This window comes from Emys orbicularis, chromosome 5 (assembly GCF_028017835.1).
Source record: "Emys orbicularis isolate rEmyOrb1 chromosome 5, rEmyOrb1.hap1, whole genome shotgun sequence".
NCBI classification, from domain to species: Eukaryota; Metazoa; Chordata; order Testudines; family Emydidae; genus Emys; species Emys orbicularis.
This window is the reverse complement of record NC_088687.1, coordinates 103,160,201-103,232,289: the sequence shown is the minus strand read 5'-3', so window position 1 is coordinate 103,232,289 and position 72,089 is coordinate 103,160,201.

Genomic DNA, 72,089 nt, shown 5'->3' with positions numbered 1-72,089 from the left:
TTTTCTACTCCATACCTCTATTTTGCTTAGTATAAGGTTTCATTCTTATTTCTTAAGTTGCATAATTAACTCACCTATGTACAGCAATGGTCTTAGACATATTATGGAATAACAAGTTCAGCTACTAAACTATAGCTATAGAAATGGCCTAGGCCAGCAACACTGCATCACTTTGCTGATTAAAAATGGTTTCTAATATGGCATATGAAAAATGCTTCTTGGGGGCAGCTTTTCCATTAATTATGCATCGTAAACTATTGTGTCAGTCCAACAAATGGAGATCTGTTCATTTTAAATATTGACAAAGCTAGAAAGGCTATAAATAAAAGTAAAACTTCATGAATTAACACAAAGGAGCCAGGTAAATAATAACAGGTGTTGCAAACCTTTGTGTACCACAATTTAGGAGAGTGGCCATAACCTAGGTGTCCCTACTCAGGGCTTAAATTCTCAGAGTATTTCCTGGAGCCCCTCACATCCTTCCCCAACATGCTATGAAAACTCCATGGGGGTTGAAAATATTTACTGGAGCTCTGCTCCAGACAGCTCTGGCTGAATTTAAGTCCTGTCCCTACTGTAGGGGAATTCAGATCCAACTTGGAGCAATCTAACCAAACAAGTTCCAGGCTCACCTCTAAAAAAAGGTTGCTCTAAAACCTACTATGTCCTGCATAAGAAAGCACAACACCTGGAACCAATGCCCAGGAAGTATTATGGCTACTAAAGCTGGCTGACATTTTTGGAAGCTTTGACCCCCCCAAAAAAAATTCTACAAAGCTTTCCATAAAAACAAGGTTGAGGTTTTTTAATCAGGTGTACTTGAAGGGTGGGCCTATGGAAGCTGAAAGTCTGATGGTCTATTGACTTCCTTCTTGTGTAATAATTCTGAACTGTGTATAGTGGGTTTAAAATGCTGTGTGGTAAAAAACACAACACTAACTTTTGACACCTACTTTACACAGGTCTACATGACTACACAAGGTGGAGGAGATCAGGCCCCAATATATGTAATGAATAATGGATGATTCCAGAAATGATAGGCCAGCAAGGCTGCGTGTTGACAGAAGGATACATGAAAGGTTTTAGGTAGATCCTCAGCATGTAATACCATTCCTTAATTTATACACCAATGACAGTCTTAGGGTATGTCTACACTGCAATTAAACACCTACGGCTGGCCTGTGTCAGCTGACTCATGCTCGTGGGGCTCAGACTACGGAACTGTTTAATTGTGGTGTAGACATTCAGGCTCGGGCTGGAGCCCAGGCTGTGGGACCACACAAGGGGGCAGTGTCCCAGAGGCCAGGCTCCAGTCTGAGCCCGAACCACTACACAGCAATTTTTTGTCTTGCAGCCTGAGTCAGCTAACACAGGACAGCTGCAGGTGTTTAATTGCAGTGTAGACATACCCATAGAATCCAGCCTTTTCCATTTAATGTTATGGGACAGTGGGAGATTTCCCAGTAAAATTCTTACTAGATCCTGTCTCCATTAGGGACATTTACCATTCTTCTTTCCTTTTGTGGGCTCCATGGAGCATGGGGTGATACTGTACCACCACCGCCACTGCTGCCACTCAAAAGGTACAAAGCCCCAAATATATTTAAGAATTCAGACATTTGAGTTGATTTAAATCTCCCACGTTTCCTTCTGGGCCCCACAGAATCTTTCAATGGATAGAACCAGACATTCTGAGAAAGGACTCCTATTAGGTTCAGGCATAGATGTCCTGATTTTTTAGGACAGTCCTGATATTTGGGGCTTTGTCTTATATAGGGGCCTATTACCCCCCCTCCTTTTCCTGGTTTTTCACACTTTCTATCTGGTCATCCTGTTCAGGTGCTACAAGCCCCTTAACATTACACGTGTTAGCAATTCTATATTATAGAAATATAGCACAAATATATAATTCTCTCTGCTTCTCTTTCTACCTTTTTGTGGATACTTAATCTGATGTGATTAACAAATTTAAGAATGAAAAGCAGGTAATTATATTATATTAATGTCACTACTTGGAACTGTTAGCCAATCAAGCCTCTTCAACATCTGAACCCTTTTATAACCATTATCTTCAGGACAGTTAGAGGTTGTTCATTTTCCAGTTCTTTCAGATTTAATATCAGAACCTTTCTGCTATTAAGTTGATCAAATCAGTGCCATCTTCTTCTGAGTGAAGTGCGTTTAGTGTAGAGATGACTACTAGCCCTGCATCATTCCAAGAAATGAGTCAGAGTTGGTATGGATGAATATGGACTTGATTCTCCTCTCACTTACATGAAGTTTGTGCCACTGTACTGTAATTCTATTGACTTCAGCTGAGTCATTTCTGATTTGCTCTGGTGTGAGTGAAGAATGGAATGTATTCTAGAGTCTATAACTGGGCTTGACATATAATGGACCAAAGAACAAGCTTGGTTTCCTGTTGTTTCATCCCATTGGCAGGCATTGGAGCCTTACAAGGAGATGCTAATGGAGCACTATAGCAAGTTCAGCTTAACTCATCCAGATGAAAGGGATGCAGGAGTAGCCTTCCTCTGGAGAGTGAATCTAATGTCTGGGGCTGAACAGTCCTAAGAAAAGAAACCTAGAAACAGCCAGGCCCAGGGGAAAATGTTTGGGTTGCACTTTGGGTTGCCTTAACCTATTAAACAAAACCAATTCCTAAGAAGCAGGTGCGGTAGTATATGTGCTTGGGTTTTTTTTTTTTTAAGCCTACACAGGGTGTCTTGACTGTTTTGGAATGCAGTGTGAATGCCACCTGCTCACACAGTAGTTATTTGCTATATCAAGAACAATGGGCCAGATCTTCAACTAGTGTAAATCAGCTTAGCTCCACTGACTTCTAGGGAGCTAGGCCAATTTACATGAGCTAAGGGTCTGGCCCCAAGGAAGGGCAGGGTTTTCCATATCACTTTATGGACTAGGGTGAACCCTGGTTTTGGAACTTAAAGCTGTATATATGCAACATTGCAATTTTTTGTCTGCCTTGCTTTTTTGTCATACTGCCAGAATGCAAAAGGCCTGTCTCTTAACTAGTCTGTAAGCCACTTACATGATGGAAATGCATCTTAAAGCTAATTAAGATTTTTCTAAATACAGTTTTACTTTCCAGTTGAAAAGATAAAAGTTTGTATAATACATATGCACCTCTTTTGGTATTTGTCAATATGTGACATCTTTAAAAAGATCCAAAAGTTTTGCAAACAATGTTTTCCTGTCATTTAAATCCATGAGCTTTTTCACAGAGCAATTTGCATGGGATCTATGCTACACAAAGGAAATACATTTATAAAAATACACAAACTACTACCAAAATTGTAAAATGCTAGGTAGAGGAGGCACAAAGTCAGTAACAATATTATGAAGCAAGAGTACATATACATGGGGGAGGGAGGGCTGTTGTAGATGGAAAGGAGGGGGGGGAATCTCCTCTCTTCCACTGTGGAGAATAGAGGAAATGAGACATCTTTCCTCCTTACTCTTCTCCCTCTCACTTTGGGATGAGTTGAATGGTTTCCACTCTTACTTTCATTCTGTATGGGGCAAGGGAGAGAAGTGCTACCTTTGAACTGAAAGAGAAACAAAGATCCAGCAAGCCCCTATGGAGAATCCATTTCTCTTTATTTAGTCCCTATGGGAAAGGGGGATGGAGAAGAGGACAAAAACATCAGTTCCCATCCTCACACACCTTAACAGGCTCCAGACTGTCTACTTCTCTTTAAAAAATTTTTTTGAGAAATCACTAGCCTGCTTGCTGCTCCCCTCTTCAGGAGGTGACAGGTGGCTTCTGCTATACCAAACATTTTGAGAAAAATCTAGATAGAGAGCTTTTGGGCTAAGTGCTGGCTAGATGGTGGTTTGGAACGGTGAGCAAGGAAACTGTGGTCTTCAGGGGAAAATAACTGTTCTTTGTAAGTTAACAGGATTAATTCAGAGAAATACCTGACTCCATCACCAATTTCTCCTCCTAATTGGAACACTAAGTCCTAAAGTTGAGGGGTTAGACTAGGTGACCCTTGCAGTCCCTTCTGATTCTATGAAATTTTGGCTAACCACTCAAGTAAAAAAGGAATATACACAAAGCAATATCATAACTCTACTAGAATAGTGCTGAAATCAGTTCAGAGTAAAATAGCTTCCGACATTTAAACACTAAAAAACAGAAATTGCACACTCTGCAAGTCATGGATGGGTGCACAGACAGGCAGATGGAAGACTCTAATGAGTGTTTTATTGGCCGCCTGTCATTTGTAGAATGGGGACTGAAAAACATCAGAAAGGTTAGAGCTGATGATATGCTTCAGTACTGTACACATCTTTAGCTGCTTCTGAACAGATCTTTGTTCCTGGGTTGATGTATTCGCTTTCTGGCATTTTGCACTCAAGAACTGCCCAAAAGGGTTTTGTCAAATAAAACATTGCATCTGTTATATTTGCTATGGGGAGAAGATATCCCCCTTTCAAATCATGGGCTCTCTCACCCATCGGAATGAAGAATGATCTAGCGGTTAGGGTGCAAGCCTAGGACTGCCAAGACCTGATTCAGGTCCCTGCTCCTCCAGACTTCCTGTGACATTAGGCAAGTCACCTTGCCTTTGTGACTCAGGTCCCCATCTGTAAAATGGAGAAAACTATTTCCCACAGGAGAAAATTTCCTCCTATGCAGAGATCCTTGCACAAGGCCCTATGTACCAAATAAGCACCAGCACAGGGTCAATCTACAGAGACTTTATACAAAACAGCTGCTGTTGAAATGACACACACAGGTGTCCTTGGACTAAGCAATTCAAAGCTGCATTTAATGTACTTGTCCTTTTGACTGGATATATACAGCCAATTGTGGAAAGATGGAGAATCCAGTTTCTGTGGAAACTCAGTACACAAAATGACGTATGTTAAAGTGGTTTCTTTGTTTCCCCTTTGTTCCTTTCTAGCCTCTTAGTAAAATTTGATGGGGATTGATTATCATATGGATTTTTTTTACAGCCTAAAATGAGTGTGGCTGCTGTTATAGGAGCATTATAGCACAGGGAAGCAATTCTTGTAATGGAGGAACTTAAATTAATTCAATAATTATTTCATCTGGGTTGCTGCCAAGACTGCTAGCTCTGTCATCAGCCCAGCCCTTGTGATGCTGTAGGTGACATTTACAGAGCGATTGGGGGGGTTAAAGACCCCATGCTGCCTTCTGTGGTGTTTACCTTTTTATGAAGGCAAAAGGCTCCTCAAGGGGGAAAAAAAATACATTTCACTGCAAAGACCACCGTGTGAATATGCCCATTAGGATGATTTGTAAACTGTCCTTTTAGGGAGCCCTTTGTACCTCCCTCTTTGTTCAGTGATGTCCCTGAACGTGATGCAGCAAGGAAAGTGGTGCAGCTGATAAATTCCTAGCTAGGGATGCTTCAACACTAAAGGGGGCAGACGAAATGAGGAGTTTCTCTTAAGCTCAGTCTTCTTTGCATTCACCACTTGCTGTTGCCACCTCAAAAGCTGGTAAAGACAGAAGGGGTCCTCAAATAGTTAAGTGTGTCTTAGAATGTAAGTCAAAAGTCTTAGAATGTAAAGACAATATTTGCTATTATTCAGATATTGCAATCCTGATACAGGATGTATTTGTTTATTTTTTAATGTTAACTGGGCTCCATTTTCTTTGATGTAGCTGGTTTAGAACAAAGCGAAGAGAAACAAAGGAATTTTGGAGAAAAGTTTCCTGATTTACAGACTGCAGGATAAAATCTGGCCCCTCTGAAGTCAAAGGATGTTTTGCTATAGATTTAAATACTTTTAACTGACCTCTGCATTTTTTTTTATCTAAAGGTACAAATATTATTACTCCAGTATTGGAAACAAATTGTGTTAAATTTCTAGTAAATTAAAGGAAATATTAAGTTCAGGGGTGGTGGAGGACAACTTTTATATTTCCAAGCACAACAAAATGCCACAACTCCACAGGGCAGAATCTTGTCCTTAATCTTTCCACATTAATCATGGGGGGGGGGGGGGAGAAGAGGGGCAATGACATGAAAGCTATTTTTGTTAGCACCAACTGGTAAAAATGATTTGTTAGTTGATGAGAGTGGGGATGGTCTTGATGACGATTTATTGGATAACTATACTCCCTGATTGTGAATAATTGTATCCAAGCAGCAGATACTGCTCTGGTTTGAAAAGGTTTTTACATGTCAGGATATACACGAGTATTTGTGAGAATCATAGAATCAAAGAATATCAGGGTTGAAAGGGACCTCAGGAGGTCATCTAGTCCAACCCCCTGCTCAAAGTGAGGGAACTGTTGAGAGAAGATTAGCCTTTTCCCTTTTTTCCTCCTCTTCCTCCCATAACGATCAGTGGATTTAGTTATGAGGAGGTTTTCTTTGGACAGATATTTAATAAGTGAAGCTTCCACTTAGCCTCCATTATGGGCTAGTTATTAAGGAATTGTCCATTATAATATTTCTTGCCCCTTCCTCTGAAGCATATCATATTGGCCACTGTCAGAGACAGGACTCCTGGCTAGTTGAACCACTAGTCTGATTCAGTAGAGCAATTCCTCTGTTCCTAAAATATGTTACACTCTTAACTCTGATACACATTAACATTGTTAGAGATTGGTTTGCCTGTCACCTCCCTCTGAGGCCCCAGTGCAGCAAAACTCTTAATTGTGCACTCAGCTTCAAGCATGAGAGTAGTCCCATTGACTAAGCTCTTTGGCCTAAATTTGTAAAGGTATTTAGGTGTTGCTATGTTCACTGTTGCAATGGCTAAATGATATAGGAGCCTATATCTCATTTTCAACAGGGATTTAGGTACTTGGGGGGGGGTCTAAATTCCACTACTCTTAAGTGCCTACATCCCTTTTGAAAATGGGATTTGGGCTCCTACATCAGGTAGGTGTGCTGTGCTTAGCATTGCAATACCTAAATAGATTTACAATCTGGGCCTTTGCTGATGTGTTTGCTGGATCAAAACAAAAATCCCTCCATTGGTTGTCCAAGTTTTTTGCCTCATCCTTAAGGCCTTTGATAACTCTGGCCTTCCTCATTTATCCACTTTGACTCTTAGCACTCCACATCCTCTGCACCACCAGCAATGCCCATCTTGAATGCCCAGTTGTCTGCATCTTCCACAATAACTGCTTCCCCCCCCCCGCCATCCTGCACCTTATACTCTCAAAGGTTGATAGAATTTGTCACATTTTACAACTTAGAGAGGGAAATACTAACTAGTCAGATATATCCTTCTACTATGGACCTATTTCATAAAACTAAAAAATCCTATATTTTTATCTATATATTCTCAACTTAATGAGCTGTACTTGTAAAAGTACATCAGGATGCATATTAGTAGGCTACTGGTGGACTTCTGTCTAAACTATAATATCTTCTCAAAAGCCTATCACCAGAGTATATAAGCAGTTCTCAGAGTCTCTTCTCATACCTATCTTTAACTTCCTCTCACAATGCACCCAAGGCTTGTACCAATAGCCTGCTAATGAAACCCCTATATAGCTTACTGTTATATTATTATTGACACTGCTGCTTTTTACACAAGGTGATTGTTCACAGTTGACTACCTTCAGAGAAGTATCTTTCTAAAGCAGTCTCAGATCTAAATATTTGGTATTCATAGATTCTAGGGCTGGAAGGGACCACTTTGATTGTCTAACTCTGACCTCCTGCATAACACAAATGTCATACAACTTCACTGAAATAATTCCTGTTTGAACTAGAACATTTTACTTTTAGCTCTGACTTCTTCTTCCTTCCCCAGACCTGAAGAGTTCTGTGTAGCTCAAAAGCTTGTACCTTCCACTAAACACAAGCTGGTCCAATAAAAGATATTACCTCACTTAACTTGTCTCATACCCTGGGACTCATATAGCTACAACACTGCCAACATCTCTTTTAGAAAAACATCCAATCTGGAGTTAAATTGCCAGTGATGCAGAGTCCACCACAACTCCTGAGAAACTGTTCCAGTGGTTAGTTACCCTCACTGTTAAAACTGTGTGCCATTTTTCCAGTCTGAATTTGTCTAGTTTCAATGCCCAGCCATCAGATCTTGTTATACCTGTCTGCTAGATTGAAAAGCCCTCTATTATCACGTTTCTATTGCCCATGTAGGTATTTATACACTGATCAAGTCACCCCTTAGCCTGGTCTTTGAAGAGTTAGATAGTCTGAGTTCCTCAAGTCTAGTACTAAGCTCCTTAAGTGTATCACTAAATTCAAGAGAGAGAGGGACAGACAGACAAAAACTCCCTTTCCAGTCTGAGGCTAAAGAGCTAACGTAAGAACATAGGAATTGCCAGACTGGCTGGACCAGACAAGTGGTCTCTTTAGTCCACTGTTGAGTAATGGCCAGTTCCAGCTGTTTAAGAAGGTGAAAGAAACCAGCAGTAGGTTATGAAATACCTGCCCATGGGGGAAGTTTCTTCCTGACCCCACATCAGCTACAGTCTGGCTTATCCCTTGAAGAAGGAATGTTGGTAGCTCTTTTAAAAAAAAAAAAAAAAACCCACACACCTTGTTTTGTCTTTATTTTTAACCTTACTAACGTAATTGTAGCTTCTCATTATTTAGATAATAAATTATTGCACCGTGCACTTCTATAGAGAGGTTTTCGACTTTAGCTCAGTGCTTTTTACAAAAGAGGTCAAGTATCATTTTCCCCATTTTATAGAGAAACAGAGCCATAGAGAGGGAAGGCTAATGGCAAAGCCAGTTTTCTTGAATTCTAGTGCCAGCATTCAAAAAGATGCAGTTGATCACATTTTAATTTTCTGAGTGAAACTGTTACAATAGAAATTAAGCGTACAAAAGTGTTGTTCTAGATCATTAGAAATGCAACTTCTTTTTTCAGTTTAAAATTGTAGTTTCATCACCTTTTGAGGGAAAATCATTAAATTACAGTAAGTAAAGCATTTTGATAATCATTTGACCTATAACTAAGGCTATGTTTTAGTCATGGTACTTTTAGTAAAAGTCACAGACATGTCCCAGTCAGTAAACAAATTCACAGCCCGTGACCTGTCCATGACTTACTAAAAAAAGTGAATAAAACTTGGGGGGGCTGCCTGGGGGCACCACGGATGCTGGGGGAGGGTGGCCTGGTTGCTTGGGGGATGCATGGTGTGGTGCACAGCCCAGGTCCCCCACTGGTCCGGGGGGGGGGGGGCCCAGCGTGTGATGCTGGGGGGCACGGGTGGTGGGGCCGGTAAGCTCCCTACTTGGCTCTGCACCTCCCACCCCAGCAGCAGAGTTTGGGTGTGGGAGGGGGCAGGGGCACCGGACAGGCTGAGGCGGGCTCTGGGTGGTGCTTACCTGGGACGCTCCCTGGAAGCAGCAACATCTCCCTCGCTCAGCTGCTAGGTGGAGGTGTGGCCAGGCAGTTCTGCACACTGCCTCTGCCTGCAGGCACCACCCCAGCAGCTCCCATTGGTCGTGGTTCCCGACCAATCGGAACTGTGAAGCCAGTGCTCTGGGTGGAGGCACCATACAAAGCTGCCTGGCCACACCCCTGCCTAGCAGCTGAGCGAGGGGGATGTCACTGCTTCTGGGGAGCCCCCAGGTAAGCACCACTCAGAGCCCGCCTCAGCCTGTCCGGTGGCCCTGCCTCCTCCCACACCCAAACTCTGCTGCTGGCTGCTGCAGGAATCCATGACTTCTGTGACAAACTCTCAGCCTTACTTATAACATAGTATTTAATATTAGCTAACTATGAGCATCAGGATCAGAAGATTACACCCAGAGATTAAATGCAAAATAGAGGTAGATGCACACTGTACAAAATCAACTTTTACCCCCATGTACTTATCATACACAAAAAATGGAGAGGGACTGTCTACATTCAGTGATTCATGGCTTGGTCTGTCTAATGATGATACAATGGGATTTGGTGGGCCATAGAATCAGAAACATAAGGGTGGGAGGAACCTAAAGTGGTCATCAAGTCCAGCACCCTGAGCCGAAGCAAATCCAAATAAACTTAGGCCATTCCGGACAGGTGTTTGTGGAATCCCCATCAATGGAGGTTTTTTAAAACAAATTGGACAGCTTTCCTGGGAAGCTTATTCCAAAAATTTACTACCCTTACAGTAAGTAGTAACGCTTTTCCCAACATATTACCTTCTCTCTCTTGTTACAGACTAAGCCCATTACTGCTTTTCCTGCCTTCTGCAGACATGGAGAATAACTGATCACCATCCTCTTTATAACAGCCCTTAAGGTATTTGAAGACTATTATCAGGTCCCCCTTCCGTCTTTTCTCAAGACTCAATTTGCCCAGTTTTTTTAACCTTTCCTCATAGGTCAGGTTTTCTAAACCTTTAAGCATGCTGGTAGTCCACTGACTTAAATGGAACTATTCACATGACTAAAGTTGAGCATGTGCATAAGCATTTGCAGGAACAAGACCACACTGTATATATTGCTAGTATAGGCCAATGATCATCCTGTGTGTTCTGAAGTGGCTTGAGAGGACTGCCTTTTAAGGAAGGGAAAGGGTATCCATTGCTAATAATGTTTTAAATGTCCACCTCCTAGTGCATTCTGATGGGGAAAAAAGTTGGTCAAAAGTGTTATAAATCAGGCCAAGAAGTCATGTCCAGAGTGGTATAAACTTAGGCCCAGATTTTTAAAGCAATTTAGGAATTGCTATGCTCGGAGTTGCAACACCTAACTGATTTAGAAGTCCAATTCTCATTTTTGAAAGGGATTCAGGCACTTAGGAGTGATAGAATTTAGACTAAGTGCCTAAATCCCTACTGAAAATGAGATTTAGGCTCCTAAATCAGCTAAGTGACACCCAATGCAGCAATGCTTAAATAACTTTTAAAAATCTGGGCCCAAGTCAGACAATTCACTGCAGCCTTCCTTTCACCTGGGTGGCAAAATTTTAAGAAGGGGCTCAAAAGAACACCTTTGAAAAATGGGTATTATTCATGTGAGTAAATCTTACTCATATGAATAAGTCAGTGGGCACTCTGAGGCCTGGTCTACACTAGTGGGGGAATTATCTAAGTTATGCAACTTCAGCTACATGAATAACGTACTTAGATCTACTCACAGCAGTGTCTTCACTGCGGTGAGTCGACTGCTGCCGCTCCCCTGTCGACTCTGCCTCTTGTGGTGGTGGAGTACAGGAGTCGGAGAGCGTTCAGGGGTCGATTTATCGTGTCTAGACTGGATGTGATAAATTGACCCCTGCTGGATTGATCGCTGCCCGCCGATCCGGTGGGCAGTTTAGATATACCCTCATATGAAGAAGGGTTTTCAGGACGACTCAGAGCAATGAGTTAGGACTGAAAGACAAATTACTGCCTTTTATTGCATCCAGATTCTGCTAACCATACTTAAAGCTCTGTAAAGTATTGGCACCAAGCACACATCTTTGAGAATGGAAATGTCATGTTCACACTGGGAGAAAAAGGAATCCTCAGGTGTTCATTATGGAACTCAGACATACTAAAAGTGCTCCCATAGAAGCCAAACCCTAGGCCTTCCCTACGTGAGCAGCCTTTAAAGGTTAATTAACAGCAAGCAATAAAAATTTATAACCTACTGCTTATAATTTTTTAATGGTGTGATTTCCAACCTTTTATCATAGGGCTGATGTTTGCAATACAGGCCCCAGCTGTTCACAGCTTAGAGAGCCCTTGGAGAAAAATATATATTTAATATTCTAAAGCTTTTGCCCCATGCTGGAGATATAGCACTTGTACTGTTTCCATCCCCTGAGACACAGCCTCTGAACAACTTCAAAATAAGCATTTCTAAAAAAATTTCCATGATGAACATCAGTTTACCAATGAACTGGCGCATTTAAGTAGAATACTTCAAAGTACATCCACTATTAACTTTGTTTTTGCAATGCTAGATGCAGGTTCAGTAGGATTTTTATTAGGACATAATACCTCTGCTTTATGTTATGAAAATGAGGAAACCTAAGAAATGATGAGCTCACTCCAGATTTGTGGACTTTGCATGTGTATTGCTTTCAAGGGATACATATTATCTCTGCAGTTTGTCAGTTAAAATTTCCAGTCAAAAACTTTCTAGTCTCAGAAGCTCCACAAAGCCATCATAATGGCTTATCACACTAACATGCAAGTTCTCTCATTTGTATTCCTCATTCACCATTTGGCAAATAGCCAAACTTGGTTATTTCTATGCACTTCAAGAAAATTTACAACCTTAGCAAAAGGTTTTCTGATTCTAGACCAAGAGTCATATGAGCAACAAGTCCCAAATCCATTCCAGGTCCCAACATCCACTCCTGTAGCTGGGCTGGGTACTAAGGATGTGTGCACTGGGAAGCGGATAAGGAATCCTCTCCCCAGTTGAGGGGTGCCAATGGATGCAGTAGGATCCATGGCTTTAGAGAGCCTCCTCATTAGGAGGCAGGAGATTGGAGTATTATTCCCAGCCTGTGACATAAACAAGGCTCTCTCTATAGATCATTTGGCAAGCCTAAGTCTAACTGTTCCTAATTTTCAAAATCCTGGGGTTATTTACAATCCAACATGATTGCACATGCAAATCAGATAGATATTTGCATGTGAAAATGCCATGACTGCCTGTGCATCTGTGGTAATTGTGTGTCTTTTCTGCATGGCTGCCCTTCTGTGACTTAAAGATAGACATTATCCTCATCTATGCCTCATCTGTAAAATGGGGGGAGGGATAGCTCAGTGGTTTGAGTATTACCCTGCTAACCAAGGGTTGAGAGTTCAATCCTTGAGGGGGCCACTTAGGGATCTGGGGCAAAATCAACACTTGGTCCTGCTAGTGAAGGCAGGGGACTGGACTCAATGACCTTTCAGGGTACTTTCCAGTTCTGAGATAGGTATATCTCCATATATTACATTACTTGTAAGGGTTCTATGATGCAGCGCCTCAAAAAGGTATTTAGATGCTTAATATTGATGTAAATAGTTAGACTTATACCATGCACCTCCTATATGGGAGAACAGGGTCTTGGTGGGTGACTTATTCCATCTTAGATCTGGCCAGAGCCTCATCCATTTTATTTCACTGATTGATACTTGCAGAGTGTTTGAGATTATACTCATATGGAAGGTGCGACATGAGTATAATGTTTTTTACAAAGTTGTCATGATAACTCTGCTCATTTGGAAGGCTGAGCATGCCTAGGGCCTATTGACCCACAGCACGTCCAATGTACAGAACTTCAAATCTACTGGGAAAATGGCCTGTATAATCATCCTGGGCTCAGGATTCACCCTCAGACTGCACCAGCATCTGCTTCTGCCTACAGACTGTCAGATTGGCTGCCAGACCTACACTGCACACTGGTCTTCAAGAACAGAAGGAGTTTGTCTTGTTTATGAATAAGATTGTAAATATTATCCTTTCAAGGAAAAGGTCATTTACTCAACTCTGTCAGTGGATTACACAGTGTTTTGGAATCATTTGCATCTTAACTAAAGAGCAAGCAGTATATCACTGTATTTGATAAAGTCACTAATATGCTGGGGAAACTGAAAACGATCACTTGGACTGGTGATGTGATACAATCCACAATAATTGACAGTTCACTGTTTACAAGCACAGTCCTACCTGTCTGAGTTCCCATTCTCTATTATAATAAATCTCTCATGCCATCTGTTTACCTGCATGTCTCTAATCTCAGGGTTTTTTTATACTACTCAAAGCAGTACACACAACCCTGGCAGTACGATTTTGGCTCATTGGGCACACATGGCCTATGCCACAATCTATTACATGATACTTTTGGACTCAGTTTTAGATACAGAACGATAACACTATAGAGCTGGAATACTGTTTGCTACATTAATTCCTTGTAATATTCATTCTTCAGCATGCAGTGTGTGATATGACCATGTGGTCAGAGATCTCTTAGGTCATTTTTCTTTCAGTTCTAATTTACAACATTTGCTTGTGAATTAAATGTCCTTCCAATATCCCAAGATTGATGTCAAGCACTGGAAAATCAAAGTGTCAGAACTATTCCTGGAGAGGTGATGAGAGGGAGAAAAGTTGGGTCCAGAAACCTTACACAGAACAGCAGATTTTAATATACTATCCAGAACCACTAAATTCCTGAATACACTATAAAAGTTGGTGTCTGTCCCTCACAGCTTCAAACATAAGTATACACAACATGCAACACAAGAGAGTTCTAGTTCCCAGTGCATTAGGATATGATCAGCAAACATTACTGTCACATGTCAACTCCTTGAACATGGGGTCCATATTAAACTATACAAAATTAAGTTTTCAACTCTGAAAAAAGCTGATTTTGATTCTTCAGGAATTTTATTCTAGACCTATTCTGGATATAGGACAGTTTGCAGGCAATATTCCAGGTTCTTTCAATCCTCAAGCATCCATTTTTGAAGACCACACACACGAGATATCCACAATTCACAGATTCATAGATTCTAGGACTGGAAGGGACCTCGACAGGTCATCGAGTCCAGTCCCCTGCCCGCATGGCAGGACCAAATACTGTCTAGACCATCCCTGATAGACATTTATCTAACCTACTCTTAAATATCTCCAGAGATGGAGATTCCACAACCTCCCTAGGCAATTTATTCCAGTGTTTAACCACCCTGACAGTTAGGAACTTTTTCCTAATGTCCAACCTAAACCTCCCTTGCTGCAGTTTAAGCCCATTGCTTCTTGTTCTAGCCTTAGAGGCTAAGGTGAACAAGTTTTCTCCCTCCTCCTTATGACACCCTTTTAGATACCTGAAAACTGCTATCATGTCCCCTCTCAGTATTCTCTTTTCCAAACTAAACAAGCCCAATTCTTTCAGCCTTCCTTCACAGGTCATGTTCTCAAGACCTTTAATCGTTCTTGTTGCTCTTCTCTGGACCCTCTCCAATTTCTCCACATCTTTCTTGAAATGCGGTGCCCAGAATTGGACACAATACTCCAGCTGAGGCCTAACCAGAGCAGAGTAGAGCGGAAGAATGACTTCTCGTGTCTTGCTCACAACACACCTGTTAATACATCCCAGAATCATGTTTGCTTTTTTTGCAACCGCATCACACTGTTGACTCCTATTTAGCTTGTGGTCCACTATAACCCCTAGATCCCTTTCTGCCGTACTCCTTCCTAGACAGTCTCTTCCCATTCTGTATGTGTGAAACTGATATTTTCTTCCTAAGTGGAGCACTTTGCATTTGTCTTTGTTAAACTTCATCCTGTTTAACTCAGACCATTTCTCCAGATCATTTTGAATTATGACCCTGTCCTCCAAAGCAGTTGCAATCCCTCCCAGTTTGGTATCATCCGCAAACTTAATAAGCGTACTTTCTATGCCAATATCTGAGTCGTTAATGAAGATATTGAACAGAGCCGGTCCCAAAACAGATCCCTGCGGAACCCCACTTTTTATGCCTTTCGAGCAGGATTGGGAACCATTAATAACAACTCTCTGAGTACGGTTATCCAGCCAGTTATACGGTTATCCACCCACCTTATAGTAGCCCCATCTAAATTGTATTTGCCTAGTTTATCAATAAGAATATCATGCGAGACCGTATCAAATGCCTTACTAAAGTCTAGGTATACCACATCCACAGCTTCTCCCTTATCCACAAGACTCGTTATCCTATCAAAGAAAGCTATCGGATTGGTTTGACACGATTTGTTCTTTACAAATCCATGCTGGCTATTCCCTATCACCTTACCACCTTCCAAGTGTTTGCAGATGATTTCCTTAATTACTTGCTCCATTATCTTCCCTGGCACAGAAGTTAAACTAACTGGTCTGTAGTTTCCTGGGTTGTTTTTATTTCCCTTTTTATAGATGGGCACTATATTTGCCCTTTTCCAGTCTTCTGGAATCTCTCCCGTCTCCCATGATTTTCCAAAGATAATAGCTAGAGGCTCAGATACCTCCTCTATTAGCTCCTAGAGTATTCTAGGATGCATTTCATCAGGCCCTGGTGACTTGCAGGCATCTAACTTTTCTAAGTGATTTTTAACTTGTTCTTTTTTTATTTTATCTGCTAAACCTACCCCCTTCCCATTAGCATTCACTATGTTAGGCATTCCTTCAGACTTCTTGGTGAAGACCGAAACAAAGAAGTCATTAAGCATCTCTGCCATTTCCAAGTTTCCTGTTACTGTTTCTCCCTCTTCACTGAGCAGTGGGCGTACCCTGTCTTTGGTCTTCCTCTTGCTTCTAATGTATTGATAAAAAGTCTTCTTGTTTCCCTTTATTCCTGTAGCTAGTTTGAGCTCATTTTGTGCCTTTGCCTTTCTAATCTTGCCCCTGCATTCCTGTGTTGTTTGCCTATATTCATCCTTTGTAATCTGTCCTAGTTTCCATTTTTATATGACTCCTTTTTATTTTTTAGATCATGCAAGATCTCATGGTTAAGCCAAGGTGGTCTTTTGCCACATTTTCTATCTTTCCTAACCAGCGGAATAGCTTGCTTTTGGGCCCTTAATAGTATCCCTTTGAAAAACTGCCAACTCTCCTCAATTGTTTTTCCCCTCAGTCTTGATTCCCATGGGATCTTACCTATCAGCTCTCTGAGCTTACCAAAATCCGCCTTCCTGAAATCCATTGTCTCTATTTTGCTGTTCTCCCTTCTACCCTTCCTTAGAATTGCAAACTCTATGATTTCATGATCACTTTCACCCAACCTGCCTTCTACTTTCAAATTCTCAACGAGTTCCTCCCTATTTGTTAAAATCAAGTCTAGAACAGCTTCCCCCCTAGTAGCTTTTTCAACCTTCTGAAATAAAAAGTTGTCTGCAATGCAGTCCAAGAACTTGTTGGATAATCTGTGCCCCGCTGTGTTATTTTTCCAACATATATTTGGATAGTTGAAGTCCCCCATCACCACCAAATCTTGGGCTTTGGATGATTTTGTTAGTTGTTTAAAAAAAGCCTCATCCACCTCTTCCACCTGGTTAGGTGGCCTGTAGTAGACTCCCAGCATGACATCACCCTTGTTTTTTACCCCTTTTAGCCTAACCCAGAGACTCTCAACACTTCCGTCTCCTATGTCCATCTCCACCACCTCAGTCCAAATGTGTACATTTTTAATATATAAGGCAACACCTCCTCTCTTTTTCCCCTGTCTATCCTTCCTGAGCAAGCTGTACCCATCCACACCAACATTCCAATCATGTGTATTATCCCACCAAGTTTCAGTGATGCCAATAATGTCATAGTTGTATTTATTTATTAGCACTTCCAGTTCTTCCTGCTTATTACCCATACTTCTCGCATTTGTATATAGGCATCTAAGATACTGGTTTGATCTTGCCTCCCAGTTTTTTCCTGACCCTCCTTTCTCTCTGCCAATATAGCCCACACTCCCTCTCGTTTCCGACCCATGTCCCAGGTCTCCATGTTCCCCACTTACCTGTGGGCTTTGCTCACCTGTCCCCGTCGAACCTAGTTTAAAGCACTCCTCACTAGGTTAGCCAGTCTGTGTCCAAATAGGGTCTTTTCCCTTCTCGAAAGATGAACGCCATCTCTGCCTAGCAGTCCTTCCTCGAATAGCATCCCGTGGTCGAGGAAGCCAAAGCCCTCCTGGCGACACCATCTTCGCAGCCAGGCATTCACCTCCATGATGCATCTGTCTCTGCCCGGGCCCCTACCTTTGACAGGAAGAATCGAAGAGAATACCACCTGCACTCCAAACTCCTTCACCCGTACTCCCAGAGCCCTGTAGTCACTCTTGATCCGCTCAGTGTCACACTGCGCAGTATCATTTGTGCCCACATGGATGAGTAGCATGGGGTAGTAGTCAGAGGGCTGTATAATCCTCGACAATGCCTCCGTAACATTTCGGATACGGGCTCCCGGCAGGCAGCATACCTCCCGAGATGAAATGTCAGGGCGACAGATGGGCGCCTCCGTCCCCCTCAGCAGAGTCTCCGACCACCACTACCCTACGTTTCCTATTTGCAGTGGTGGCAGCAGACCTCCCAGCCTTAGGGGTACGAGGCTTCTCTTCCTTTACTGTAGGAGGTGATTCCTTCTCTCCTGTATCAAGAAGAGCATAACGGTTACCTATTACCATGGCGGGAGGGTTCGGAGCAGGGGTGGAGCACTGCCTGCTGCCAGAAGTAACCAGCTGCCAGTGTCCACCCTGAGCCATCTCCTCCTCCACCAGTGGTGTATCAGCAGTCCTGTGTACTGGGACAGCTACCTCAGCTGTCTCCACATGGACACTGTCCAGGAATTGCTCGTGGATTCGGATGCTCCTTAACCTAGCCACCTCCTCCTGTAGCTCTCCCACCTGCTGCCTGAGAGATTCCACCAGCAGGCACCTTTCACATTGGATGGTCCCCCCAGCCTGGATATCAGTAAGTGGAAATTGCAAGTTACAGTCTCTGCAAAACCACACCAGGATCTGGGTAGAAGCATCCATGCTCAGGCACTCTGCCTGGATGCAGGCGCAGGTGGAGGAGACAGAAGCAGTGCTGGCACAGGTGTTGCGGGTCTTCCTAACCATCTTAAGCCTCCCTCTGTCAAACTCCCTCTCAAACTCCCGTCTGCAGCCCCCTGTCCACTGAAAGGGTTGTTTAAGCAAGAAGTTTTGAAAGTAGTTGGTTTATAGGTTTTAAGGGGAATAAAGGGAAAACAGATAGAATCGGCAGGGGACCCTCGCCCCCTTCCCAACTCCCTTGCGAAACTCCCTGTTAGCAGCCCCTGGTTGCAAAAGCTCCCTGGTCGCTTGTGCGCTGCTTTATAAAGCCCTGGCCTGTATGAATGCCCCGCCCATTGATTAAGGCTCAGCCCTTAATTCCTCAAAGCCCACAGGGGATAGTGTGATTTTTCACATAAATGACTGTTTCATCAGCTTGGCTTGAGACACACAGTAGGCCCAACTGTTACCCTGAATAAAAGTTCTAAATATTGCTTATCCAAAAATGGTAGTGGGTGCCAAATAATAGCCTAGGCCCTAGTTCAATCCTGAGTGGATGATGCCAGTTCTGGGGGGAGGGCAGGGGGGGAAATAAGAGTCCCAGGTGTGTACAAACATAAGAACCATAAAATTCTGATGTCACATGATTTATGGGGGTGCTGTATCTAATGAACCTCATTTAAACAATTTTAAAATTGTACCATTAGCCCCATCACTGACCCCTCCATGAAGTACAGCAACTTTCAAGACAATCCAACTGAGCATGTGGATTTTAGAGCACTTTGGGGAAAAAATCAGCTGTTAAACAGTAAGCTAGTCTCTCACCAACAAGTTGATCCAATAAAAGATATTACCTCACCTACCTTTTCTTTAATATCCAGGGACCAACATGGCTAAAACACTGCAAACTTACCCATAGTGTTGCTACTACCCCACCATAGTATGTTGGTACAAAAAAAGGTTATCCTTTTATTTTTTTGCTTAAAAGTCCCCTAAAACAATGTCTAGCTCATGTGTTGCTTTGAAATCAATATGGATAATGACTAAACTGCTTATCCCGGTGAACAGGAAAATGTTATTTATCTATCCTTGGTGACCCACTGTAAAATACAAGTTACATGAAATTAAATTTCCCAAGAAGTGCTTATCTTTTCAACAGGTACCAAACCTTTTGCCATCTTTGACTTTCAATATATTTAAGATTCAGGAGTTGGCAAAGATACAAAAATCTAAACCAAACTGCAAATAGCATTGAGAGCCTCTCTATTTGAAAGGTACAAGAAGTTCAAATCTTTCAAATTCAAGTTTACCATTGCGAAGAATCTTCATCTGCTAACAAGATGTGAAGAAAAGGTGAGATTTTCCTCACACTTAGTTCTGACAAGCAGGAGGAAAAACTCAAGCATGCTATAAGATAAAAATATCAGCTTCCTGGCTCTGTAAAATAAAATAGATTGTATTGAGCAGTAGACACTTGTGGCTGGATTCCTGGCAGAGGATTGTGGAAGCAGTTTAATGGCAGAAGGTAGAAGTAATTCTGTAAAGTGGAAATGGCTCTGAAATTCTACTGTTTTTATCGCATATGCGTGTGTGCACGGGGGAAGTGGAGAGAAAGAAACCAAAAGGTCACAAAAGTCTATATAGTTAGAAAATTTTGATGTTTGGTCATATTAAAAACATCTGACCCATCTTGAAACTGCCCCATTGCTAGACAACATGAGCCTCATTACTTTGACCCATTTTCATCATTATGAGAAACACTTAAGCTATTTAACATTTGTAATGGTTTAGGAGCACCTAGCCTTCCTCCATTTGCTTTATTCCAGCAAACCTGCTGTGGTCCTTTATCCTTCCTGCTATGGTAAATAATTAAATGTCATTGCATCTGTCAGAGAATACTTTTAAGATAAAGGGGAAAATGTGTGGTTTTGGAACACTGTCTATTTCTTTTTTGAAGTTCCAAATTAAAAGTGCTTCTTAAAGACACACACACTTAGATCCCCAGTTTTAAAATTAAGATAAGATGCCTTTCATAATAACTATTGTCCATGTCCCTCAAGCCTCACCCTTGCTTTTTAGCTCTTGCAGATTCTAACCTTCAATAAGCCCAGGCAGGCAGTGTTGACACATGATGTTCTAATTAAATACATGCCCAAACTTGTGGAGTGAGCCTTGCAGCTGTAAAGCACTCCAGGATGAAGACTTTTATATCCAGTAAATGCATGTCTGATTTTTTATTTATCCTGACATAGACAGCAGAGACAGCCAGATATTCACTGACTAAAAATACTGAGTTTTGCCAGTGGTGACAGGATCAGAAGAAAAACTTACTCTGACTGCCCCTGCCCCACCTCTTCCCACCCCTGCTCTGCCCCCACTCCACCCCTTCCCCAAAGCCCCCACTCCGCCCCTGCCTCTTCCTGCCCCTGCACCACCCCACTCCCCTGAGGACTGCAGCAGGGGTTGGGTGCCCAGCACTCAACGGCGGCAGAAAGTGGAGCGACCTGGCCCCAGCCTGCTCTGCTGGAAAGTGCTGGGGGACGTTTCCCCCCTGCCCCCCAAGCCTGGGAGCAGAGTGGCGCAGGCTGGGTCCAGGTCACTCCACTTCCCGCCCCCCCGTGAGAGTGGGGTCGGGCTCCCCTGAACTCACCGGGCGGCAGGAAGGGGAGTGACCTGGCCCCAACCCACTCCACTGGTTTGTGCTGGGGAGTGGTTTCCCCCTGCCTCCCAAGCCTGCTTTCCCCCCCCCCACACACACACCTACAGAGGCCTGGGGCCAGCCCCCCGCAGAGGGGCTGCGTAGGGCACCAAAATGGCTAGGGATGGCCCTGCTTGAGGGCAACAAAAGGGTCTGACATGCAGAAGTGCCTGTCCTCTGGGCCACTTCCTACCACCCTACTATTGTCCACAGTTCAGTCTGTACAGGAAAGCGTGAAGGGGGTCAGCTCACCACATGGCACCTCTTTGTGACTGGGCATAGTGTGGTAATTCTCTCCCTCTTGAAGCAGCAGCTGCCTCCTCTTGTGCCTTGGTCTTCCAGCCAGGTTAGTTCCAAGTCTCTCCCCTTTAGGGGTAGTCCATAAACAAATCAGGGAATCACCACAGATAAGCTGTGTTAGTATGTGAGAGGGGGAAATGCTGCCCTATCAGGCTCTATGAGAAGCCAGTTCTCCCTTCCCTCAGGGAGGGACCTTAACAGGCAGCTATGGGTGGGAGAGAACCTGCCTTCCCTCAGTCCTTTATTCAAGAGCTGCAAGGTAAAGGTCCTTTCTCTTCCCTGCCTCCAAGTGAGCTGGTCTGCTCCCTTTTAACTCTTCCTCCAGCCTGTGCATCTCTTGCAGGTGAGATGGGGTGAGGCTGGCTAAGCCCTGAGCATCTCCTTGTTCTCCAGTGTGGGGTTTGTATACCCCCATGGCAATCTTACATAAATAGGAGTGTTGTATACATCCCAGAATGGTAGTAGCCTTCTTTTGCAACTACACCACATTGTTACTCAATTTGTGATCCACTATAACCCCCTGATCCTTTTCAGCAGTACTTTTTAACCAGTTAGTCCCCATTTTATAGCTGTGCATTTGATTTGTCCTTCCTAAATGTAGTGCTTTGCACAGGTCTTCATTGAATTTCATCTGGTTGATTTCAAACAAATTCTCTAATTTGCCAAAATGGTTGAGTTTATGTCAATTTTGCCATTTTCCATATTTTCAGCCCATATTTTTTTTACCTCCTGTCCCTCTGAAGAATGGCATTAAGTCACCCAGAAGCCTGCTTCAGTACACTGGAAATTTTATGATGCAATCTGACTCTTCTGTACTGTAGGTTTAAATTACACATGACATTTGACAAGATTTGTTTTTTTTTCCCCCCACCTCATTCTAACATTTTGATGTCCTTTTGACTTCACCATTTTCTAACACAGCTCTTCTGTCTTTAAGTTTTCAGTCAACACTCCAAAAGGACATATCCAATTTTGCACATTGTCAGGATCAGATGAGTTGGTGTAAATCAATTTACACCTGCTGAGCTTCTGGCCTTCTAATGCGGAGAGCCACCATTTTTTAAAAATTGCCCTAACATTAAAGTTGTGTTTAACTTATAACTCTGTAGAATACCAGTACATTTCTTATCCCTTGTGTAAAGCAAAAATAAAAATAGAAAAGGTCCAAATCTCAGATTGAGTTGTTTGCAAATATATATTTGGTAGCAGAATAATCTCAGCTGCCATGTAATAAAACATTTACCATGACATTCCAGGCTTTTCTAGAGTTTTGTAGTTTTCCTTAATCCACTATGTGGAGGCTGAAATCCAAGATACATTACAAACCCTAATACTATATTGAATTATATAATGAGTACTCTAAATCTGATCATCCCCAGTAAGAAGTTGAGGCCAAAAATTTACATCAAAAAGAGCCCTGTTACGATAACACATGGCAATACAGAGCAGTTATATGATTTTCCTCACTTCTCCATTAAGAATATCATTTCTGGCATATGGTCAGCAGATATAACCAATGGTACATGCACCTTTTACCCAACAGGCAGGTTGGGTTGTGTTTTAAAGGGGATATTGTAGTTTTGTCAGTTGCTCCTCTACATGTACCACTTGTTATTACTGCTTGAAATAACATTAAATTGGAGGTTTTATCAATTTCATTTTCAGCTAGTTGGGAGACACATTGCTTATATCTATTTGGAAAAGCAGGTCTTGGTGGGTGACTCCTCCCATCTTATAGATGAGGGTGTGGCCAGGTCTTTTACTTCTGGCCGTAGGATATTGTGAGCTACTGTTGTTCCAAATTGCAAATGCTAATGGATCATGCCGCAAAAGAATTACTTTCTTGTAGATTGCCTGCTACTTTTTTCAGTTAGTTGCAAAAAAACTGTTTTGCTCCTTTGCGCATTAGATACAAGAGCATATGGCCCATTGTAGATAGTGCATCCAATTCCCAAATTAAGGAATCTGATCATGAATATAAAAATAACCCTCTAACACTATACTGAGCAACAATTGACACCAAGCCCTTTCTAGTCTGTTGATTTATATTATTTAATTCTATTGACCAACAAACCAGTAAGCCTCTCGTTCTACACCTCCTCCTCATATCTGGCCTTTTTATATTTCCTTGTTCTGAAGACAACTCCTTTTCAAAGAATCTTCGAAATTCATAAGTGCATTTCATTAAATCAATATCTGCCAAAGGGACTCATTTTGCTAAAAGCTTTGCATAATATATTATTTTTCCCTTCATCATCATAGCTTTTGTGCCTACAGGGAGCACTAAAGCAAATGTTAGTTTTACTGTTGGTACATGGAAATAATATACGTGTTTCATTAAGGATGCTTTCTTTGCAGGTAATTTAAGCAGGACAGAATTGGTCCCTCATTTAAGAGTGAGTCAGAAGTTCATTCATTCTGATTATGGATAAAATAAAGATGCAATATCAAATAACTGACCATCACAGTGAATTATGTCTACAAAAGCACCTTATTTTTAGCTTAAAAGTCCATGCTGTAAGCAGCAATTCTAAAACTATTTTTTTCAAGTGCAATTTTTCTTTCTCCCATTTTCTGTAGATCACTTAAATAGACTTCTAAGGAGAACTTTATATACACCTTCCTTTATTTAAGAGTGCTCTGGCATTGGACAATATTTATATTGAGAGTCCTAGGCACTGTAATACAATTTAAAACAAACAAATTGGGACCAATGTCCAAAACATAAAAGCCTCCCACGGTAAGATTCTTCCATCCCCTACTCAGCCATCTTTTCCAGAAAAGGCCTGGGTGAAAATTAAGCTATGCAATGTGACTTAAGTACCAGCAAATTCAAGTGTTTGCAGAACAATGGGTAAGTGAATCCCAGAACATAAGAATGGCCATAATGGGTCAGACCAATCGTCCAACTAGCACAGTATCCTCTTGCAACAGTGGCCAGTTGGAGATACTTCATAGGGAATTAATAGAACAGGGCAATTTGTCAAGTGATCCATCCCCTGTCATCCAGCCCCAACTTCTGGCAGTCAGAGGTTTGGGGATATCCAGAGCATGAGGCTACATCTCTGACCATTTGGACTAATGCCCATTGATGGACCTTTCTTCCATGAACTTATCTAATTTTTTTTTTAGACCCAGTTGTGCAGGCCAAAAGTATAACATCTCCAGCGACGAGTTCCACAGGTAGACTGTTCATTGTATGAAGTAGTATTTCCTTATATTAGTTTTAAACCTACTGCCTATTAAATTGGGTGACCCTTGCTACTTGTATTACATGAAGGAGTAAAAACTTTCTTATACACTTTCTCCACACTGTTCATCATGGGTGATGGGTATCAAAGGCCAGGGCAAGTCTCCCCTGACCAAGGCCATGGCCACACCAATGTTCTGCTAGAAGGCCCTGCTCTCCCTCCCCCTCTACCCTGAAGCTGGCAGAAGTTCAGCTCCAGCCGGCAGGGCCGGTGCAACCTATTAGGCGACCTAGGCGGTCGCCTAGGGCACTAGGATTTGGGGGGGCGCCATTTTCTTCGGTGGCGACCAGATCTTCGGCCGTCCCGGTCGCCGCCGGCATTTAGGCGGAGGGAGCTGGGGTGGCAAGGGGGTGCGGGGAGGGCTGCCTGCAGCAAGGGGGGGGGGGCACGGCACGCAGGGCAACTCCCCGCCCCAGCTCACCTCTGCTCCGCCTCCTCCCCTGAGCACGCCGCCCCACTCTGCTTCTCTCCCTCCCAGGCTTGCGGCGCCAAACAGCTGATTGGCGCCGCAAGCCTGGGAGGTGGGAGAAGTGGAGCAGCAATGGCGTGCTGGGGGAGGAGGCAGAGCAGAGGTGAGCTGGGGTGGGGAGCTGCCGCACGGCTCCCCGGGTGGGGGGGGGGAGAGCTGCCGTGGGGGGGTGCCTCAGGGCAGGGGGGGAGCTGCCACAGGGCTCAGGGAGGGGGCGGAGCAGAGGTAAGCTGGGGAGCTGCCACGGGGGAGGCGCCTCAGGGCGGAGGGGGGGTGGGGAGCTGCCGCGGAGGAGGTGCCTCAGGGCGGAGAAGAGGTGAGCTGAGGTGGGGAGCTGCCGTGGGGCGCTGCGATGGGGGGGGTTGTTTCAGGGCAGAGGCGGGGTGGGGAGCTGCCGCGGGGCTCAGGGAGGGTGCAAGGTAGAAGTTTTGCCTAGGGCATGAAACATTCTTGCACCGGCCCTGCCAGCCGGCAGCCCGGGGCAGTGCTGCGGTGGGGAGCAGCACCTTGGCTTGGTGCTGAGGGAGGGCAGAGTAGCTTGGCTGAAGTTCCCACTGCCCATGCCATTCATGACTTATAGCCCTCCATTCTATCCCCCCTTAATCATCTCTTTTCTAAGATGGACAGTCTTTTTAATCTCTCCTCAGAAGGAAAATTGTTCCATATGTCTAATAATTTCTTGCCCTTCCCTGTACCTTTTCCATTTCCAATATCTTTTTAGAGATAAACCAACCAGAACTGTACACAGTGTTCAAGGTGTGGGAGTATGATAGATTTATGTAGTGGCCTTATGATATTTTTGGTCTTATTACCTATTCCTTTCCTAATAATTCCCAACATTGTTAACTTTGACTACAGCTGCTAATTGAGCACGTTTTCAGCAAACTATCCACAATGACTCAAAGATCTTTATTGAGTGTTAACAGTTAATTTAGACACCTTTTTGTATGTATAGTTGGGATTACGTTTTCCAGTTAGCATTACTTTGCATTTAACAACATTGATTTTCATCTGCCATTTTGTTGCCAAGTTGTGAGATTCCTTTGTAACTCTTCATAGTCTGATTTGGACTTAACTATCTTGAGTAATTTTGTATCATCTGCAAACTTTCCCTGGAAAAAGGCAGAAAACAGTGAGGTGGCAATTAGGGAAATCCAGGGATTAGGGATGAAAGGGGTAGAGCTTTGTTAGGAAGCTCTCAGCCTTGCCTAGTAGGTCACTATACTCAGCATATAGCCCCCTGAAACAACCCACACTATAAACTTTAATCAAGCAGGCACATGGCAGGCAAGCAAGCACACAACAAACAGACAACAAATTGACCCCAAAGGTCATGTAGTTGTTCCTCCTTCACATGACAACTCCCTCATTATCTGCTCCTGTTCACTAGCTGGCATCTGCTCAGCACAACAGAGTGGAAGGGCAAGGGTGGGTGGGCTATTTGGGAGCGGATTATGGCTCTTTGATTCTGTGGGCTGGTGTGAATTAGAGCTACCTAAAACCTGCTCTGGTTTATCCCTTAGCTGAGCATCTGTAGAGGAGTGCATCTCCACCCCTGAAGGAAAGATGGAGGTGTGTCACACTTCCTATGACAAGGTGCTGGAAGCAGTAGATGCAGAGCTGACTTTTCACCAGCTGAATACTCCCTCATATCTGGGAAATTATGCCCCTTGCTAACCTATGCAGGCACACCGAAAGCTCATTCTTGTGCACCAGACATTTGATATCTTCTATCATATATGCGAGACTCAAATAGCTTTTACCTCTAATACATAGCACAAGCTTTCCTCTAGCTAGAAAAAGAGGTGTTACATTGAAAAAGTGAGCCACCTTCAAGGTGAGGGCAGGAAAACACTTAAGTTACAGGAAAAACAGTTGTCGTCATTCAACATTTCTGCAAACACCCAAAAGTGAGATGGGTTTCACAAGCTTCACCCATCTCTAGTTTGCAAATGGACTATTCCAAATGACAACTTAACAGCCAAAGGACTCTTTGATTGCTCTCTGCAGGATGACAAATATGGATTCGAACTGGCTTCATCCTGACAATCAAAGTTGATTAATACAAAAACAAAAACTGAAGAAAAATGCCAGAAGGATCCTGCTCTTACTATCTCTGTGCTGATAAATATGGTCTGTCTGAAGCTGAAAAATACTATGGGGCCAAAAGAACCAAAGACATTGATATTTTTGAAAGGAAGGTGCTTGACAGACCTGTGTGAGAGAACTAGGGTTGGGGCGGGGGGGAGGGCTGGTTTGGAAATCAGGATAGTGCCAGGACTACAGGCCTGCTATCCATCCTCAGCAGACACAAGGTTGACCTTCAGTAGTGAACACCACGCAGGAGCAACAGAGGGGCTATTGAAGGCAGTAAGGAGGGTCTCCTGTGGGGAATGATGTGTAAGAGGATTAAACAAAAACAAAAAAAAGTCTACATTTGTAAATTGGACTTTCACCATAAAGATATTGCTTGTATGAGGTGAATTGAAAAAAAAATCTCGTTTGCTTTTACAGTGCAAATATTTATAATAAAAATAAAAATTGAGCACTGTCTACAAAGTAGACAGTGTTGTATTTGAAATCAATACATTTGAAAATGTAGAAAAACCATCCAAAAATAATTTCAATTAGTATTTATGAACAGTGCAATTAAAACAAATTGAGATTTTTTTAATTGTGATTAAATTGAGATAATTGTGTGAGTTAACTGATTAATTGGCAGCCCTAATGTATAGCATTACTTGGCTGAGCTGTCACTTCATTTCTCGTTTGTTCCCCCCCCCCCCGTAGACATACCAGTCAACAAGACTTCAAGTGGAAACAGCTACAGAACTGAACCCATAGTGGGTGTCTTTGAACAAGTTACCTCATCTTGGTGTCAGTTCCCAGATCGTATAATCCCTATTTACATATCTGGGGACTAATTGCCTAGTGTTTGCACAAGGTTTTGAAGATATATAGCCATGTTTTTCAAAAGAGCTCAATGACTAACAGTTTCCATTTAAGCACCTAAGTGGCCAAATTTTGGCCTGAGATTGGGTGCTGAACACTTCTGAAAATCTGGCCCTTAAAGTGCTATAGGTTTTTCATTTTAATAATTGTATTTTTTTTTAAATCATTTGAGATACTACAGTATAAATCTTTCCTGTACACAGTAAGTTTTATTTTCTACATCTTTTTAGTGTACATAGTTTGAATCCTCATTAGATAATTGTACAACAGTCTGGAACAGCTCCAATAGGACAATTATGATCTTGAAGCTGAATAATTTTTCAGCTTCAGCATTTGCAAAAATGCCTCCCTAATTATGTATTTACCCAAGAAGCTAGACCACCTTAAAGAAGCAGTTTGAATCTCTTGGGTAAATTAGAAAGCCTTGCTTTTCTGACTATTGCCTAATTGCCCAAGTGACCAGAATGGCATTTTATAGCCTTGTATAAAGCTTTGGGTTATTTTTAAACACAACAAAAAACAAAGAAAATCCCATATTTAAATTATGTGGGATTTTCAATTCTATGTATTTACTTTGGCTCTTGTCAGCTTGTGTCACTTTATCATTGAGTTTTTCCCCCAGGTTGATTCATCCTGGGGGATTTGTACTTGTTACTTTCCAAACACCCAGGCAATACGGTGAAATTCTAGCCCATCTTTTTGTTGTGTCTGCATCTGCTTAGCCAAGGTCTCCTAAGGGCTGCTGCAATACAAATGCCAATACTATCCTATCAATGGAGTGAGGGAAACAGTGTCATTCTTTGGGTAGTATGTTCACCTCACTTTTACCTTAAATATCCTGGCTGTTCATCCTAGCCAACTGATTTTCATCCAGATGTTTTTGCACTGATTTTGTTGCATTTAAAAATGCATTTATGTATTTATTTGAAAAGTATTTTGGGGGGGGGAACCAGAAGGATCCTGATAATAGGATACAGAACCTTTCATATTCAGGTGATTTGTGCACGGGTTTGAATTCAGCACTAGTTAAACAGTATCTGAAAAAAGTTACTGTTTGGCGGTCTGAGTCCATTTTTTAAGGGTGCATCACAGAAACCACCACCTTAATTTATGCTAATTGGCAGTATCAGCAGAGAGCCAAGGATCTAGTGGGCCATGGAGATTTAATTGTCGTCTTGCCAGGCAATCACTGGCAGAGCAGCCTTGGGAAGCCTCAGCAGTGCTGCCACCTGTGCTGTACTGGTTGTGTATGTGTCAATAATTGTGATTTGCCAAGGCTGTCAATCTAGTATGTGTCATGGCAGCAGCATAGGGTAGCAGTGGAAAGTGTCATGTGTGTACAGATGTTTAAGCTTCAAATCGATTGCAGAGGCAGCAAATATTTGTTTACCTGCTACCTGTCATGAGCACTAAATTCACACAAGTTGTGAATTCACACAAGTTGTGTTGCCAGATTCAGTGTACAAAACGATAAGCACCTTGGTTTTAGCAAGCCATATTTAGTTATCTAGGAATGCGGGAATCATGTACTGTGTATAGTGGACTCTGCATAGGATAGCTGGAAAGAGAAATTAAATAAGCAAGAGAATGCCAACACCACTAGTTTCTCATAGCCTAACATTTGATAGCATCTGGGGAAAGAGCATTTGTCCAATGTTCATCTGCTTGAACTTCTATGGAAATGTCTGTGTTATTATAAAAGTTACACAAAGCAAAACTTCATTTATAGCAACATCTCTATCACAGACCATAGCTCTCCCATGGGCCAAGTTATGCTAATTCCTTGGAAACTGAAATCAAAGCTGTGGGATATCAATTTAGAGCTGCTTAATAGTGAAAAGTGCTTTTCATAAGCTTCAACTTTGTCTTTTTCACAAAAAACTGGTGTAAAGCCAAATTCACTGGTTCTGCTTATTCTCCACACAGCTCCAGGACAGGGAAAGTCCGATACAGCTGAACTATCATTATGTTAACCAAATCACTACACCAAACAGAGCCAATGTGACAAAGGTACCTTCTGACTGTCAAGAGGCAGCTATTACTGCCTAGAAGGTTAGACATTACAGTCCAAATTGTGATCTCAGTTACACCAATGGAGAGCCAGAGTAATACCAAGGAGGTCAGTGGATTTACACTGTTGTAATGGAGATCAGAATCTGGGCCTACAGCTATCATTTGGCTCTTGAACTGCAAATGTGATGACAAAGTGCAAAATGCAATGATGTGCTTTAAAGTCTAGTTCCTTTGACACAACCCATTGGGTACAAAGAACAGAATCTGTATAGTGTTTGGATAACTTTCTAAGTGCCTAAATGTATACAGCTTGTTTTCAAGTTCACACAACTACTGTACAACTCATGTATTCAAGTTTTACATTACACTTCCCTGCAAGTGAGGAGCTCTGAGGACATGGCATTATGAAGTCAGGCTTACTTCTGTGTGGTTACATGATTTCTTTTAGATAACTGCCGTTAGCAATGCCAGTGAGAAGAGATTGAATTCTATTTTTCCTTCTTCTCTTTGCTTGATTTTTTTGCTGTATAATAGCCACCCTTCCTTCCTGGCAAATGCAGAGTTATAAAGTTGCACTTATCTGTGACGACTCACTGTTTCCCAGGATACATTAATCTTTCTGGACAAATTTCTTACCATTTAATTGGGAGACAAGTTTTTATTAAGTGGATCTTTGATAGGACAGATTCTCCCCCTGCCCCCCTCCCTGAACCATTTTACAGATATTTGCATTTACAGGGCCTCTGAAGCAGACGCAAGAAGTATGGGTAGAGGATTTGGGTGGTGTTACTTTTCCTATTTCCACCTCCAGAGACTGTAGTCAGTCTGAAGTAAGAGGATTAGGAAATATAGTATCTACTGGGGGCAGGGAATTCATATCCCAGCAGCACTACTCATCTCACTGTTGGTTCAATGTCTGTTATGAGCAGTGAATGCTTCTGTCCAGAGATGAGACAAAACCAAAAGGTAGGATTTTCAAAAGCATGGAAGTCAGTAACACTAACATCAATGGAAGCAGATGCTAGGCCAAGACTGAACAATTTTGGAAATCCCACTTTGTAACTCTCCCTGCATAGTTCCAGATTTGGGGGAAATTCAAAATCAGAACCCAAATTTTGTGGCTGAGGCCCTGCTCTACTGTCATTACAGTACATCTGTCATAACAGACAGCAATCACAGTTTCAAATAAACCACATTCCAGGGGTGAAACCCTCACCCCATTGGTCACTGGGATTAGGATTTCACTCCAGGAGCTAACCCCAAAACACACAGAGAATTTGATTGAGGTTTGAGCCACTTTGTAAAAACAAACCAACAGTGTTTGAGTGACCACATAAGTCTAGAAGACACTGGGACTTGCAGTGTCACAGGTAGTGAACATGGGATCCACTGTGAATTGTCTCCTTTATGAAGGATCATCCCAACTACTTTAGCACAACTGTTAACATTCTGGGTGGGGAAAAATGGTAAATTCAATTGTTATTAGTGAAGTATTCCTGTTACTAGCTTTCAGGGCTTCTCTACTCATCAAGCACTGATCATCAGGATAGTTGGTACACTTTAGAATATATTTTGTTCTTTGATAACATGGCAGGTTTTGATTCAGTTAAAATATAAACAAACTAAAGTTAATGCAATATTAAGGTTGAAAAAAAATCTGACCAACATAAGGAAATGAACACTAGAATATTACAACTACTTAGATGAAGGGTCTAGAAAATGTGATGCAAGTGATCAAGAGACCATAGGGACAGGCATTGTGGATTCTCAGACAGAACATCTTACAGTGGATGCAATTAAACAATGGATATTTATTACCTGGAGTTGTTAAATTTACAGCTTTAGTTGCACCATTTCCTATTCTAAGAAGAGAATGGAAATACTGTGGGAAAGTTAAATACCATGCTGCAATAGGGGTTGTGGATATTTTCTAATGGTGCCTAATGCACTTTTTTCATGTGACATAATCCATAGACATGAGAAGGGAGATTTACCAGGAGAAAATGTTCATATAAAAAGACAAATTCTGAGATGTGGTATTCTAAAATTCATAATAAAATAAGTGGTGTGATGGTAGTTTCATAAATATTATGTTTTAAAGGTCTGATAATCCAATCTATCAAATACACATGTATTTCAAGGCATCATCCTGATCAATGTATCCCAGAGTCACCTCAGAGTATTAGTGAATTGGAGATTTTCTATAAAGTGTATTATATTTATTTTAATTATTGACCAAATCCTGCAATAAACTGTAAGAGAGAAAGCAACACTGACAAAATTTCTTGCCAGCCTTTAAAACTGATGTAATCTACTGCCAAGGAATTACAGGTTCTTATTTCTTGTAAGAGTAAAGAGGTTAAGATTTTGCACTTTTTAAGTATAGCCATAGATAAGATTTGACAGGAGATGACTAGAAGAAATAACTGAAGTATAAAGAAGCCATTGTTTGATTCCATTCCCTCTGCTGGATTACAACCTGGAACTGTAAATAAGGGCCTTGTCCTAGAACACAATGAAAACTCAGAAATACTGGAGATGATTCAAACTGATGGGCTAGAGCCTCAGCTGTATAAACAAGCATAATTCCATTGAAGTCAAGGAGCTATACCAGTTTTCAGCAGTTGAGAATATGGCTGAAGCATTCATCTTAAGTGCTACTTTTATCACAGATGCTGAAATTTTTGGCACACTGGCTTGCATCTGTATGAATATCTAATAATGGACAGGCCAGATTGTCAGCTAGTGCAAATCAGCATAGCTCCTCAGGCCTCAATGGAGATACAAGTTAAACACCAGCTGATCATGTGGCCTTGAGGCTTTTGCTCCTTTCATTAATAAAGTCAGCAAAACACCAAGCCCACATATAAATATATAAACAATGTTTCCTGATGTATGGTAAATATAAATGTTAATTGCATTCAAATTAACATTTGAATTTCTTTTCATCCAGTTTGCAATTATCACAAGGTCTTTCCTTCTTGCAGGTCACTACGTAGCAGTAGCATCAGTGCCCATCAGATGTCTCCAGCAGGGTCTCATACCAACTGCTTTCCCGTGACTGACTTATCAGCTCGTTGTTTTATAGATGCATAATTACTGTCTTTCTAAGGATGGCATGAATACACATTTGGATTCTTTTTATGTAACTGTGTGCTTGGATTTTCTTTCAGGGCCCCCATGCCCCAACTTCTTTATTAGCTTTCTCATCTTTTGAAAGCAAAGAAGGGTGTTTAGGGGGGAGAAGCAAGGACTCGGCGTGCAGGCTCCCCCTCCCTCCCGAATGCCACAAGCCAGCTGATTGCCCTGGGCAGGAGGGAGAGGGGGGGAGCCTGCATGCCGAGTCCTCGCTCCTCCCCCCTAAACACTGCAAGCCAGCTGATTGCCCCAGGCAGGAGGAGGGGGAAGGAGCAAAGACTCAGCGTGCAGGTTCCCCCTCCCTCCCGCCGGCGGCAATCAGCTGGCTTATGGCTTTTAGAAGGGAGGGAGGAGCGAGGATGCAGCATGGGAAGTAAAGGGGGGAGGTGGGCGGGGAGAAGAGGCAGGTCAAGGATGGGGGCTTGGGGGAAGGGGGGAGTGGGCGGGCTGAGCCCCCACCCTCACCCCCCCGCCCCTGGTGCTTGCAGAAGTAGGGGAAGCTGCCGCTGCTGGGCAAGGTGCTTCTCCTAGTTTACAGCACCTTCAGCCTCCTTGCCTGCCTCATCTCCAGTGCCAGTGGGCTGTGCCTGTGTAGGGTAAGGCAGGGGCACCTCCCAACTATAGTACTGTACTGTATGTTCAGTATATTTGTAAACACACAGCACATGCACACTACTCCCCCCCCCCCCCAGCATAGTATTAAATTGCTTGTTTAAAAATTGTTTAAAATGTATATAATGCCTTTTGTCTGGCAAAAAAATTTCCCTGGAACCTACATTACTTCTTATGGGGAAATTGAATTTGCTTAACATAGTTTCACTTAGTCGCATTTTTCCAGGAACATAACTACAACATTAAGTGAGGAATTACTGTATGTAGCTACGTGAAACACCAACAATTTGGAGAGCACCATCACAACAAATATTGTCTTTTTTCCAGTCTGCAAAGCAGAAGACAATATATATTAATAGCAAATAAAACAAGTCTAAACCTATAGGATAATGTATCTCACTATTGTTGTACTCAAAAGCTGCACTAGGCCCTGCTAGAACAGATGCAAAACCTGCAGACATATCTCCAGTACTACAGTGATCAACATCCCCCACAACATACCTTTCAAGATCCACAGGTCCTACACAGGCCTATCACAACATGTGGAGTATCTCATCCAGTGCACTAAATTCCCCAACAATGTGGGTGAAACCAGGCAATCACTACACTCTCAAATGAACTCACACAGGAAAATAAGACAAAAAACACCATATCACCTGTGGGTGAACACTTTTCACAAAGTGATCACTATATTTTGACCGGTCATTTCTCATCCTCAAAAAAACCTGAACAACATTATAATTGGGTCAGCACCCCACTCTTGTGAGCACCCCCTTTCTCTCGCCAATATGCCTGCAATCACAGTCTTGTCACAGGGTGGCCCCCTTTGGTTGGTTGGGTGAGAGTCTGCTTTTGGTTTGTTCTTAGCTCGGGGTGGCACCCGCCTCTTGCAAGCACCCCCTTCCCCCAGCCAATGGTTCTTTCAGCAGGTCTTCAGCAACTCAGCCCTCCAGCCAAGCCATATACATTGTTCCCCATTCCAGGGTATACAGTCCCAAGTTCTTATCCCAACCCTGGTATGGGGCCATAGTTCTTAGGCTTCTTCGCAGAGGCACTGCCTTCTTCAACCACCCAGCTGGGACCCATCTTGGTACCCTCAGCTAGCATCATTTTCAGCAGCCCTCCCCCTGGGCTCAATCTACAACCAGACCAGCAGGGCCCATCTCTCTAATCTGGCCAGGTTCTGATCTCACTCCCACAGGCTCAGCCTGCCTCCACTAACCTTTTCATGGTCCTGCTGCTATTCTATCCAGCCTTCCCTGGGCTCATTCTGTCTGGTGAGCACTCTGCAGTGAGCTGTTCACAGCCCTGCTACTCATCTAGCCAACCAGGCACCCAGTCCTCTCTTGCCAAGCTCCACACAGCAACTGAAGAGTCTACTCTGCTGCTTGCCTTTTATCTAGCACTTCTGGTCCCTTATTGGTTGCTCCCGCAGCTCCTCTAATTGGCTGCTCCTCTACAGCCACTCTAGGCTGCCTGGAGGACTTCTTGCTGCTCTATTCTGGGGCAGGGTGATGCAGGGCCACGATGCTTCCAGCAGGGGCCCTCCGGACCTAATACACCCTGACACAAGCACTTTCAAAAGACAAGCCTGGGAGCTCAAATTCCTAACTTTGCTAGACACTAAAAACCATGGTCTTAATAAAAATACTGGATTTATGGCTTATTACAACAATATGTACCCCACCAACTTCCCTTTTTGTCCTATGACTACAGGGGTGTTAACAGGCCACTTCACCTTGAATGGCCCCTTAGAATATTTCCTAACTACTTAGCTAAACCATCTGTTTGGTCTTGTATTTAGCGGTGACATTCTGAGGACATGTGTACTCAGAACTCTGTGTAGCTCAAAAGCTTTTCTCTCTCGCCAACAGAAGTCGGTCCAATAACAGATATTACCTCACCCAGCTTGTCTCTCTAATATATCTCACAGGCATTTCACAACCCAACATGGAAATTGTTGCCATCTTCAGAAATTAAGTACAGAAAATGATATCTGTGTAAAACAGGTGTGAAGCAAAAGTAAAAGTGCCAAGAAACATGAACATTCAGTAGCTGTTTGCATCTGAAATATTTTAATGAATTAGCTTATTTTGATCACAATATTGTAAACTTCAGGAGCTCAACTCCATATATTTCATATTGGTCACCTCAGAAAATAAAACTGGTTCTACTCCCTCATTCTGCTTTGTCCTCTTTTCAGTCTTCACAGAAATGCACATTGTACAATTATGAAATGTGAATACCGGCTGTTCAATTTACAAATGGTCACTGATTTTAAAGCCATTGCAGCATCCTAGTGGCCTGCATTTTTTACTACTCAGTGGTGCTGGAACTAGGGGTGCTGGGGGTGCGGCAGCATCCCCTAGCCTGAAGTGGGTTCTCTCATATACAGGGTTTATACTTTTATTCAATGGCTTTCAGCACCCCCACAATAAAAGATTTTCCAACGCCACTGTTACTGCTTGCCACCTGTTGAGTGGCCTTTCTGAATCAGTGATCTCATTCGAGTTCCATGTTGACAGGTATCCTCATCTCAGGCACCTCCATCACAAATGCCAGTAGTAGAACCCTCTTGTTGACAGTCTCAATAGAGAAGCCAAAGACAGGATTACTTCCTCACCTATCATGGCAGTCTTTTCAGATCATGGTGGGTGCATATTAGGGGGCTACACTGGAGAGGTTTGCACTGCTGCTGCCCATGTTGCACCCTGTTTTATAAAAGAATACAAGACTTCAGGCACAGAGTCATCATAGCAGCAATGCAGGGATTGAGGGAGTCAGGGCCATAGGGGGTGGTTTGGCAATGGCTCAACCTAAAGCAGAGGGGCTCAAACTGTGGGGCGCGCACCCCTAGAGGGGTGCAGAGGAACATTCAGGGGGTTGCGGCTAGGGTCTGGGCCAGCCCCCATGGGAGGCAGGGCGGGAGCACCACACAGCTCCACTCCTGGCCCAGCTTTCGGTGCTACACAGGCCCCACACCCTGGGACCCAGCTACCCGCCCCACACCTAAGGTTCCAGCTCCGTGCCCAGGCTGCAGGGCCCGCACCCAGGATCCCAACTCCAGGCCCCGCCCCCAGCTGTGGCCCCAGCCTCACCCCCTTTACCCCTGTCTGCGTCCCTCCTCTTGGAGTCACAACCAGGGCCGGCTCCAGGCACAAGCAAACCAAGCAGGTGCTTGGGGCAGCACATTTTCAGGGGCCGCATTCCAGCCAGCCTCTCTTTTTTTTTTTTTTTTGGCGCTTGGGCGGCAAAAGCCTAGAGCCGGCCCTGGCAGCAGAAGTGCATCCTGCACTGGGGGCGCCCTGGGGCCGCTGCGGTTCGCGTCGGGGAGCAGCGCCCGCACCTTATGGCCGGGCAGGCTCAGAGCGCGGGACATTCGGGCTGGGAGCCGCCCCTCGGGGCACACAGAGCCGCCTGCAGGTGCCGCAGGGCGGCCGCCCCCCAGCGCCACAGCCGGGGCTGGGAGAAGCAGCCAGAGCCGCCCAGGGACTGCGGCAGGGCGGCCAGGAGCAGCAGCAGGAGCGGGCCCATAGAGGGCGGGGCGCTGCCGTGCGGGGCCCGCGTCCTGCTCTCCGGGGCTCCACTCCCTCTGGGGCTGCCCTGCCCTGGCTCCTCAGCCCCCTGCCGGGGCGGTCCCCCGGCTCTGTCCTCGCCGGTCCTGGAGGCAGGAGCCCCGGCTAGAGGGACCCTGGGCTGAGGTGCGGCCTGGGAGCCCCGCTGCTTACCCCGACCCTGCCAGCGCTGGACCGGCTGGAGGCGAGGGGGGAGCCCAGCGCTGGCAGGGTCCAGGTGGGGGGGGAAGAGCTCAGGGTTGGTGCAGGTGGTGTGGGGGGGAGAGCCCAGGGTTGGGGCAGCAGGGGGTGCGGGTGGGGCAGCCAAAAAATGTTTTGCTTGGGGTGGCAAAAAACCTAGAGCCGGCCCTGGTCACAACCCTACTCCCAGCCCCAGCTCTGAGGTGGGGGGGCGGCATGGACAGGGGTAAGGGAGCCACAGTATAAACAGTTTGGGGACCATTAACCTAAAGCATCTCTATGGGCCTTTAGAGCAGCAGACAATTGGCAATGTGCAGGTCCACCCAGCCATTCCTCCTCCTGCCCATGACAAGCCCTCTCTGCCCACATTCTGATCGAGAATACCTCTGTCCCCTGGTCTTTTGCACTGGGAGTGTGGGAATGTCAGAGCCATCTCTTACTGTGCAAGGGTATATTCTGTGCCATGGTGAATTCCCTCCACACTCAGTTTCCAGGGCTGTCAATCTGCACATTTTCAGAAGCTCTACATTCATGTTTTTAAAAATTTAGTCCAAAAAAAATATGTATGAAATATTCTTAATAAAAGTTAATGGTTTCCTAAGATTGTCTTTATTTTTAAATGTTTCCTTAATAGAATATCAGAGTATAATCTTGTAATATAGCCCTCTAAAGGCTTACTAAAAGCTTTGGTTATGTGATTGTTGTGTGTCCCACAAGAGAAAGATAAATGTGTTTTCCAAGTTCATTTGACTGCCTCCATTCCCCTTCCAATTAGACCATCTTTAAATTTGCATGAGGTTTATTTTTGTTGAGAAATGGAACCAGATAAACATACAGCTGTTCGCATTCAAATTAAATCCCATGAATGCTTCCCTTAGGAACAGCCCACTGTTTGAACTGTTAACTTGGTAGTGAAAAGAAAAGGAAAAAGAAAAGGAAAATAGGATCTGAATTGTAAAATATGGATAATTAACCTATTGTTAACAAAGGTAACAATAACAAAGAACTTGTGGTGTCTGCCTCAGTTACAGTATGTTCAGAGTCTCCCACCCCCAGCATGTATTCTTTCTTCAGGGAAAACTTTTACTTCTGATATTATTGCAGCTAGAGCATCTGGCCAAGTCAGATTCAGAGCTGCCTCAGGCAGCTACCACACAACCACATATCATAAAGGGCTTTGTGTTTAACTGTCTCTCTTGACATATGCACTACATAGAGTTCTAGATGTACCGGGAGTAGGTTGAAATTTGCTATCCAGAGGCCAGATCTTCTGGCCAGTATTACCCATTCAGTGGGAACCCTCTGAATGGACTTCCTCCCTTCATAGGCAGAGGGGAGTGAGTCCCTGTCAACAGTGGCTCTGTTTTTGTCCCCCTACCCTCACAGAACTTTACATATCCCCTCCATAGGATGGAGGATCCATAGCTGGGGATAAGGCAGGCAGGAAAAAGGCTGCCTTAACTCTTTGATGGTCCCTTCCACCTCACCTGAACAACAGAGGTCCTGGTGGCAGCAGCAGCTAGAAGAAGCCCTCTGGGACCCATTGTTGGCAACTGGCAGAAAGCAAGGTGTGAGGTAGGGTTTTACAAACATCCCCTATGTCAGATATATGCATAACACTTTACCAAAGTGGCATCTCAGGTTTCTACCGAGAGCCAGCAGACCACTGGTTGTCATAACCATTGTGAAATGTACATATAGATACTATTTAAGTTTAGAATCTACACTGAAAATTATGTTCTTAATGTCTTGAAATTAAGTCAGGTCACCACTAGGTGACATACATTGGAAATGTTCCTGTTAAGCAGGATGTAACACACCTATGTTCCTGTCTGGTCATTGGGTATTGTATGCCTCACAATGTAGACCTATTTGCATACGTAGCCAGGGGCTAAAGAAGAGATTGTGAAATCTACAAGATAGGAAATCTACGGGGGGGGGGGGGGGGGAAGAGCAGAGGGAGTGTCCTGATGAAGACTAAATACAAGGGAGACAAGGTGAGTGAGGTAATATCTTTTATTGGACCAACTTCTGTTGGTGAGAGAGACAAGCTTTCAAGCCACACAAAGTTCTTCAAAAGCTTGTCTCTCTCACCAATAGAAGTTGGTCCAATAAAAGATATTACCTCACCACCTGGTCTCTCTAATATCCTGGGACAAACACCACTACAACTACACTGCATAAAGACAAGGGATCATTCTGGTACATCTTGGAGTATAAGGAAATACACTGAATCCTTCACTTAGGAGGCAAGCTGACAATGTGGCTGTCTCATGAAAAGAGGGCCACAGCCAAACCTGGCTGGAAAGAGCTTCAAGGATTTTGGGTGAGCAATATTTGGTTAGACATGAAAGCATTTTGTTAATTAACTCTTGACTCTAAAACGTGCATTATTATTTTATTTTATATGTAACCATTTGTTTCCAATACTTCTACTTGCTACTATTTGAATCTCTATTCTTTGATACATAAACTCATACTTGATTTCACTATAAACCTATGCTGTGTGTTAAGTGGAATGGTGATCTGAGGTGGAACTGGTAGAGCTGGTGTGTACTGTTTATTCAGATGCAGCAAATCTGTGAAGACTGAGAGTGTCCAATGGACTAGGGTCTGGACACTGCATGGAGATGCTCAGAGGGCTCAAAGGCTGGAGTGTGCCAGTAGCCAACCTGTAAAGTAACATTGGGGCCTGCAAGGCCTGGGGGGAAGGCTTGTGATGTCCATGGTCAGAGGAGTTAAGGAGCTGACCCATGGCAGGCACAGACAAGGCTTCCTCAAGCTAAAGGCAGGTGGTAGCAAGGTGCCTCAAAACCCTGGGTATTCCCGGATGCGTCACATCCTCACAGCACAGTTCCAGTGGAGCTGTGCTGTCAGAGTGTCAGATCTGAGGCCAGGGCCTCTGTATGGAGCATATGAGGGCAAACCCTCCTGATAGAAAGAGCCTAGGAAAACCCTGCAGAGTTTTCTGTCCCAAGGTTCACTCTGGATTTTTCAGCTTTGAGAGTGTTTGAAGTACCCACGGGCTTCATGGTATGAAAGTGTACACCTTACAGGTCTTCTTTATCAAAGAAATGTAGTTAGGAATGACTGAAATTAAACTGTGTACCAAGCATGATACATGCCACTAGCGGTCATGGCATAACATATAAAACTAGGACATATCCAGCACAAGAGAGCCCAGACACAAGGGATTTGAGATACCATACAATCTAACCATTCTCTTCCTATTACATCTTAAAGCACATCTAACACAATGCATTTCAGTGCTTCAAGCAGTATGCTACTATTCTGTAGAGTAGAGCTGGCTGATTAGATTGATTCATATCACTTGGCTAGAGTGACTAAGTTGACCAAACTCACCCCAGAATTTTGTGTCCGAGGAAAATGCATTTGTGATCCTGTCCTTTTACAATAACGTGGAAGGATTAAGAGCCAGGCAATATGTTTCCAATAGACACATTCTCAGTACAGCAACTGTACTCAGAGAGTGAAATCTCAGTCTTTGAGATCTAGTAAAACATAGAAATTTCTTCTCATACATTATTTTTGGCATTTGACTCCATTCTTGAATGCAGGTGCTGCACTGATAATGCAACTGGAGGAACATAATCCAAAAGATGTGCATTCAGTGGGATGGTAAATTCTGGGAAGAGGTAATGTGAGGTGAAACAAACCAAGAATTGATGCTAGACGGAAAGTGAGACTTGAGTGATATGGCAGAAAAAACACCAGCACAATATGGGGCTGTATACACTCATGAAGCAGTGTAGTAATGAGGTCTTTGAAAATATATTAATGAACGACACCAGAAAAAGGGCAGAACTGAGAGTGTTGGAGGTCAGGGTGACCTGAAGAGAATTATTAAAGAGGTGATGCAGGTCAGAAATGCTGGTGGGTACTGAAATATCCACTCCTACAGTTTCAGCTATTACTTGTATGCTGAGCACTCACAGATCAACCTCTCCTATTCTCCTTACTTGGTATTTTCCCCCACATATCTCCCTAGGTTTGGAATGCACTTTCCGGACTAGTTGAACTAGTCACCTCCCCTTCCCATCCTGCCTTTCCTGTGTGTATCTTTTAGCATCTAAGCTTTCCAAGTGTGGGGCCATCTTCATTTTGTGACTTGCAAAGCACTGAACATGTTGTCAGCAGGTAAATTATTAATGAACAATAATAATCCAGTAGGTCAGGCTCTCGCCAACATATTGTCTTGAATGGATTACTGCCAGGATGGATGACTCAACATGGCCAGAACGGAGTTTTTTTATTTTCCCTTCCACATCTTCTCCACTTCTGTCAGTCTCCATTGCTGCTTACAACTGTTCCTCAGCCCTGCAGCCTGAGAATCAGCTTTGACTCCTCCCCATTCATCTAAATGGTTGACAAGATATTAAAAATCTGATCCTTACTTTTGTCCAATGGCTCATAACACTCAACAGCACCATAGTCAACTCTTGCCAAACTTCCTCCTTTCTGGCATCACTGAAATCCACATTGCTTCCCTCCAGTCTCTTCAAGATGTAAGTGTTAAAATAATCTGTTACCCTTTTGATCAGACTACATCAATCCCTTCTTCAAATCCCTCCACTGGCTTCTTCTGAAATATTTGTCAGACTTAAACTTCTTGTCTTAAGGGCTCTCCACTTCAAACTATATCTTGGACCATTTTTCTTATCATATCTAACCTCAAGCCCTTCTTAGCCAATGATGCCACTCTAAATGCCTATTTGTTTGCTTCCCTCACCACTTTCTTCAGACCTTTTTCCATCCAGCCTACTTCGCATGGAAAAACCTACTCATTTCAGGCATCAGTCCCCCCACTCTCTCCTCATGCAAATTCCTCCTGAGACCTACTTTTTGGTGAGTCCCAAATATGATAGATTCCTTTTTCTACCCCAATATTTAAGATGAGAGGGTCAAGGAAAAAGAGACATAACGCTGCCCCTTGCTAGTTATCCTGCTGTGTCAGCTACACATTGTACGCCATCCCCTCCATTCTGCCAAAGTTCCTAGTCACATCTGACTGTTTTTCAGCTTCTCATAAAATCACTTCTGTACCTTCTTGCATTCCATGCACAGTATGACCTTCCTCAGCTCATCTGAAAAGTCAATACCCTGTCAACATGTAAGTCCCTCTTACAGCTTCTTCTGCCATGCTGCTTATGCTGATTCAAGTTGGCTTGCATATCAGTTATAAATCACCCATTTTTACATCCCTTTCCCTAATTGTTGTACCCCTTCTCTCTGTCTATTTGTGTGTCCCTAGACTGCAAGTTGGATGGTCTCTGCTCTGAACATCTTGATTGCTGGGAAAGAGATCAATAACAGAGAGGAAGACAATGTGTATCCATATCTACCAGGGTCTTGTCTGGGACTATTTTATATCGTAAACTCATCAGACCAGAGATTCATTGTTAATGTCTGTTAAAGAGCCAGGGACATTCTTAGTGCTTAACAAAGAAGAAATAAAGCAATAAGACAAGACCAACTGTGTCTCCCCAAATACATATTTAAGTGTTTTGCTGACTTTGGCTCAAGAGTGCTCCAAAAGGATTCAGAAGAGCAAATATACTTTGTCTGCAAAAACAGGTGGAGAGAGATGATCGTGGAAACTGACCAGCTGGTTAAACTTCAATAGGGCACTAAGTAAAATGTTACAACAAATGATGAATTGGTCTGTAATAACTATCAGAAGATAGACTATTAGATCACAACAGTTAGGAAATGACTATTAGACCATGTGGACTTTCATTCTTCCCATGTGAGAACCATACCTATCAGTGGATATCACTGCGTACAAAGTCGTATCTTCGCTACTTGTTTGACTTGTAAATGCACAGCCCACTTCCACAGCCAACACTGGAGCAAGCCTGGTATCTGCAATTCAGAACACATTCCTTTGCTGCAGTGAACTGAGAGTTTGCTGGCATTGCACCATTTAAGAGGAGCAAATCTAATTTGCTACTGAACTGACAGTTTCTGACCCCTCTTTTAAAATAGAGAGTGCTATTGTATTTCATAGCTACTGGACTTTAATTTTAACAACAATACAGTCTTTCCTGGCAGACTTCATTGTCAGCTCTCTGAGAATTGCATAATTAATACTAATTAGAAATTTCTATCCTGTTTAATCCCAGCCAGAATAATTACAGTGTCAATTAATTCTGTCCTCCTACTGGCTTCCTGAAACTATATGCAAGTGACTGCCCAGGAGCACACTTGTACTCTTCCTTAGATAGACTGCACATTGTGAAGTCTAGTCCAGCAAGTGGGTTCAAAGGAAAGGTTTTTATGAAATATTTATCATAGGCTGACTTCAGAAGATTTGCTTTGACTAAATTTTTAGTTTAATCCTGATTGAATGTAAATGCTAATAGCTCAGCACCTCTAGCTTTTAGTACAAACTAGCAGCTGAGACCCATTTAATGTCTCAGTGGGAGATGTTCTCATGCATCACATAAAACTTTAGGGCTAAAAGAAACAGAGTAATAAAACTGGACTGCAATTCAATAGCACTACACATCACCTTTCCTCACAGAAATAGCTTCTGGATGTTTTAAATTCAGGGGAAACAATCATTTGAACAGTGTGTCAGAATAAATACAAACAAGTTTTCCATGCTAAGAAATCAGTATCATGTGGTAGATACTAATTTGGTATTATCTGTATGCACGGAAGATTTTAGATGTGCATCTGAAGAATTGAGGTTTTTTACCCACGAAAGCTTATGCCCAAATAAATCTGTTAGTCTTTAAGGTGCCACCAGACTCCTTGTTGTTTTTGTGGATACAGACTAACACGGCTACCCCCTGATATTTAGATGTAAAGAAATGCACTTCTGTTTCTTAGCCAATGATGCCACTCTAAATGCCTATTTGTTTGCATGCATGGAAGGCAAGAAGGTAAAGAGATGATTTTCTGAGAAGCTGTTTCTCTTGGGCCATTTTAAAATTGTTTTCCATTATTTAGGGGAGGTGGCAATTATGGATTAAATGTGATCAATGTGATCTAATTTTCAGTGGTATAACTCAGAAATGACTCCACTGAAATCAACGGAGTTACCCCAGTGTAAAGTTGATACAAGATCGGAATCGGACTTTGTTTTCCATTCACATTCAGGTGAAGAACATTTAATTCTTTTTCATCTACTACCCAGATACTGATTAGTTTCTTTCCATTACTGCCACTGTAGTGTTTGGGGTAGAGGTGGGCTGATGGGCCCTTCGGGGGGGGGAAAAAAAAAAAGTTAAAACTGGCGTTTTCAAAGAAGCCAATGAAAGAGAAATGCCGAGATCCCATTGTACAATGAGGTCTCAAACTTACAGGGGCCTCTAGGTTCTACTGTACTATAAACAAACAATAATTTTAAAGAATTCCTATTGTGACGTTGTGCAGTCTACATGGTTTTATAAAAACATGATAATAAGTGAATATAATGTAACTGGGATAGTTTTATAAAAAATTTGATAATAAGTGACTATAATGCAAATGGGATATGCTTTGTGCAAAAGGTCTCTTGTAAGGTATCATTACAAAGCTCATAAGCTACTGAGTGTGATCATCCTATTTGTAGAAATGTACCACTCTTGTATCTAAAACTAGAAATATAAAATGTAACTCTGAGGGCCTATTGTAATTATGTAAAGTGTGGGCCATTAATGATGGTTTGGAATCTTGATGACTCCCATTGTCTGCAGATGGCTGTTTACCTGTGAGTCTCCCTGTATATGTGTGTGCTGGCAAGTGAGTAATGAAGTCTTGCAGTGACATGTGATCATGTCACCTGAACTGGAATCCATCTTTAACCTGGTGCTTTTCCAGTGAGGGGAGGGGGTGGAAACCCAGAGGGACAAAGGGTTCCCGCCTTATGCAAAAGATATATAAAGGGGTGGAAGAGAACTGAGAGGGGGAGAGGAGCCATCATGGAGAATCCCCTAGATAACACCTAAGCTGGAACAAAAGCTGTACCAGGGGAAAGAATTGTGCCCAGGCCTGGAAGGTGTCCAGTCTGAGAAAAACTTACTGAAGCATCTCTGAGGGTGAGATTATCTGTATTTAGTTTGATTAGGCATAGATTTGCGCATTTTATTTTATTTTGCTTGTGACTTACTTTGTTCTGTCTGTTACTACTTTAAACCACTTAAATCCTACTGTCTGTATTTAATAAAATCACTTTTTATTTAGTAATTTACTCAGAGTATGTATTAATACCTGGGGGAGCAAACAACTGTGCATATCTCTCTATCAGTGTTATAGAGGGCGAACAATTTATGAGTTTGCCCTGCATAAACTTTATGCAGGGTAAAACGGATTTATCTGGGTTTAGACCCCATTGGGAGTTGGGCATCTGAGTACAAAAGACAAGCACACTCCTGTGAGCTGGTTTTCAGGTAAACTTGCAGCTTTGGGACAAGTGATTCAGACCCTGAGTCTTTGTTAGAGCAGACTGGAGTGTCTGGCTCCGCAAGACAGGGTGCTGAAATCCTGAGCTGGCAGGGAAAACAGAAGCAGGGGTAGTCTTTGCACATTGGGTGGCAGCTCCCAAGGGGGTTTCTGTGATCCAACCCGTCACACCTATGACTTTCATTAGGGTGTAAAGATAAACACTGATCACATGTCATCATTTGAGGATGATGGGTGTTGACAGGTGTTATCAGGCCACTTCTTCATGCATGGTCCCTTAAAACATGTGCTAACTACTTATGCTAAACTATCTGTTCCATCCTGTATTTAGCCATGACACTCTGAGTACCTTTCCCAGACCTGCAGAGGAGCTCTGTGTAGCTCAAAAGCTTGTCTCTCTCATCAACAGAAGTTGGTCCAATAAGAGATATTACCTTTCCCACTTTATCTCTCTTCATTTAAAGAATTAGTCAATTACCGACATCTGCAAGATAGTATGAATTTATTCAGCTGATAAAAAGCTTTGGCTAAGGGGTCCACTTTTGCTATTTTTGAGCAGAACTAATTTTAAAAAAACTTTAAATTTTTAGTCAAAATTTTCAAAGAAATCTAAAGAAGTTAGCTGCCAAAATTTACAGGAGGAAAAAAAATGTTATCAAGTCTACTGTTACCAGAGACTTGAAAGTTTGCACTAACTAAATATTTCAGCAGTCTGTTGTACTGTGAAAACACAATGTTCAAATATTAGCTTATTAACAAATATTAATCAATTCCATTTTGCATGTGGTTTTGCAGTACATCGCATGGGGGGAGAGATAGCTCAGTGGTTTGAGCATTGGCCTGCTAAACCCGGGGTTATGAGTTCAATCCTTGAGGGGGCCATTTAGGGATCTAGGGCAAAAATCTGTCGGGGATTGGTCCTGCATTAAGCAGGGGGTTGGACTAAATGACCTCCTGAGGTCCCTTCCAACCCCTGATATTCTATGTATGACAACATGGATTACATAATTATCAGTGTCTTATGATACCTCTCTGAGTGCCTGGAGCAGAATTGAAGGTGTGGTCAAAGTTGTTAAAAAGGCTTCTATTAAACAAAACTACCATGTGGTCTGAAAAAAAAAAAGAACTGAGTTACATGCAGAACCCAATTAAATGAATTTCCTGCAATTTGTCTATGGTTATGTTGACATATTCCATTCCTCCATTGTCTGATAGGATCTCAGTAATTTGGCTCTGACAATGCCCAGAAGCCACTGCCCATCAGGATTTTGCATGCATGCTCTCTTTCCTTCATATAGAGAGTCAGATTTTTGTGTTCTTGCTGTAATATTTGAACTAGCAAACTTGTTCTTCAATTTTTGCATGCCTGTCAGGCCTAAACAGCACATCTCTGTCCCTGCACTCGCATGTGTCCCAATGGATGGTCTTTTCTGATCTCAGGCATTGTGAAATCAGAGTTTTTTACCTTCATAAATCAGATCACCCATAACTATTAAACATCCAGTCCTCTGTGACTTGTGGTAGATACTGTTTTTTCTTTATACAGCCGACAGTGATAGTTTCCAGCAATGTGGATAACTGAGGACCTTACTAAATTGCGATTATTTCTGTTGGTATTTTGTTTGATGAAGTAGATTGGGCATAATTAAATGAACTTCTTCAAATGACACCTACATATTGTTGTTTCCTGCTGAAAATGATCTGCATAAGGTACTTTTTTCTAATACATGCTTAGCCACAATGTTATGTGCTTACATTATTATTTATATTACAGTAGCACCTAGAGGCATCAACCAAGAGTGGTGTCCATTGTGCTAGGTGCTATACAAACACATACTAAGAGATAAAGATAGACCCTGCCCAAAAAGCTTACAATCACAATAGACAACTGAGGTAGTATTTTCATTTTACAGATTGGGAACTGAGGCTTTGTCTACACTAGCACTTTGGTCAGCAAAACTTTTGTCACTCAGGGGTGTGAAAAAAAATAAAAACACACCTCTGACCGACATAGCGCTTTCGTTGGTGAAACTTGATGTGGACAGCATTGTGTCAGTGGGAGAGTGTCTCCCACCAATATAGCTACCACGGCTCATTGGGGGGTGTTTAATTATGCCAGCAGGAGAACTCTCCCCCGCTGGCACAGAGTGGCTACACAGGAGACCTTACAGCGGAGCAGTTGCAGTGGTAGAGCTGTGCCACTATAAGATCTGTAGTGTAGACATAGCCTGAGGCACAGAGACATTAAAGACCTTGGCCAAAATCACACAGGCAATCTGTGCCAGCACTCACAAATGAATTCAGATTTCCTGAATTCTAGTTCATTGCCTTGACCACAACCTTCTTTGTAACTTTGCTGTCCTGCCCCAAAGACTGTGATTGCAAAGCCATCATTGCCTTCGAAAGCTGTGGTGATAGACCAGCTTAACTTTTCCTCCTGTTGATGGGAGAACTCACAGCCAAAGTGTTGCAAACATCTCTTGGTCAATCTGTGCATAGTTTATTTCTGTGGGTATCAGAAATTTAAATAACTTGGATATATTCCCCTCTGGAAGTAACACAGCCCTACATCCACATCGACATAAATACAGAGGTGGCAATTCAGATCATATTATGCCAATGTGCCTCCAATGGCAATTAGTTGCTTCTTCTAGTGAGGGTAGAATCATGCTGGAAATCCCACTAAAACAGTCTTTTTTCTGGAGATCTCTTTAGTGCCAAGACTACTTCAAGGTGTCATACATTTAGGAGGGTGAGTCATTGCCCCGGATATCCTCTCTGGCTCAGAACATTGCTCTGCTGACCTCATCTCTGTGCTACTTTTTGCAAAGTTGACTTTGTATAAGAAAACTTACGTTCTTTTTAAAAAGAACAGGAGTACTTGTGGCACCTTAGAGACTAGCAAATTTATCTGAGTATAAGCTTTCGTGGGCTACAGCCCACTTCATCAGATGCATGCAGTGGAAAATATATATCTTCCTACTGTATTTTCCACTGCATGCATCCGATGAAGTGGGCTGTAGCCCACGAAAGCTTATGCTCAAATAAATTTGTTAGTCTCTAAGGTACCACAAGTACTCCTGTTCTTTTTGCGGATACAGACTAACATGGCTGCTACTCTGAAAACTTTCTTTTTAGTTGAACTTTGGCTGTAAACCAGGATTTCAGATGAAGCAGTACTTCTATCTAGATTCCATATGCCCTGCGATGATAGGAATAGAAGTGCCAATGGACTATATTTTCAAGCTGTTAATTCTTCAATCATTTTGATCAAGAAAGGTAGAAGCCCTCCAGATTTTTGGAATAACTCTTCCTCTGGAAATTCCATTGACCATAACTAAACTTACAGTGCCAGAATCTCAGCTGGTATAAATCAATGTGCCACCATTGAGTTCAATGGAACTACATTAATTTATACCTGTTGAGAATCTGGACCATACACGCTAGCTTTACCAGAGCCCCTTTATAAGAGAATCAACATATAACAGAGTATGCTAACAACTGGGGGAAAGCTAGAAAGACGATCCAAGTTGTGATAAATAAAGGGATGGGGGATAGCTTCCTTTCATGGACAGCCAGCCAGCCAGTTAGCTATAAAGTCCCTCTTGGTAGCTGTTCCCTACTTGCTTTGCCTGTAAAGGGTTAAAAAGTCCCGCAGCTAAAGGGGGAAAAGTGGGCACTTGACCAAAAGAGCCAATGGGAAGGCTAGAACTTTTTTAAATGGGGAAAGAAACTTTCCCTTTGTCTGTTGCTCTCTGGGAAAGAAGGGAACAGAGGGCAACAGGAATACTGTGTAAAGCTTAAGCCAAGTATGATCACAAATCATCAGATCATGCCTAGAACTACTTATCTGAACTTCAAATGTTTAAATAGATCAGACTGTTTAGTTAGACGCGATCAGGTTTATTTCTTATTTTGGCTTGTGGATCTCCTCTGTGCTAACCCCAGATGCTTTTGTTGCTTGTAACCTTTAAGCTGAACCCCCAAGAAAGCTGTTTTGGGTGCTTAATTTTTGTAATTGTTTCTTTTAAGATCTATCAAAAAGCCTAAGTTCCAGATAAAAATAACAGGAGTACTTGTGGCACCTTAGAGACTAACAAATTTATTAGAGCATAAGCTTTCGTGGGCTACAACCCACTTCTTCGGATGTATTTTTTTCCTTTTTGTTTTTAATAAAATTTAACTTTTTTAAGAACAGGATTGGATTTTTGGTGTCCTAAAAGGTTTGTGCATGTTTTTTGATTAGCTGATACCCACAGCTAATTTCCTTTGTTTTCTTCCTCAGCTCTTCCCCGGGCGGCGGGGGGGTGAAAGGGCTTGAGGGTACCCATAGGGAGGAATTCCCAAGTGTTCCTTCCTGGGTTCAAATGTGTTTTTTTGCATTTGGGTGGTGGCAGCATTCACCAAGCCAAGGTTAGAGAGAAGCTGTAATCTCGGGAGTTTAATACAAGCCTGGAGTGGCACGTATTAACTTTTAGAATCTTTGCAGGCCCCCACCTTCTGCACTCGGAGTGACAGAGTGGGGATTCAGCCTTGACACAAGTTCATAATGAAATCATGTATGTGATCATTGAAAGGTGTAAGATTTTTCCCTAGGCGGTTTCTTCCATTTTCTCAGAAAAATTGCCTCATCCATACAAATGGGGGAGTTTCCAGGCATGATAGTCATAAATGTGTTCTTAATTCAATTCTGTACGTATATTCTATTCATACTACTCTCTCTCTTAGTCCGAATCCTGCTTCACTTGACATCCATGGGAAAATTCTTTCTTGGATTTAACTCTATTGTCTTCAACATTCACACCATTGAATATTTTCACACACAGACACTTGACAAGAGCAGGGGCCACCTCTTTATGGTGACAGGAGATAGGAGTCAAGTTTCACTGAGAGTCAATGGGACTTAGAAGACTAAGTCAATTTTGAAAATGGGACTTAAGCACTTTGAGATTTTACCCTATCTGCTTGTTTGGTGATTTTTGTGAAGGTATAATACAGAGACTATTGAAATGTGAAGAGAAAAATGCACTATCAATATTTGAGATATTTGTATACGATAAAGTTTAAAACTACAAGTTCAAGTATATCCTTTGAAAAGACTATGTTATTGTTTTTGTAGTTCAAGAGAATTTCAACTGCTTTACAGGGATATGAAATAACTAGGCTTGGTAGAATTAATTTTTTAATATAATTTTAATCAGCATATCAATGTTTATTTTTAAGATTTTCATATGTTTAAATTTTCACAGTTGCTGGAAATTATTGGAGGGCTCAGATAATTAGAGACATTAGACATTGAGATTCAAAAAGCTAAAACTTTATAACTTAAAACAAAAATTGTCAATGTCACATGTCAAAATATCCTTAAATCAAACTAACATGTTCTCAAGCAGCATTTTTCTTACTTTGCCTATCTGTAAATTTTGATTATAGATTAAATTTATCATTTTGTGTGTGTACAATGAAATTGACATTTACCAACACTTACCAATTAAAAAAACTAAGCCTAGAAATAACCGTCAACTAGATCAATGCCTCTTTATGTGCCGACAGCAATGCTCACCAGAATGAAATATGCATTAGTACTACAGAGGGGGGGAAATCTCATAGGTGTGACCAGTGAGAGAAAAATCAAGAAAAAGGTGAAACACTTCAGGGGCAAAAAAAAGTATTACTAATTTTTGAGAAGATCTTGCAGAACAAGAAAATGAGATTTTACAGAAGAAAACTGGAAGCAGTCTTCTTGAATGCAGATTTCACAGTTGTCACTACCTGCTTAGATTAATGTAGTATACTGTGACGGGTTGGATCACAGAAACCCCCGGGAGCTGCCACCCGATGTGCCAAAATTACCTCTGCTCCTGCTTTCCCTGCCAGCTCGGGATCCCAGCACCCTGTCTTGCTGAGCCAGACACACCCGTCTGCTCCAACAAAGACCCAGGGTCTGAATTACTTGCCCCAAAGCTGCAGGTTTACCTGAAAGCAGCTAACAGAAGTGTTCCTGTCTTTAACACTCAGATGCCCAACTCCCAATGGGGTCTAAACCCAAATAAATCCGTTTTACCCTGTATAAAGCTTATACAAGGTAAACTCATAAATTGTTCGCCCTCTATAACACTGATAGAGAGATATGCACAGTTGTTTGCTCCCCCAGGTATTAATACATACTCTGAGTTAATTAATAAGTAAAAAGTTATTTTATTAAATACAGAAAGTAGGGTTTAAGTGGTTCCAAGTAGTAACAGACAGAACAAAGTAAGTCACCAAGCAAACTAAAATAAAATGCGCAAATCTATGTCTAATCAAACTGAATACAGATAATCTCACCCTCAGAGGTGCTTCAGTAAGTTTTTTCCTTATACTGGACACCTTCCACGCCTGGGCACAATTCTTTCCCCTGGTACAGCTCTTGTTCCAACTCAGGTGGTAGCTAGGGGATTCTTCATGATGGCTCCTCTCCTCCCTTTCTGTTCCACCCCTTTATATTCTTTTGCATAAGGCGGGAATCCTTTGTCCCTCTCTGGCTTCCCACCCCCTCCTTCTCAATGGAAAGACACCAGGTTAAAGATGGATTCCAGTTCAGGTGACATGATCACATGTCACTGCAGACAATCGTTCTGGTTAATGGGAGTCATCAAGATTCCAAACCACCATTAATGGACCACACTTTGCATAATTACAATAGGCCCTCAGAGTTATATTTCATATTTCTAGTTTCAGATACAAGAGTGGTACATTTATACAAATAGGATGATCACACTCAGTAGATTATAAGCTTTGTAATGATACATTATATTCACTCATTAGCATATTTTTATAAAACCATATAGACTGCAACGTCACACTCTCCCTGAGCTACCTTTAAAGGAGCCTCTTCCAGTGCACAAGCAAGCCACTGTAGGCCTATAGCAGTTATGCCAGTCTTTGCACGGTCTCCCTGTTTGCTTCTATATACACAATTCCTAGGATTGATAAAAGGGCTCTGCAAGCTCCTGGGCTATGCACCAGGATGCCATGCCAGAGTCGGACTCAGACCACTGCCTCCACATATAATTTATTGGTTAAACCGAAAACCAGCATAATACCACATTATAATAGTTCCTGTGTCCAACTTTGGCTAAAGGTCCTGGAGGCTTTTTCCTCAGCCCTTCTCAGTCTTTGTCTCAACCCCAGGATTCCTGCAAAAACCTACCTGAACATTCCCTGATCACTGGGTTCTTTCCTCTGCTCCAGAGCCTACCACAGGAACCTACCTGCTTCTTGCAGCTCTCTAACCCATCTGAGCTCTTGCTGGTCCATTATAAGGACCGGGTGTGCTTCACCTGACTCCTAACCCCACAGCCTCAGGTGGGAGGCAGCTGATTAGTCACAGGTGGGGCTGGGCCCATCTGTCTTTACAGAGGTCAGTCACCCTGCGACAGATACTATACAATCTTTAAAATAAATAAGAATTTCTATGACTGGAGGGTTTTATTTAAAAAAAAACACTCCAATGAAGAGCATTTTCCTTAACAAGATCCAGTTCTGGTTATGTGACACCTTGCTCCACCAAGCACAGAAGTCGTCTCTGCCCACGCCCCTTTTATTTCCATTTACCAGGAAATAACTGGGAATGTAACCCTTCCCTGTTCACATCAATTATTCCCTCCGTTTGGAAGCTGCCAGAAAGGGCCTAACTTACCACCTGGCTTCCTCCTGCACTCCCTGGGCACGACTTATGGCTTTTTCTTTCACTGTGGGAAAGGGGGGCTCTGGTCTCCTTCACCATTCCTGCTGCACCTGGATGGCTTCCTTCTCAGGCAGGAATCCTGTCCCTTCCTGTCCTGAGACTCCCATAGTAGAGTTGGAGAAGGAAACTGTCTCTCTCCAACTATAGTTAGCTCTTCAATAACCTCTCTGATAGGTGACACCCCCCCCCAACCCTGAGGGGTTGCATTGCATGAGCATACTAGGCGGTGGAGCCTCTGATTCCATTTGCGCTATTCCTGGGGTTATGAGTGCTGTAGCCACTCTAGGCCTTATGAAGTGTCATCTGCCCCTGGGATGAGTGCAGAACTTACAGCTGAAGGAGAGGACGGGTGACCCAGGGGGCAATGGTGCCAACTGGCAGAGAGCACAAGGGGTGCATAGGTTTTTACAGGGAGCCCCCAAGTCATATATATGCATAATAGTTCACAAAGGTATCATGTGAGGTCTCTACCAAGAGCCTTGGTCATCATAATCATTGTGCAATGTATGTACAGATAATATTTAAGAAGTTATGTATTGTGATAAAGTTCCTCCTCTATCTTGGTGGGTCCTGCGCTTATTGGCGGATTTTCTTGCCTCGGAGATTCACCATGTGGGTTGGGGAACAGCCCAGAGACCTTCCCCTCTGGAAGAACCCACAGTCCAGGTCAATTGGGAGGTTTGCAGGGGAACCCAGGCCCGCCCTCTACTCCGGGTTCCAGCCCAGAGCCCTGTGGACTGCAGCTGTCTATAGTTCCTCCTGTAACAGCTGCATGACAGCTACAACTCCCTGGGCTACTTCCCCATGGCCTCCTCCAAACACCTTCCTTATTCTCACCACAGGACCTTCCTCCTGGTGTCTGATAATGCTTGTGCTCCTCAGTCCTCCAGCAGCACACCCTCTCACTCTCAGCTCCTTGCACCTCTTGCTCCCAGCTCCTCACACTCACACCACAAACTGAAGTGAGCTCCTTTTAAAACCCAAGTGCCTTGATTAGCCTGCCTTAACTGGTTCTAGCAGGTTCCTGATTACTCTAGTGCAGCCCCTTCTCTGGTCACTCAGGGAACAGAAAACTACTCATCCAGTGACCAACATATTTGCCCTCTACCAGACTCCTGTACCCCACTGGTCTGGGTCTGTCACAGTATCTATAATAAAAAGTATGTTCTCAATGTCTTGGAATTAAGCAGGTCACCTGGAGGTGACATACCTCAGAAATGTTCCTTTCAGGCAGGAGATAACAGACACCTATCTCCCTGTATGTTTTTTGTGTATTGTATGTCTCACAGTGTATGCCTGTTTGCATACTGAGACACAGGCAAAAGACAAAATTGTGAAATCTACAGGAGAGGAAATCTACAGGAATAAGCAAACTGCATGGGGGTGTCCTGTTTATGAATAATGACAAAGGATTGTTCTGGGATATCTTGGAGTGCAAAGCAACACAGTGAATCCTTCACCTGGGAGGCAGACTGACCGCATAGTTGCCTCATGAAAGGAGGATCACAGCCAACCTGACTGTAAAACGCTGCAAGGATTTTAGGTGAGTAATAGTCTACAAGACATGAGTATCTTGTTAATTAAGTCTAGGGTCTAGAATGCATGTTATGATTTTATTTTACATGCAAACATTTGTTTCCAATACAGCTACTTTCTTGAATCTCTGTGCTCTGTTCAATAAACTCATACTTGATTTCACTATAAACATATCTAAGTGCTGGGTGTTAAGCAGAGTATTGATCTCAGGTGGACCTGGCAAGCTGGGGTGTACTGTTTCTTTGGAAGCACTGAATCGGTCAGTGTCCAGTGGAGCAGGGGCTGGACATTCCAGGGAGATACTCAGAGGGTTCAAGGGTTGGGGTGTAGCAATCGCTAGTCTGTAGAGTAACAGCAGGGCCTGCAAGGCCTAGAGGGGAGGGCTTGGGCTGCCCGGGGTGGGTGGAGTTGGGAAGCTGATCCACAGCAGGCACAGACAAGGCTTCCTCATATTGAAGGCAAGTGGTAGGGAAGTGCCTCACAACCCTGGGAACCACCAGGAAGCATCACAAAGGGTTTCATCCTCCCATTCCCTTAAGAAGGAGACTTCTTGATCCTACTAGAAGATCTTTGGGCTGGGGGATCTCTAGCTCTGCTTAGTAGCATCTGTCCCAAAGCTGCAGATGATCAGCAACGCTTCCTGAAGACTATGGGAAAGGAGGAACACATATGGCCCCAGGAAGTAGAAACCCACATTCCCCCTCCCCCAGCCACCTGAACAGAAGAATGATATGTTGGGTAGTCTCAGGGCTTGTGTGAAAGGAAGATAGTGGCTGTTGATAGGGAAGGAGGGTTGTCAGTTATCTGGGGAATGAAATTTTACAGATTTCCTTCCCTGAGCTTTACACAATGTAGTTGAACTCAAACCAAAGTCATTATGAACAGGTTGAAGGTTTGCTGTGAACACTGAGCACAGCTTTAGTAATTACTAGCTGAGAATCAATCCCTCTGTGCTTTTCTTCACATCCAAACAACAAACCATTGGTGCATCTACCCTTCCTCCTTCAAGGCCACTAAAGTACACAGGGTCAGCCATCAATATTCTACTCTGGGGGGGCTCCCACCATGCTTGTTTGCTCTGCTTTCCCAAAAGTGCATGGGAGCCATGTGACATGAACGTGAGGCTTCCCTTTTTGTCAAACTGAGTTGTCATTCGGGCAGATTGTTGCACTTTTCCAGTTTTAAGACAAATGGGTTGTTCAAGGTAGAATTGCATTTTGAGGTTTTCAGATCTTCTTGGGATTTTCATAGCCAAAACTTTTTGGTCAGTTTTTGTAACTTAAAAGATTTCAGTGGTTGGCATGTTTCAAATTCTTTCATTTTGAGTTTACAGCACATGCTTTTTCAGTGTTGTGCATTTGTGTGATGTGGTTATCAAAGAAAGAATTGCCTCATTCACTGAAGGCTATCGTTATCAATTTTTCCACACTGTCATACTATGCTTTGATACTTAATATTGCTACAAGGCAACTGGAAACCATTACACATCATTATGTTGATAATGCAAGGGTCAATTATTAATGGATTTTAATTGGCTAGTAATCCAGCAATTCAAACTGTGAAATTGTGTTCGCTGTCTGTGTAATTGTTATTGGATATGATGAGACAAGATTTGTGAATATGTTGTAAGACTATCTAAGCAATTGAAATTAACCTTAGAAGTTGGAAATAGAAAAAAGCTACTGGGTCATCATCCAGTTCATCTCCCTGCCAATACAGGATTATTCCTGCATTACAAATGATGCTCAGATGCAAACAAGCAACACTATTGACCCAATACTTTCAAAGGAAAAGCATTCCTACTGGTATCCATTCAAAATGTCATGAGTATTAAAAACAATTTATTTTGCTTTTCCATAGAAGCAGCAAAATGAGAACAAAGTGATGAGCATGGATGGTCCTAGGTATAGGTCTTTCCCTAATTAGGGCCACTTATTCAAAAATACGTTTTTTTCTTTCATTCAAGTTATTGTGAGGGAAATATTCTACATTACCCTGTCAAATCCTGTATATGCAATAAGAATAGCATTAATTTTTTTAGCATATCATTAGTCATTATTGTGATCTTCAATGTATTCTCTTTTAAGCCAGTTACATCTTTCCTATTTGCATTATCACAAATGCAGCAAGGTGATAACTGCAAAAATATTTTCTGTAGCTAGTCAGTCAGGTTTTTTAAATGTAGACTGTGCTTATACCTGAGATAGAGTGCCATGACCTAGTATACTGCCCAGATGCAGAGCTGATTCAAAGCAATTAGTGTAAACTCCAATGTATAAAGGTGCCTGAGTGTCTCTTTGAGGCAGAGGAAACTACGGGTAGGGACAGAGGGGTCCTGCTGGGAGAAACCCTGGAGACAATAAGGATCAAGAAGCTTTGGTTGAGGTTTGTGTCTTGTTATTTGATTTAACCATAAAGGAAACCCTGAGAATAGGAATAAGTGTAGACCATATCAGTTGGGTAGGTTTGAAATCTAATAGCAATAAGATAGGAAGGTCACCTATATACTTCACCCATTTGGTGTTCCTTCTCCATAGATATTCTAGCATGTGTTTACTAACACTGTTCACAAAATCAGTGAATTTAAAGTGTGTTAAAGGGCTATCATGAATAAATATCTCAGCACCTTCTTCCATGCCTCACCTGATTCTTGGAAACCTTTCCAAGACCTTGTCCAAAATCCATCCTCCAAACCACCACCCTCTTTCATACCAGTCCTATAGACCCTTTTTTCCAGCACTGCCTTCAAAAAAATGTGTGGCTCATACACAGACATACACATTTAAACTACCAAGGAATATGTATGTCTAAAATGAGTAAGCTTCTCAGAGTAGAAACTTGTAGTATTTTGTATTTTCTGTGAGCCCATGTGCTGGTGCTATAAAATTAAATAATAATAAAATGTTTGTGTGTCAACACTCACAAATATTTATACACACACACACAACCCTAATTCTAAGAGTTACAACCATCCATGTGTGTGTGGGGGGGGGGGGGGGGGGGAAACATACCCATGCACATCGTAGTATGTGTCCAGTCAAAACAGCCAGCATTTCAAGCCTCTAACATCAAATATTTACCAGGATGTGCTTGTAAAAGATCTACAGATTAAAAATTATTCAAAAATTATTTGGCTAATAAAGTAAAATGAGTACATTCAATAAAATCATAATCTGATCATGGACAAGTCACAAGGAGAAGAGAGGTGAAACTGAAGGTTGTGATTCATCAAGGTAGTTAAGCACATGCCTAACTTTAAGTGTGTAATTAGTCCCATGGATATCAAAGCTCAAAAAAGTTTAATTATTCACCCAATTTTAATCAAGAATGTCCTTTTTATCTTTTGCATCCTGTTGGGATTTCTTCTCTTACAAGGAGTCCTCGCAAATAAGAAATCATAGTCACTCAACTTGGAAAATGAATTACAGCAACATATTATGAATCAGTTTTCTTTACCCTTCAATATCCACCATTACTTATGCATCGTAATTATGGCCCATGTCATCTCCTTCTCCCCAGATATGGGTGTGCAGGAGAATAATGTAGTGTAAACCCCATCCTTGTACTCATAAAAGTAGGTAGCAGAGCTCAACTGACATGATCCTTTACTCCCAGGCTCATGGATTTGTTAAACAGATGAAAATGTAGATCTTTTTGTACCTAGTGCATTGGTGCCACAATCCCTGATGGGGGCCTCTAAATGTTCCCATCATACAAATAAATAATAAACAGCAACAACAGGGGAAATAATCTCAACTAAGCAGAACAGTGGTTATTATATTGCCCTTTATAACTTAGTAACTATGTACCTAGTTGCTACAGTGATAGGTGCTCTAAATAAAATAAATCACATGTATTAAATTTAATAAATGTCATGGTCTAGCATACAATTGCACAGAAAGAAGAGACACAGTAGAGGTTAATTGCAGACATATTGCATGGAAGCACTCAGTAACAGCTTAAAACTAAGAGAAGTGTCATGCTAACATTGTTGATGTTGCAGATTGCACAGTTAGTACAAAGACAGACATTGTGTAACAGTGCTCCTGGCAACAGAGGCAGTGAAATCTATATCACATCCCCACAGTCTATGGCCAGCATGAGAGAAAAATCAGCAGAAAATAAGAAATTGTCAGACAACTCCTGCCACAGTTCACATAACACAAATATAAATGTTGCTTGATGTCATGCTGAATCACTTGTGTAAGGAGGAGGATTAGCACTACACTGTAAGGTGAAACTGCTTTGATCAATATGTCACTCTTATCAGGCCTGATCCAAAGCTCACTGAAGTCTGTGACAGTCTTTCCTTTGACTTCAGTGAGCTTTGGATCAGGCCCATAATGTTTAAATATGGCTTGTTGCCACTAGACATTAGAAACTGACAAGAATTTCCATGTTTTCTGCTTGACAAAGATTTCCTGCAAAGCATTAAGGATAATGTTTCGGTTACATCAAGCATATGTTAGTTAAATGGGGACATGCAGGGCAAGATCCCCAGCTGGTGTAAGTCCAGGTAGCCCTGTTGTCTTCAGTGTGTGAGAGAAATTAGAAAAACAAAATCCACACAAGCTGAACTTTGATTGACTTTACTGGCAACAGAAGTAGGCCCTTTGTCTGTTATTATGTATTAGTGACTGGAACGTAACAATCTTCTGAGACAAGTCCCTCACAAATATTCTTTCTAATAAAGCCATCATCAATGAATATTTATTCTCCTCAGGCTTTGTATTCACTGGTTGGTCTGTCTTTCCATGACATTCTCCCAGTTCAGTAATAACATCACATTCCTAAGGCCTTAACCCTTTTCTCAACTGTTTGTTTTCAGATCCAGCATTCTCACATCTATCTACAGAATCTGGCAAAATCAATACAGAGTATATGCCAGCCTGTCCCCTCCAATTATTATTTGTTCATAGGCATGATAATTAGGCCATGACAATGAATTTTATTTCTCGTTGTCCCACTCCTGTTGCCTCTCAACTTCTCCCTCACCTCATGGTAATTCAAACACCCCAAAAGTTTGTTTTCCTTGCAGGGTTTTTTTCTTTTCTTTTTTTCCCCATAGCCTGGCCTATGAGGCCTACAAGTCTTGGTTCTCATTCATGTTTTCTCATCAAAAATAGAAAGATTCTGGTTTGCGTTTGGGAACTATACCCTTTCAAAAATATTAATATCTTTACGTTCTTAGGAATCTTTCCTACTCCATTCCACTCCCATAGTACTTATTAATGTCAGTGTGAAGTTGCACATATGTAGGAAGAAGAACATGGACCTTTAATACTACATAATATTGCTTCACATACCCTGCAGTAAGCTAACAGTGATGTGTGTTCTAATTTTAACATCACTAATGCCAATGGCAAACTAGACTGAAATAACTTGGTTTAGAAAAGTTGACTAAAATGAGCTGATGTCTTGCAGAAAGGTATTTACTCATTGTTTTATATTTTATAAAGGAAAACAATGACAGCTTCAACATGATATCCAAGGGGACCTCCTGTTATCAAATAAGTGTTATAACATTCTATGAGCTAAGATCAAGTGTAGGTAGTCTCTTGGTCTATCCAAGGCCGTGATCAAGTGTCTTGATGTTTTTGGTCTTTTGGCCTCGAGATGAAAACCTTGCCTTTGTTTCTGGGACCTTGAAGTGAAAAAATTCTCTAAGTTATATCTGTTATGCTGGTAAACCAGGTGGTAGCTCTTGCCAAGGCTGTAGGTGTCAGCTGAGCACTGACAAATTCATAGCTAGAAAGCAGATCAGCTCACTTCTATGTTTGTATTGTTCAAGATTGGTGTTAGAATTGTAAGGATGTGTTTAGTGCTTAGACTATAAAATGCTTGTAAATTGCTGCATGAATTAATCTCACTTGTAATGTCTGTATCCCATGCTATACGGAAATATGTAAGTTTTGCTTTGTAAGTGTAAAAATCGCTGCTCTGAACTTGTGAACCCAAGCAGGAGGAGTAGTTCTCTCACCCATCAAGAAGAACTATGAAGACCAAATGGGCCATTTTGAAACATCATGATACAAAGAGTGGGTTAATGGCCTTCTCGTGCCCCTGAAGGTGCTACATGCAAGAAAGCTTGTTCCCGCAGCTTGAGTTCTGGAAGAAGGAACTAAAGATAGATGAAATGAAATTTTTTAATCTTTTGGCTGTTTGGACTCTCACAGGGCAGGAGCTAGGAAACAAAAGCAGAGATTTCTAGGGTCAACCTGCGTTAGCCCTAAAAGACATTCAGTGCTGACAGATTACTACATCTGACTCCTTTTGGAACCATAGACTAACTCATTTGTATGTTGCCTGCTTTAACCTGTAAATAACTCTCTCATTTCTTTTTCCTTGTTAATAAATCTTTAGTTCGTTTACCATAGGATTAGCAACAAGCATTCTCTTTGGTGTGAGATCTGAGGTGACTGGTCTCATGAGACTGGGAGCAACCTGAATATTTTGTGATTTTTGGTGTAAGTGACAACGTCTGTCTTGCCTGGGTGGCAAGATAGACCGGAGTGCCCAAGGGGACTGTCTGTGACTCCATGGTAAGTGTTAGGAGAATGTGAAGTAAATAGGGTAGAGACTAAATAATTTTGCTTCTGGCCTTGCTTTTAGTTTAAACAGGCTGAATAAGCAAGCAAGAGAATGTAAGTGAAAGCACAGGGCTGCCCCCCTCCCTCCTTCCCCACTGCAGCTGGTAGCCTTGAAGATAAGGGGCTAATGGAGCAAGGGGTTGCTATAGTAACCAAGCAGCTGGAGGGGAGGGTGTAAGAAGGAGATGCAAGGTCTGCAAGAAAGTGACCATGGCCACAAGTAACCCTGCTCCTTACCCCTCCCATCAGGTACAAAAGAGGTGGTCTTATTGACCCCAGACTCAAGACCCCCCAGAATGGAACATGACCATATACTGGAAGAGATGGTACCGGGGGAGAGGAGAGTATAATTAAGTTTGCCAAGAAGGGGGCGGGGAGAGAGGGAGCTCCGGCGGCGTGTGGAGCTAGGGGTCAGGAGAAGAATGGGGTTCTATCGGCATATAGAATAGTAGAAGAGGGAGGGGAAGAGGAAAACTCTATTGGCGTATAGAAATAGCCCGACTGGTGTGAAGGGATTTGGAATATGCTTGTTTGTTTAGCCCCAATAAACCCATCAAATTGCCTGCAGACTGGACTCTGGACTGTTATTTTCCGGCGAACTGTGTCTGGGAACTGAGAGGGAGGAGGGAACTGGACCCCCGCCAACAGTAAGACTCTTACAGTGATTCAGGAGTTCACATTTGTTATTGGGTGGGTGAAATCTTATTATAGAATATACCACAAGGTTGAGGTGTCTGCCCTGAAGTTGGCATTCATGTTCACCAGCCACTCGAGACAGTGAGATAGCAACAAACAACAACAAAATAGATATCTCCTTGCCTAAAACCACATGAAAAAAATCTCTTTGCCACCTTCTTTCATATGGCAATTTGAAAAGCAACATTAAAGGTCAATGTCCAAGTTTGTTATGCATTCTGTGGCTTCCAGTGATGTGGACTGAATCAAGGCTTTCCCTCCAGAGAAGGTACTTAGAGGGCAGCAATTCACTAGAAGTACTATGGTTTTGATGTCTTCTCCATATTCGCATGTCAGGGTGTCCTTCATTTTCCATTTATGTAACAAGTAATTACAACATCCACATGAGGTTTTGATCCACTTTTCTGTGACCCATACAGAAGTGCTGGGTGGGCGGAGAGAAGCCCCAGCACCCAGATCATGACTGCGTCCCCAGGACTGGAGGAGCTCTTGCTCCCTGCTGCGACCTCAGAGCCGGAGGATCTCTCACTCCCCGCTGTGGCCCCGGGACCGTGTCAGGGGGACAGAGATTATCCAGTCTTGGGGCTGCTGTGGGAGAGTCAGAAAGGAGTGGACGGGGAGTGGGGCTGCAGTGCGGGGGCGGGGGGCGGAATGGGGCAGGACCATGGGCAAAACAGGACCGGCTGCAAAGGAAATGGGCAGAACAGTGGCAGGGCCACGGGGAAGGGGCAGAATGGTTTGGGGCCCTGGGCAGGGCCGCAGGCAGAAGGGTTGGAACAGGGGTGGGACTGCAGGTGGAAGGTGTGAGGCAGGACCACTGTTCCAGTGCTGAGGCCCCCCCACTTGCTCTGGCCCAGGGCCCCCGGAGACCTTAATTCACATCTGGACCCATATCTTAATGGCATGATGAAATCAGGTGAGTGGGCTGTAGAAGCCATGATCAGGTATTGATTCTTTCCCCCACTATTTTCCCACAGCCTCTTCCACTTGTCTTTTGATGACACTCCTGAGGTTTTGAGAACTATGGAGGGGTTCCTGGACTTAAGTCAGCAACTCAGCGGGAGTGGGGAGGAAGCTCTTCATAGATAGGCAAGTCTGGGTTCATTATCACACAGTCGCATCCTTATATTATCGCTGCTTCTCTTTAGTGGAATACTCATAAGATATGCACAAGGATAGGGAGCCAGATTGTTGGTGTTGACGTCAGCACTCCTGTGACAATTCTTGCAGCAGTGATCAATTGCAAATTGATGAGTTTTGTATGTACGCTGTCTGCCCATACTGGCATACAATATTCAGCTGCTGAGAAGATGAGGACCAACCTTCATGAACTCCTCCCTGTTAAGTGCTTCAACACAACCAATGCATCAATGTGATGACCAAATGCCAGTCAATGACCTCACAGCCTAAACAGCAACTCAAGCTATCATCTCTTTGCCTAAACCCACATTTAAAAGCCTACACAAAGCAAAATTTACTCTTGGAAGTTATGTCATCTCTTAAAGTCTCCAATCTCACTGAGGTGTGTATTGCATTAGGCAGAATGATTCTCATTAAGGCACCACTTCATAAGTCAACCAGAGAGTCATCAAAGAATCAGATCAATTGTAAAATGTTTTGTATTACAAAGAAAATGTTGTGTTGTACTGTATACAGTGTTAAGAATATATTCAAATTGATTTATACAAAATCAGGCCAAAGGGTGGAGAGGAAGACTAAGTGAAAGGAATAAGCACACAAAAACACACACAAAGAAGAATTTAGTTTGAGAGAAAGCAACAGCAAAATTATTCAAAGTTTATAATGGAAGCATGCTGCATGTTAGAACACTGAATCAGATTAATTTAAGCTTCCTAGTATGAAGTGTGTGGGGACGGGAGAGATCTTGACGTGATACTCAAATTTAAGTAGAGAGAGAAACAGAGGAGGATTAGGGTTGATGAAGGCAAAGAAGTCCCGAGGGTACTAAGTTATGATAATATCAGACCTGACATAAAACATCTGCTCTTAGGATGAGATTAGTCAAAAGGCAAACCAGAACAGTAATGGAAAAGAGTTCATAACACTGAAACTCTGTGCATAAGCATTATATTTATGGTCTCAAAGCTCCTTCAAAAACCTAGTTCTTCTTCCCCCTGTGCTTCTTGTACATAGCCACAGAAACAAACAACCAAACAAAAAACCCAACCAAATCTAAGGCCATGTCTACATTACACAATTAAGTTGACATAAGGCAGCGTACATCGACCTAACTGTGGAGGTGTACACACTCCAATGCTCTTCCCGCTAATTTAACTCTCCTGCTAGGCCAACATAATAAAGCTACCTCAATGAGAGGCATAGCGCTTAAGGAGACATAGTGACAAAGTGTGAGTGTAGACACTGCACTACTTATGTCACCATAAGTAATCTCCAGGAGATGTCCCACGATGTCCATCGTGACCGCTCTGATCAGCGGTTTGAACTCTGCTGCCCTCCAGCCAGGTACACAGGCGTGCGCTTCTCCCCCTTTAAAGCCCCAGGAATTTTTGAAATTCTTCCTGTTTGCTCGGCATGGAGAGCTCACATAGCATTCCCCACTGATCATGCCAGCTCCCCGCAGCAAACATTCCTCTGCCTGGAGTACACTGGAGTTTTTGGATCTGCTGGGTCTGTGGGAAGAGGAGGCTGTGCAGTCACAGTTTTGCCCAGCTGCAGAAACTTTGATACCTACAGGCAGATTGCTCATGGCATGGAGGAGAAGGGGCATGATAGGGACATGCAGCAGTGCCATGCCAAAATCAAGGAGCTAAGGTGTACCAGAAGACAAAGGAGACCAATCGTTGGTCTGGTGCATCACCAAAGACATGCCACTTCTACAAGGAGCTGCATGCCATCCTTGGCAGTGACCCCACCTCCACCACCAAGAGCCCTGTCGATACATGGGGGTAGAGGGGGGCTGGAAACAGTGGCCGGTGGCATGAACCCTAAGGACGATGTGATGGATAAGGAAGTGGAGTTGAAGGAGGATGGAGGATAGGCGACAGGGATAGTCCAGTGGTGTGGCGAGTCAGGACCTCTTGTTAATTCTGGAGGGGTCTAGCCAGTCCCAGCACTCTGGCTCTGGCATGCCTGAGGCAGGAGAGCAGTGCTCCAGGAAATACTCATTGTGCTTTGATACTGCAGAGAGACATAAGGTAGAGCTCTGCTTTTTTAATCAAGGTAGAAGAGGGATTGAAATAACCAACACAGTTTGTATCTGCTTCTCATTCCCCTGTGCATCTAGGCAGAGGGAGCCGTGTGGACAAGTTTGTTGATGCCTACCAGGATGTCCCAGGAATCCTCCACAGAGATCTCTAGGAAACTTTCCTGGAGGTAGTCTGCCATCTTCTGCCGAAGTTTCTTGGGAGGGCTGCCTTGTTTCTTCCCCTGCTGCAAGAAACTTTGCTGTGCTTATCAGCAATTACTTCTGCAGGCAACAAAGCAGCACATATAGGTGAGCAGCATATGGATCCAGTCTGCAGCCGCACAGAAGCAGGAGCTGCACCGTTGCATCCTCAGTTACACTCAGGAGCAAGATATCAGCTGCTATCACCCCCACCTCTAGAAAATGGGTCCAGTATTCAAAATAGTGGCCCTAAATGCTTGTACTGATACCCCTCTGAAACCCCCCCACACCCATAATCCCATATTTTCCCTTTCCCCCCACCCCAGGCCGAACTCACCATGGCTGGGACTCCTGCTGTGCTGGGTGCCTGCCAAGGGAAAGTGAGAAAGTGGTGTTTCTAACTTGTTTGAATCAAAGGCTGTGAGTGCACTCACAATAGTGCCTCTGTCTATTGTTTCTTTAGCTTCATCATAGAAATCATAGAATATCAGGGTTGGAAGGGAGATGTGCCCTTGACCGTCTCCTCCGGCACACTGGCTGAGGAGCTCCATCTGATAAGGAGACAAAACAGGAGGAGTAAGGAAGACATGTTCCAGGAGGTGCTTCAATCTTCTGATGCTTTGGATTGTGAGCAAAGAGCTTGGAGAGAGGCTATCAGTGAGGAACTGTGTGTGGATAGTCAGGAGAGGAAACGGGCAGGAGCATCAGTACAGCTGCTGCAGGACCAAACAGATGTGCTGAGGTCCCTGATTGAACTGCAGACAGAACACATGCATGCTCACCTCCCCCTGCAGCCCATATAGAACTGCCTTCCATGCCCTCCTTACATTCCCCTCACACACACACACCACACATTCCTTGCATGTTCCCGGGCCGTCTCAGTTCCCCATGCACTCCATCCTGAGGGACATGTATCACGACAGTTGGACATATATCCAACTGTGAGAGCCTCATTTGAAAATGTGCTCTTCATTTTCATGTCCCTTGCAGAACACAGAAATGTTTGTATTGCTGTTGAATAAAAATGTACTTATAGAAAGATAAGGAATCTTTATTTGTCTCCTACAGTTGGTAGTTGCTGCTGATATTCATACACAGGGCAATCATTGCATTTACACTGTAAAACTAATGCACACACAGCAACCATTACAAGATTCATACTATGGTGCAAGAAAACAATGTCTGGCTAAATGCATTACAGAGACCCATTAGTGGGGCTCATTTTCAAAATGCTCCTTCAAAGCCTCCCTGATTCAAATAGTTCCCCCGTTCAGCCCCTCCAGCAGCCCTGATATCTGGCTGCTCACAAGCAATAGCCAGTCGATCCACCTCAAGTGCTTCACCCCTGCAGAAACTTCTCCCCCCTTAGCTTCACAAATATTATGCAGCGCACAGCAAGCTGCTATGACCCCGGGAATATTTTCCTCATAGAGGGCTAACCTGCCAAAAAGGCAGCTTCAGCAATCCTTTAATTGGCCAAAGGCATAAGCAACAGTCATTCTGCATATGCTAAGCCTGTTCTTAATGCACTCCTTCCCACAGGAGAAGGGGTAGAATAGGTTTCCAAGGATCACTATGGGCATTTCCACATCCCTGACTGGAATCTTCTGGTCTGGAAAGAAAGTCCCTGCTCGCAGCTTTCTGTACAGGCCAGTGTTCCTGAAGATGCAAGCATCATGCACCTTCCCTGACCACCTTACGTTGATGTTGGTGAAACGATCCCGGTGATCCAACAGAGCTTGGAGTACCATAGAAAAGTAGCCATTTTTGTTGATGTACTGCATCACAAGGTATTCTGGAGCCAAAATGGGGATGTGTGTGCCATCTATGGCCCCAATGTAACCCATGTGCCTAATAGGGAGATATCTCTTTAAGAAACCTATTGAGGGAAGGTAGGAGTGAGTTGTGTCGGGTCACTGTTGCTCGGCAGATTAAGCACTCCACATCCAGAAGCTTCTGGAATTGGGTATGGTAGTTTTGGGTCTGCTCCAATAGGTTCCCTGTTGCTGGGGTCACACTCCATGAGGGCAAGCAATCAGGGCAGCTGCTTTGCAGGGGACCATGTGCCCTGTTGAGTTGGGAGAAGCTGAGCCTAGGAGCAGAAAGCAGGCTATGTCCCTAATTCATAAGCATTTTGCAGCAGGTTAGGGATATTGTTAACCCTCTAACAGGGAAGCATGGGCAATGTTAATTATAGCCAAGGGAAATTGGGAGGGAAAAATAACTTCTATTTTAATTGTATGCTTTGAATGTTGCTTTGATTTTAGCCAAACTGTTCTAGTTAAATTGTCTCAACTAGTCTGATTCACTAACTTTTTTTTAAATGTAGTAATGGGGAAAGAGTCATTTATATTTTGCTATTCTCAGTTTTGTATTTTCTTGTAACAGGGTTTTCTTTAAATCTATACACTTGTGACTTAACTGAGTGATTGGTTAATCAGTTAGCTGACTGGCTAGCAGTGATTTCAGCAAAGGAAAAGTCTGCATGGATTCCAACTGAAGATTCCTACAAGCAAGTGGAGGGAAGATGTTGTTTTAGACTCAGCAGACTGTATAGATTTGGTGATCAAAAATTCTAACTGAGACTTAGATGAACTAAACCTAAGCTTTTGGGAACTTTCAGTTTCTTCTCACTGTATTTCTGTGGGGACTGAACTGTTCAAATTTTAATTGGTTTTCTTTATTTATGTTTATGTATAACTGTGAAGATAATGTCTGTGGATTATACAATAACCATGTTATTCTGTAAAATTAGATTATAAAATCTTATGATAAAGAAATAAATAAAGTTATTTAATTAAATTAAATTCATTTCTTTAGTTCCTTTTGGCACTTGTATGTGGGGAAGTTGACCATGTGCAATCCTCGCTGAAAATCCTTAGAGACTGAACTCTGGGTCTCCAGCTACTTTTCTATGGGAGTTGGGGTTTTTTTAGGCACTGGAGAAGGGCAATGACGTGAACTCTAGCCCACGCAAAGATTACACCACCATGGTTTGGGAATCCCATTGGCACTAAGCCATCCACTATTTCCCACACATTCTCCAGAGTCACAGTCCTTCGTAGCTGGCCCTGCCCACTTGCATCACTACAACCCCAACTCCAAACTTATTCACAACTGACTGGTAGCAATCTGGAGGTCCCAGTTTCCACACAGCGGTCACCATTCGCGTCTCCACTGTTAGGGTAGCTCTCATTTTGCACTGAAGGGCAGGGGCAAGCACTGCACACAGTTCCAGGAAGGTGGCTTTGTGCATCCAAAATTTCTGCAGCCACTGCTCATCATCCCATACCTGCATAATGATATTATCCCCCCACTCAGTGCTTATTTCCCACACCCAGTACTGACGGTCCACTTTGTGCAGCTGCTCTGTGAATGCCAAAAGCAATCTTGAATTGTTTCTTTCCATGGCACACAGCAGGGCAGACACCATGGAATCATTATCAGATTCATAGCTCATGAAATACTGCAGGATCAGCCATGTTGTGTTCATAACACTCATCAATACACTGGAGAGCAGTGCAGCATCCATGTTTTGAGACAGATGGCAGATGTGCATGTCATAACTATAAAGGGAAGGGTAACAGCTCTCCTGTATACAGTACTAAAATCCCTCCTGGTTAGAGACTCCAAAATCCTTTTACCTGTAAAGGGTTAAGAAGCTCGGGTAACCTGGCTGACACCTGACCCCAAGGACCAATAAGGGGACAAGATACTTTCAAATCTTGGGGGGGGGGGAAAGGCTTTTGTGTGTGTCCTTTGTTTAAGGGGTTGTTCGCTCTTGGGACTGAGAGGGACCAGACATCAATCCAGGTTCTCCCCATCTTTCTAAACAAGTCTCTCTTATTTCAAAATTGTAAGTAAAAGCCAGGCAAGGCGTCTTAGATTTACTTTGTTTTTCTCAACTTGTAAATGTACCTTTTACTAGAGTGCTTATCTTGTTTGCTATACTTTGAACCTAAGACAGAGGGGATTCCTCTGAGCTCTTTAAGTTTGATTACCCTGTAAAGTTATTTTTCATACTGATTTTGCAGAGATGATTTTTACCTTTTTCTTCTTTGGTAGTCATTTTCCTGGTTTTCTTGTGCTGGGTCACACCCTCTGCAGTTGACTGAAACTGGGATGTATTTAGCTTAGGCTCCTGCTGAGTGCTGCTGAGTTAACAGAGACTTTCTAACAAGCTACTCCCGAGGATGTATAAAGAAAAAAAAACAATTCAGCTTGTAAATTACCTTTACTAGATCAAAGTTTGCTCACTTATTTGAACACTTCTCTTAACAAAGGACCTTGTTAAAAAAACTTAACACCTCTGCCTTCAGGCAAGGAGAGATAAGATATGCATCTACCTTCAGCTCTGCTTTCCAAGCAGCTAGAAGGAAAAAAAAATCTCTTACTGGCTTTTGGGTTTAAAACGATCTCCACCGCTGTGCCACCATGTCAAGGCTGTATCCCCACTTTGAACTTTAGGGTACAAATGTAGGGGCCTGCATGAAAACTTCTAAGCTTATCTACCAGCTTAGCTCTGGTCCGCTGCCACCATCTTAAGAATTCCCTCCCTGGGAAGCCTTGAGAAACCTTTCACCAATTCCCTGGTGAATACAGATCCAAACTCCTTGGATCTTAAACAAGGAGAAATTGACCCTTCCCCCCTCCTTCCTTTCACCAACTCCTGGTGAATACAGATCCAAACCCCCTTTGGATCTTAAAACAAGGAGAAATCAATCAGGTTCTTAAAAAGAAGGCTTTTAATTAAAGCAAAAGGTAAAAATCATCTCTGCAAAATCAGTATGGAAAATAACTTTACAGGGTAATCAAACTTAAAGAGCTCAGAGGAATCCCCTCTGTCTTAGGTTCAAAGTATAGCAAACAAGATAAGCACTCTAGTAAAAGGTACATTTACAAGTTGAGAAAAACAAAGTAAATCTAAGACGCCTTGCCTGGCTTTTACTTACAATTTTGAAATAAGAGAGACTTGTTTAGAAAGATGGGGAGAACCTGGATTGATGTCTGGTCCCTCTCAGTCCCAAGAGCGAACAACCCCTTAAACAAAGGACACACACAAAAGCCTTTCCCCCCCCCCCAAGATTTGAAAGTATCTTGTCCCCTTATTGGTCCTTGGGGTCAGGTGTCAGCCAGGTTACCCGAGCTTCTTAACCCTTTACAGGTAAAAGGATTTTGGAGTCTCTGACCAGGAGGGATTTTAGTACTGTATACAGGAAAGCTGTTACCCTTCCCTTTATAGTTATAACAGTGCAAATTATAGGGGCTGTTGAAAAGTGGCATGAAATGTAGTTGGAAGCCCATGGAATGATGAGACAGAGAAAACTGCATCATGGGATGGTGAGCCCACCCCATGAGGCACTGCGAACCCTTCCCAGAACACCCAGCAACAGATGGTGGCGAGTTGAACAGTGGGATAGCTACCCCCAGTGCACTGCTCTCTCTGTCGATCCAAGAGCACCAACTGTGGACGTGCTCCACCATCACAAGGAGCATTGTGTGGATGTGCAAAAGCGGTTTAGTTACAGTGGTGGATGATCATCAAAATAACTTAAGTTGACTTAACTTTGTAGTGTAGACATAACCTAAGGAGTAAAAGCTAGGATTTTCAAATGAGGCAATTAGGAGACAAAATATCATGGAAATTGGGTGCTCACTCTCTTAAGCTACTTTGAAAATTCCAGCCAAAAATTTCCAAGGAGCAAGCAAACAGAACTGAACAGCCTGAATTCCTCCTTGGATTTCTGCTAAAGTCCATGGCCCCTTCAGACCTTCAATGCAAGGCTGTGCCTAGAAGGCACAATCTAACCATTTGTTGGTGTGCTTCCCTTTTTGTGTGTGGGTCTCCACTGTGATTCCTGCTTTGGATTCACTTTACTGTTTGTTTTTTGCTGATGTTTCCTTGGTGGTGTAGGTGCTCAGTTCATTATGACAGGAACTTGTCCACAATTACAATATCACAAAGACCATATTTTTAAAACACTGGGATATTTAGTCCTCATTTTCTGTTCTTCCAAGAGGAAAAGATAAAGCTATTCTTCATTGTTGTTTTTCATTTAAATCCAATTTTTTGTTTACATTTTTAATTAAAATTCAATTAATCAGAGCACAGCACAAAAGAAACTGTATTGGTTGCTATTAGTAACATTACCCCTCAAAAGCTTTGTTTGATTAAATGTAACC